This window comes from Octodon degus, unplaced genomic scaffold (genome assembly GCF_000260255.1).
Source record: "Octodon degus isolate 3935 unplaced genomic scaffold, OctDeg1.0 scaffold00033, whole genome shotgun sequence".
Taxonomy (NCBI): domain Eukaryota; kingdom Metazoa; phylum Chordata; class Mammalia; order Rodentia; family Octodontidae; genus Octodon; species Octodon degus.
In genome coordinates, this window is record NW_004524609.1 from 16,600,524 (window position 1) to 16,658,629 (window position 58,106).

Sequence of the window (58,106 nt, forward strand, 5' to 3'; positions counted from 1 at the left end):
GGCTGGCTGGCATGTGGTGCTGGGGGATCCAACCGTGGTCCCTGTGCTTTGCTAAGCTTGTTCCAAGTAGGTGCTTTAGACCACTGAGCCATCTCATCAGCCCCGCATTTTTCAATTTTAGAGTCAGGCTTCTTTTCTATTTTGAGACCAGGTCTTGCTAAGTAGTTCAGGTTGGCCTTGAGCCCTTGTCCTCAAACCTCCTCGATCTCCTTGTGCTGGGATAAGTTATACGCCAGCACGTCCAGCCGCTTGTTTGTGGGTTATTGTTGGGGGTGGTGGTGGGGTTTGCAGTGCTGAGGACAAAACTCATGGTCTGGAGCAAGCTGAGCAAGCTCTGCACCAGGGAGGTGCACCTCCCTGGCCTTTTGAAATTTAACTTTAAAAATTTGAGACAGGGGGGCTGGAGAGATGGCTCAGTGGTCTAAAGCACCTACTTAGAACAAGCTTAGGGTCTGGAGAGATGGCTCAGTGGTCTAAAGCACCTACTTGAAACAAGCTTGGCAAAGCACAGGGACCTCGGTTCCAATCCCCCAGCACCACATGCCAGCCAGCCCCGCCCCCTGGTGGGCTGAGCTGGCCACACACACACACACACACACACACCACACTCTCTCTCTCTCTCTGTCTCTCTCTCTCTTAAATAAATAAAAGTAAGAAAAATTAAAAAAAAAAAATTGAGACAGGGTCTTGCTAAATTGCCCAGGAAAATGTTTGCAAAGCTTCTCCAGTTTGTGCAACATTACTACGCGGAATAGGTACAGACCTCTGTATTGTTTTATTATTTATTTATTTATTTATTTAATTTTATTTATTTATGTGTGTGTGTGTGTGTGTGTGTGGTCAGCTCAGCCCACCAGGGGGCGGGCTGGCTGGCATGTGGTGCTGGGGGATTGAACCGTGGTCCCTGTGCTTTGCTTAGCTTAGCTTGTTCTAAGGTGCTTTAGACCACTGAGCCATCTCACCAGCCCCTGTATTGTTTTAGTTTCTTAGTACTTGTGCTACCAAGCTCAAGCTACTGTAGTACTTGCTGTTTTAGGGACCCTGGGGGGGCTGTCGCGCAGCCCAAGGGAGTCCGGGTCCGGACCTCTTCCTCGACGCGGTTCCCATCCCAGTCAGCAGGGGTCGCTGTGGAGCCGTGTCGCCGGTCGGTTGTGCCGCCCCAAGAGCCCAGATCCTGACACCCTGTTGCTCACAGCCGAGCTGGGGAGCTGACCCAGTTGCTGGGCTAAGCTCAGACCCAAATGTGGGGCATAGGACAGAGCCCCAGAAGCTGTCTCTGCTGCACGCAACCCATAGCCCACCCGGCTGCCCTTGCTCTGCCGTAACTCAGCCAGGGTGGGGACCAGTGTCCTCTTCCCAGCAGCCAGGAAGCAGGAGACTTTTCTCACAGTCAGATCCAGGATAATCTCAAGGGTCTTTTCATTTCTTTTTCAGTAGTGAAGATTCAACCCAAGGCCTTTGCACTGAACTACAGCTTAAGTAACATCTTTTTGAAAATTTTGAGACAGGGTCTTGCTAAATTCCCCAGGATAGAGTCAAGCTAGAGATCTTCCTGCCTCAGGCTTTTGGAGGGCTGCAACTGCAGGCATGATCTCAGTTTCCACCAGTTCAGAAGCCCCTTTTGGAACTGATGTGGGAAGGGGTCCTGCTGTCTCACCAACCTCTCTGGCTCTGGTTTTACCAGCCACCCGCTCACTACTATTTTAAGTTACAGGCAGTAGAGCCTCAGAGAGGCTGAGTGGCTTGCCTGAGGCCACACAGCAGCAGGCAACTGTCCAAGGCTGGAGCCCTGCCCTGTCTCCGCGCTGGCTGCCTCGTGGGAAGGCCCGACCTGCCTGCCCTCCCGGCACCCCGTGCCCGTCATCTTTCAGTTCGCAGCTCCCTCTTGGCCCCTGTACTTGTCTTGCTTTCTAAGAGTGGTATTTATTTATTCTTGGGATTTCCGTCCAGCATTCGCTGTGCCAGGCCGGCCGAGGAGATGAAGGCGCGGACTGCCTGCAAGTTCACAGTGCAGGAGTCGGGCTTCCTGTGTGTCTGCGTCAGCTGAGTCTTCCCAGGCAGTCCAAAGCCGTCCCAAGGGGCAGAGATTGCTTCCTGCTTCTTCTGGGTAGGGACCTGGATGTCCCCTGCAGCCCACTGTGGCCCTTGACAGGGTGGGGCTGAGCACTGCTGGGAGGATTGGGCTTCAGGTTGAATCCCGAAGGCTGCCTTCTTTTCTGAGAGCCTCTGCTCATGACATCAGCGGGGCAGCAGGGCCCATGATTACAGCACTCAGACCAACAAGATTATGGCCTGGATGCCTCTCCCCTCCCTCATTTCTCTTCTTCTTCTTTTTTTTTTTTTTTTTTGGCAGAGCCCGGGATTGAACTCAAGCCCTTGCACTTGCCAGGCAAGCGCTTATTCTACTGAACCATCTCCCTGGCCCCCCATTTATCTTCTTGAGAAGAGTTTTCTAGCAGAAAATCTTTTCTCCCTTCCCTCTTTTGAGGTTCTGATGATTAAACTCCTGGCCTTGGCCTTAAACTACATCCCTAACCCTTTTGTTACTTTTCTATTTTGAAACAGGGTCAGACTGCCTCGGCCTCAGCAAGTGCTGAAATGACAAGCATTCCGCGGCGCAGCCCTGTCTCCCTGACTCTGTGTTTGGGGCAGATGCTCTCCCGGTGCCTACAAAAGCCCCAGCTTCTAGCTTTCAGCTTTGCACTCTCGATTAAGCAGTGAAGGCCCCACAGCAGAGCTGGACCTATTTAGAGAGGCTGAGACACAGGCTGGGGGGGGGGCTTTGAAGGAAAAGACTGGACCCCAGCACTGAGGAGGAGACAGAGGTGAAGGCAGGTGGCCGGGACAGATGGACGAGTGAGTCCCCACATACAGGAAGAACGGGTCTGTTTAATGACACAGATGGGTCTGGTTACAAACATCAGAAACTACAAAAGGAAGACAGCAGTTGCACGATGACAGCGTGAGGATGGACAGGAGGGGTGCAGGCACAGTAGTCACAGCAGCAGAACTCCCTCCAGGACGATGCATGTGACCAAGGGGCACACAAAGGGGTTGCCCAGCGAGGCCAATGCAGATGGGCCACAGGACCAACTGGCAGCCCGAGGAGGGCAGGGAGAGACAGGGAGGCCCTGTGCCTCTCCTGCAACCCTCAGAACTGCCCCCGGGGCCAGCAGACAGGCTGGCATTCCAGGCTTCTTTACTGGGGTCCCTGCCCCAGTGGTCCCCCAGCGGGAAGCTTCTGAAGGGCCCCTTGGTCTGCCCTTTTGCCAGTTCTAGGACAAGTCAGCAGGAATGTGGCAAGCCGGGCAGTTGGGTCGCCCCAACTCTGCAATCCAGGCTGATCCTTTGTGCTGCTGTGGACTCTACCTGCTCCAGAACACTTTGTGCAAAGGGTGACCGGGACCCCCTGGCCACACACATTAGTGGGTGGGACGGAGGGTCCCAGGCCTCAGACACACAGTATAGATATGCACGTGTGTGTGTGTATATATATATATATATATATATTTATATTTATATAGATTGTATAGAGAATATATCTGTAGAATATATGGGAGACATGTGCAGGATGCTCTAGATGGTGAGGTGTAGACCTGCATGCTGGGCGGCATGATGAAACGAGCTAGTTCGTTCCCGAGTGACTCACAGCCCTGCCTCGCTTCCTGCCGGCCGCTCAGCTAGGTCCTTCTCTAATAGTGAGTAGAAAAGCTAAGAGTGGGCCCCACTCTGCAAGGTGGAAGGGTCCCTGCCCGCCCTGCTGCGCTGGGGTCAGCATCTGGGCAGCCACTGCCGTCTCCTGGCAGCTCAGGGGACGTGGCGGACGCCTCCTTCGGGGAAGACGAGTCGGGGTTCCTCCAGCTTCCTTGGCACCCAGAAATGAAGGGTCAAGGAGGGTCTTCAGAACTCAGCCTTCTGCTCAAGGTGCTGCCAGGGAGAGGGGAGCTGGGAGGGGTCCTATGGCCCTGAAGAGGGCAGCGTGGTGGGTGGGCTGTGGATGAGACAGGAGATGGAGGGAATAGGTTACAAGGGTCAGGGAACCTGGGGGGGCAGACAGGGCACTTCCTGCCGTGATCCAGCGTGGTATGGTGGGAAGCAGTCATTAGGCCCCAGTTCTAGTCCTCCCTGTGCCTCCTGCCTGCCGTGTGAGCCTGGTGGCCCCGAGGAGCCCCAGACCTTTCCTTCTGCAATGTGGAAGTCTGCCTTGCCTGCCTGCTTGAGAACAGAGATGGGGTAAAACAGCATCTCAAGAACTGCAAAGTGCTGTACAAATCTGAGCATTTTCCTATTCATTCTGAGGCGTGCTCCACTGTGTTCCGCCTGCCGAGATCTTCGCTAGATCTTCCCCGTCCATGTGCAGTACACGCATGCAGCCCCTCTCAGCTTGCTGACCGCTTCCCACCAGGCCACCCTCCACCCACACAGCGGCGCCCACACCCTGAATCAGAGACAGTTCAATAAACAGTGGCGTCTGGCCCGCCACTGCTTCCAGATAAGAGCGGTTGGACGCGGCCTCAGAAGTCAGCTCTGAGCTCCCTCCCACTCTCTGAGCCCGTGGGACCCTGGAGGTGTGTGGGGTCCACGGGCCCGGGACCCAGGACTCTCGCCTTCTCGGGGTCCCATTCCCTTGGGAGACCAGGGTGGGGTGGAGGGTGGAGAAGGGTGGGGCACGATCTCTTGATGTGCGGCTGGGGATCTCAGTGTAGATGACCCCAGCCTGTCCTCCACATAGCCCATCTCCATCCAGTTCCACAAGCAGAAACAAGGGCAGACCAGGCAATTTCTGCATTTCTTAATATTTGGCGTTTGGCTCCATCTATGTCCCTGGGGTCCAGCTGGGGTAGGGGAAGGGGGGTGCCTGCCATGTGCTTCTGATTCACTGAGGCGCAACCGCCAGCTCTCTCTGTAGTCCCTCTAGGCCCCCATAAAAAAGCTCTTTTCTCAAAAAGCAGGAAGTCTTGTCTCCCAGCTGTAAACAAACCCATCTGGGGGCAGCAGCACCTCCTGGGGAGAGGAGTGAGTGGGAGGGTGAGTCCCTGCCCTGAACCCCCCTCCCACCAGCTCCTCTGTGGTCCTTCAGGGTGACAGCTTCCAGTAGGGGTTAACTCTAACTCTCCAGGTTGTAGGTACCATCCCCCCACAGGTAAAAAGCTCTTGTTTGCTTCCCAATCACTCCAAGTCTGGGTCAGGCCTGCGCCCAGCTGTGTACATCTGGAGTTGGCCTGTCTGCAGCCCCAAGTTCCCCGGAACTCTCCTGGGGCGCTGCCGATGTGGGGGAGGATGCAGCACAAGCTCCCTGCCTGCCCTGGTCAGCTGCAGGAAGGCTGACAGGCCTGGCCTACCCACTACCCTGGGGGGGCTTCCTCCTCCCTCTCCCCGTCCTCCTTCCCTCCCCCTCCTCTTCCCCCTCTTCATCCTTCTCTTCCTCCTGCTCCTCCTCCTCCTCCTCCTCTTCCTCCTCCTCCTCCTCCTCCTCCTCCTGGGAGCTGGCCTGTCCAAGAGACTCAAGAGAGTGGAGAGCAGGAGGCCCGTGCAGAGCTTGGGGACGAGACACTGCCTGTTCCATGGGAAACTGCGGGGAATGTTTCTTTACAGCACGTGTCCTGAGCCGCTGGCTGACCCTTGGTTTCCATTCCCACCTCCCTCTTCAACCCCTCAACTGCTTCCTACTCCAGCCCTGCTCCGCCCTTCCATTCAGCTCCCACAGTCAGCCATCCATCCCTCCCCTCCCCAGGGCCGGGAGTGTTCCCAGCCGCCTGCCACGTCTCAGGGGCGCGCCCCCCCAGCTGGAGTCACCGAGGCTGGCCACCCTCCTTGAGCCCAGGACTGGGAGCTGGCCTCAGGGTCAGCCTGGAAGTAAACATCCTCTTGGGTGTGCATGTGAGTGCCACCCATGCAGGTCCTGTGTGGGCCTGGGCTTGTGTGCGTGGGCACGCGTCCTCGTGACCCTCCCGGCTCTGGCTCTGGCCCTGTTGAGGCTGAGGGTGGTGGGAGCACTGGTCAGCGTTAGATGGAAAAACAGGCCCATGTGGTTGGCGCTGGGGAGGAAGCGGCCACAGCTAGCTGGCCCGGGATGCCTCGAAGCCTCAGCAGCCGTTCTTCCCTCTGTGGTACCTCTCTGCCTGAGTAGCAGAGGCCTGGGGTCCTGTGTTCCCTTGGTGTAGGGAAGAGAAAGACTTTGCCCCTGAGGAGTTTGTCCTGGGTCGGGTAGGCTCTGGGGTTAGCCGGTGGGGCCTGAGGTCAGAGAGGCTGTCTGGTGGGCTGTTTGCTACTGCGCCTTTAAAATGTCAGCCCTTGGGCCCCAGGAGCAAGGGGAGGCTGCCCAGCCCACCCTCACCCCCTCCTCACGTGGTGGTGTTGGGGACCTGCTGTACCCAGCCCACTTCCTTGTAGGCAGCGGTCACGTGGCTATAGATGAGGCCACGCAGCTTGGTCCAGGCTCTCTGCGTCTCTGGTGGGAAGTCACTGGCACACTCCTCGGACATCACCTCCAGAATGACCCCAGAGAGGATCTGCGGGTAAAGGGAGAAATCAGTTGTGAATGCACCCCCACCCCTGCACCTCCCCAGGATCCACTTCCGCCCCATGCGGGCCGAGGGGATGATTCCTGAGGCAAGGGCCTGGCAGCTGTGGGAGCCACACGCTCTTGGGGGTGGCCCAACCCTTCCCTCCTGCTGCCAGGCATTGCCTTCCACCTTGGGCCCCCAGGGGTGCAGGCTGGGAGCCATCCCAGCAGACATGGCTGTGAGTGTCGGTGCTCCCGGGTGCCCTACCTTGAAGTACACGGGCTCCACCTTATGCTTGAGGGCATGGGCTTTGCCCACGAGTGCCAGCACGGAGGACACCTTGTCGGGGTCGTGCAGGTTCTCCACCACGGTGTTGAGGGCCCCCATGACGCGGCAGGCGTGCTTCCGCAGCTGGGGGCTTCGCTCCATTTCCAGCGGCTCCTCCATGTGTTTGAACTGGCTGAAGTACTGCTTGGCAGAGGGAAAGTTCACAAAAAACCTGGTGGGAGGAAGAGATGGGTGTTGGAACAGGGACTCCCCCTCTGAGCGCTTGGTGCAGTCAGGGATGATGGCCAGCGTGGGGGCTAGAGGGCCGGGGAGATAGCTCAGCGGCACGAGCCAGGGCGGGAGCTAGAGAAGCAGAGGCCACCCCGCCCAGTCACTGTTTTCACTACAGAGGTCACTCTTCCTCCAACACAGACCCTCATGTGGCTGAGTCTGGTCCTGCCGCATCCATGGGCTGGCTCGGACTGGCAGTGGCAGCTTCCTATTGCAGGCCTTTTCTTCTTCTCTTTCCTTCCTTCTTTCTTTCTTTCTTTTCTTCCTTCCTTCCTTCCTTCCTTCCTTCCTTCCTCTTTCCTTCTCTTTTCTTTCTTTCTTTCTTTTAATGTATTTAGTACAGGGCCTACAGGGTCTCACTACACAAGTCAGACTCATAGTGATCCTCTTGTTTTCAGCCTCCCAAGCGCTGGGATTACAGGCGTCCTGTGTCACCACATCCTGTGTTAATTGCCATCTCAGTGTACCCTGGGAGCAGGGGTGACACAGCACGCCAGGATCAAACCCGGTCCCCGTTTCTGCCTAAACAGGTGCTTTAATCCGCTGAGCTATCTGGCCGGCCCTTGCCTCCCTTTTCTGTAATACCAGGGATCAGACCTAGCGAGTACTGAGCTACATCCATAGCCCTATTTATTTATTTATTTATTTATGTCTTTTTGAGACAGGGTCTCACTATGCAGTTCAGGCTGACCTTGAGTTCACTTTGTAGCCCAGACTGGTCTTGAACCCACAATGATCCTCCTGCCTCAGCCTCCTGTGTTGGGATTACAAGCATATACCACTACACCTAGCCAGCCCTTTTTATTTTTATTTATTTATTTATTTATTTATTTATTTTCAAAGTTTTATTGATAAACAGATAGCAATGAGTCAGTTTCAAATCCAATCGGAAGCAGCCCTTTTTATTTTTAAATTTTGAGACAGTCTTGCTAAGTCGCCCAGGCTGCATTCAATTTTGTGATTTTCCTGTAGCTGGATTGCAAGTTTGTGTCACCATGCCCAGCTCCTCCTAGATTCCTGTCTCTTTTCTGAACCTGACATGTCCTTCCAGGCCTGGTCCAGTCACTGCTGACAGAGTCAGAGTCAGGGCTCTGGGATCACAGGTCTATTATTCTCCATTTTATTTTATTTCTTTAAGAGATGAGGTCTACGGATGTTGCCTGGGCTGACTTCGAACGCACAGAGTTCACGCAATCCTCCTGCCTCAGCTTCCTAAGCAGCTGGGACTGTCCTGGTAGGGTGGTACAGTAGTGTGGTGGGTGTCGCTGCATCCAGCTTGCTGTCCCAACTCTTCGGAGTATCACTGTCTTGCCCATAAGACGAGTTGTTGTAAAGATGGAATGGGAAAGTGCCTGTCCTCACGGGACGCATCCTTCTGTCCATAGGACGACCAGGATTGGTACCTACCTGCCTTCACTGTAACAGTTACAGCTCATTTCATGAACAAAGCACGCTGGCTAAGGTCATTGAGCCAGCGAGTAAAAGACACAAGACACACACACCCTCTTCCTGCGCAGTCGCTTCTCTTTCCCCTCTCCTGAACCCCTCCTCAGCCTGCAGTTAATACTGATTGGCTGGTTTAATTAAAAATAGCCATTGAGGGCTGGCCAAATAGCTCAGCGGATTAAAGCACCTGCTTAGGCAGTCACAGGGGCTGGGAGTTTGAACCCCAGGCCTGCTGTGCCGGCCCCACCCCCAGGGCACGCGGAGATGGTGATTGAGACTGGGCATGGTGGCACGTGCCCGTAATCCCAGCACTTGGGAAGCTGTAATCAGGAGGATCACTATGAGTCCGATCTATGTAGTGAGACCCTATACACCATGTATACTCTGTCCTAAATACCAAAAAAAAAAAAAAAAAAAAGCCATTGATTCTACCTACCTGGAGTAGATCTGATGTTATTTCACATCCATCAGTCTTTTTTTTGTAATGTATTTAGTACAGAGTCTACAGGATCTCACTACACAGATCAGACTCAGTGATTCTTGAGACAGGGGCGGGGCTGGCATGGCAGAGCAGGGATCAAACCCTGAGCCCCTGTGTCTTCCTACACAGGTGCTTTAATCCACTGAGCTATCTGGCCGGCCCTGTATCCATCAGTCTTACCTCCCCAGGAAGCCTGTAAAGTTTTTAGAACAGACAGCTAGCCTTCTTAGCTCTGGTCCTTCTGTCCAGTTTATCTGAAAGTGTTTAATTCCCCCCAGTATTGCTTTCATCCTGTCACTATCATGCTCAGAGCATCCAATGACTCCTGATTGTGTAACTGGACAAAAATCAAAACTCCTTAATGAGACACTCCAGACTCCTTCAAACTGTACCCATGTCGCATCTCCAAAGCCACAGCCCATTGTGCCTGACCTACACCATCTTGTTCCAGCCCTACAGTTGCACTTACCATAGGTGACAGTCCTCAACAAGCTGCCCCCTGTCCCTGTGGTGGGTGCCTTCTGGACAGGCTGTCCCCTCAGAGTGCCTAGCCTGGTGCAGGCCTGCTGGTGCCCCTTCCAGACTGTTAGTGCTACTCAAGTGGCCTTCCCTACCCACTTTCACTCTGTGGGGCTGGACCTCAAGCCCCCACGCAGAGGCCAGATCTCATGCACCCGCTGGCCACTGCTAAGCCCAGGGTCCTGCAGTGTGCGGAGAGAGGCTGGAGGTGGGGCACCATGTGGGACAATGCTGGGCTCAACCAGAATTTACATAATCCCATGGCCCCTGAGAGTCTTGGACCTGTTCCCTCAGGTATTCCCACCTCTTGGGAGGTTGTCCCCTTTGAGATCAGAGAGTTAACAATTTGCCCTTTATGGGGGTCAGATGTAACAATGGAGACTGAGGTAGAGAGAGTACAGTCCATACAGAGACTGAGAGGACCCCTTTGAGGCTCATGTGACTTTGGACAAACCACCTCATCACTTCCCTGTCTGCAGAGACAGCAGTCCCCAAGGAACCCTCCAGCCCTTTGCAGACACACAGATGACAAGCAAGGCAAAGGGTTTGAAAACACATCGCTGCTTTCCAGAGAAGCGCTGCAGTAAGGGACAGATGTAAAAACCCAGTCTGGACCTAAATGTGCATCTCAGACTTTGATGTTTTTACTTGCAAGGCACCACTGCCTCTTCCGTATGTAACTGCCACAACCAAGCAGGTGTTCTTCCAGTCCTCCTGCCGAGGAAACAGCCAAGACTTCTCACCGAGCACATACGAGGTGAGCTCGCGAGTTCTTGCGGTACCCTCCTGAATCTGGTCCTGTGTTCACCCTCACCTCAAAGGCTAGGAATTGAAGTCTATGGCTGCCCAATCAGGTGAGTGGCAGCACCAGGAATGAGCCAGGCTTTGAGGGATTCCCAGAGTGCTCAGAGAGATGGCTAGGCGGGAGCCTGATGGCCAGGGACCCAGGTGAATCTACTGCCTCAACACCCAGGGCTTTGTGGTGATCCTGAGGCATAAGAGCCTCAGGGAGGGGGGCTGGAGAGATGGCTCAGTGGTCTAAAGCACCTACTTGAAACAAGCTTGGCAAAGCACAGGGACCGCAGTTCAATCCCCAGCACCACATGCCAGCCAGCCCTGCCCCCTGGTGGGCTGAGCTGGCCACACACACACACAATAAATAAATGTAATAAATAAAAATAAATAAATATTTTAAAAAAAAGAGCCTCAGGGAGGCCCAGACCACAACCAGGGGAGCTGGTAGCCTGGAGTGTTGTGCCAGCCTCCTAGTCCCTCTCTCTGCTGTGTCACCCCCCGCAAGCCCTCCCAGCTTGGCCTACGATGCCAGGAGAAGCCTCACAGCCAGAAGCCTCACAGCCAGTCTCTGGGAGTTTCTCGGCTGCAGAGGCAGCTGGGCTTCCAAGAGCCCGAAATAGGCTCGTCTGAGTGTGAGGGGGAAGGTGTCAGCGTTACAACCAGGAGCCAGGGTGGGTGTTCCCTCTTGGTCTCCTCTCTGGCAGTGGAAACGTGGGGTCTGCCTCAGACCCCAACACATCTCCTGCTCCACCACCTCCGCCTTGCTAACTGCTGGAGGTAGGGTGTGGAGGCCCCTGCCTCCTCCTCACCCCCCTGACTGATAAGGGCAACTATTCATGTGGATGCGTGATCACAGGCTCTCCCTGGGGCCTGGGGACCTGGTCCTGTGGATGTACAGGCTGTACATGGGCAGATGGGAGGCTGTGACAAGTCTCCTGGGTACAAGATGTAGACAGGGACATAGGAGGCCCTGAGAAGCTGGGAGCACTTGTCCTTGCCCCTCCCTCACCCACATTGGGCAGACTCTGGGACAGGCATCAGTAGGAGGAGGCAAGGAGAGGAAGGTCTGTGGGACTGGAAGCTGGCAGAGAGTAGCTGAGATGGTGCTGGCCCAGGTTGCCCAAGCAGGCTCCTGACCACGCAGGGCTCGGGACAGAGAAGTGTAGTTGGCAGGCCATGTCTGAGTACCTCTCAGGCTGTCTGAGATTAATGGTGGGTCTTCGTCTGAGGCTGAGCTTACTGGTATATACTCTCCCTCCTCCCCCGGGTCAGGAATGGGCAAACAGCCAGAAGGAGGGCGTAGAGAAAGAAGGAAGGGGCTGCGGTCATAGCTGAGCACTTGCTCAGCATGTATAAATCCCTGGCTTCTGCCCCCAACACCAAAAACAAATGGAAAAAGTAAAGACAAAAAGAAGAGAGCTCAGAGATCCAAGAGCCCTGCTTCAGGGCTCAGCTCCTTCCTCTGCACACTCCAAGTTTCTGAAGAAGGTTCTTCCCTGGTAGTGGGGGAATGAGAGAGAATGGCACTGAGGACCTGAGGCTCAACAAGTCTTGAGGAAAATGTCCAAGGTCCTGTGACCCATGTGGAGCCCAGTGGGCCATGGGCTGCCACATGGCTGATCACAGCCTCCAGGGATGCAGTCTGGTGCACAGGGGAGACTCCATTCCCCCCTGTGCACTCGTGTGGGTGCCTGCATGTGCCAATCAGGCTGCAGTGACTGTGACTTCAGGATCCCAACCCCTTTCTTAGCTTCCCACCACCCTCAGCTGGGTTCCTGGCTCTGGAGCTGCAGAAGGAGCTGCCCTTACCCAGGAGCCCTCCTCTAACTCTTCCAAAGTGCTTCTTCCCCTTGTCCTCCAAAATCTCTTTCTAGGTTGGAGTCAGGGACTATCACTAAGGAGCTGGTAGCTCCCAGGTGCGGGGGAGGCAGAGGGGAGAGAGGGAGAAGTGGAGAAAGAGGAGTCAGAAACCCACAGGACTGGGACACAGACATACACTAAAGGGTCCTCACATGGCCAAGTTTCGACAGCTCTTCTGCTGTCCCAGGTTGACAACCTCCCTGTGCCAGGGGCTGGTGGCTCAGGGTGAGCATGTTGTGGGTTCTCCACCTACACCCTGGTAGTGTGGAAGAGAGTCAAGATTTGATTTGCAAGCAGTCAGCCTCTGATGTGTGGGGCTTGGGGACATCAACTTGTAGGTGTGTGTGCACCCCTGGGCAAGTGTGTGCACAGTGTCACTCTGGGTGGGGGACCTCAGTGGCACTGGCTTCTGGAGGCACTCTGTAACACTGCATATCCTCCCTGGCTGCGTTCTGGGGCAGCCCACCCACCACCACACATACCAGTTTCTCTTCCCTCACCAAACTCAGCAGTGTCCTTCCGAACTGTTTGCTTCTAGCTCACCTGTGCCTCACCTCATGTTCCCGCTGGGGGCCCCTTAAGGACAAGGAGGCGCAGCAGGCAAAGCTGGACCTCAGCTGTGTACTCCTTCTGACCTCCACTCCTGGCTCTGTTCTTCCTAGGAGCCCCATGGGTCTGCCAGTCCTCGAGCCCCTTCTTCGCCAGCTGAGCCTACAATCTCTAACCCAGGGAGTCCCTCTGACCTTCTGAGGGCTGTAAAAAGCAAGCGCATACAGTTTGGCGGGGTGACTGGGGTCCTCAGGGAGGGAGACCAGTGACGCGAGGAGGGGTTCTGAGGCCAGCACGAAGGGGCAGCAACCGACGTGCCCTTCGGTGTCTGGCTCCTGGTTCCTGGTGAGCCCCACACCCGTCCGGGGCCAGGGAGGACTTAACCTGGGCTTCGACCACCCCAAGACGCCCCACACTGCGCGCCCCCGGGCTCGGCGGGCCAAGGTAGCAGCCAGGGAGGTGGTGCGGGAGCTCGGACCCGGCCAAGCCCGCGTCTGCACGAAGCCGCCGCCGCCCTCCCTGCCGTGGGCCCGGCCCGGCGGAGCAACACCTACCTCACCAGGATGGCCACCCCCACGTCCTCGCAGTTGGCGTACACCCGGGCCCACGTAGCCTGCACCGCCTTTCTCTCCGCCTCGGACAGCTCCTCACTCCACTCCCTGCGCTCGATCTCCATCTCGCTGGGCACTTTCTCCATGAGCAGCTCCAAGCCCAGCCTGGCCTCGCTCGGCGGCGGCGGCGGGCGCGGGGCGCCGGGCGACGGCTGCGTGCGCGGCTGGCGGGAGAGGGGTATAGCGCCGGAGGGAGGGAGTGTGTGTCTGCGAGCGCCCGGCGAGTGTGTGTGTGTGTGTGTGTGTGTGTGCGCGCGTGTGTATGCGCAGGGTATATGTGCGGGGAGCTGGGACCGTGAGGGGGGAGTGGGTGGGGGAGGAGGCGGGATGTGGTAGCTGGAAAAAATGTTTAAAAAATAAATCCGCTCCAAACCCCCGGTTCTGTGTCGGTGAGCGGATCCTGGCAAGGTGAAGGCTGGGTGGGGTGGGGGCGATCAACGCGGCTGGCGCCCGCCCTCCCACCCATCCGCAAGGCCACCGCGGTCCCCGCCGGGCGGAGCGAGGGGTAGGTGTGGCCGAAGTGTCGTGGGGTCTCGGGAGGATCCCGCGGTCACGCGGCTCTGGGTGGCGCGGGCGGAACAGGAGTGCGCTCCGGCAGGCTCGGGACTGGGGCGGCTAGTCCCGGCTCAGACTGCGCGCGGTGTTCGGATGTGTGCTCCTGTGTACCTTTTTCCGCTGCAGGGAACTGGCTGCTCAAAGTCAAGCACACCCAGGCACTGGCGGCGTGGCCGCCCGCTGTCCACCCGAGGTGGCAAACGCGAGTCCCACCGCGTGCAGAGCAGGGCTCCTGCTCCATCCCATCGCCCACCCTCTAGCCTCCCAGCTGAGGCGCCACTCCCAGATCCTACGCTGTGGACCCCACTGGGGCCATCTCCCTGGCCGCCTACCGCTGGGGCCAGCTCAACTTAGGCAGGCTCCTGCCCTCTGGGTGCCAGAGGCCTGTGCCCTCTTTCCTGCCAAGCATCCACCCGCTGTCAGTGCACCTCACCTTGGGCAAGAAGTTGCTAGGGGGCTAATGCCTGACCCAAGCCAGCCTTCTGCAACCCGTTGTCCTGCATTCCGGACTTAGCAGGGCAGAGTGAAGTCCCGAGGAGAGGCCCGAGCCTGGACCCTGAGCTGGGGTACAAGTCCTGAAGAAGGCCCAAGCTCTGCAGGCATCACAGCTCCACCAAGGTCCCAGTGCTCCCTCCTTCATGGTGGCAGCTGCTAGGGAGAGTGAGACTGGGCCAGGGAGAGTGAGACTGGGCCAGAATGAGGCTGTGCTGCCTTCAGGCAGCTGCTGAGCCCTGGAGATGGCCAGTCCCTTGTCAGACTCCCAGAGGAAGCCCAAGGCCACACAGGTCCTGCATCCTCTTGACACAGAAGCCCCTGTAGCCATGGGGTCTCTGGGTCACCTCTGGGTTCCCTGGTGACCTTATCCTGCCCAACACTGAGGTGTCTCACAGCCCGAGCACTGCGAGGCGGAGCTACTCTCCACTTTGGTTTGTGTCTTTATTTTTAAAACCTACTTTCAAGGTTGAGAGCCAAAGGAAGTAGTGAGACCCTTGGCTGCGCAGGGTCCCACCCTGGGCTTCAAGGTTTAGGCCCCTCCCAAGGGGAGAACTAAATGCTTTCTTAGGTCTTAGCGGGGTGTGGGGGAGCAAGTTCTTCCATCAGTGTCAGACCTGATAGGTCCTGGCCGGGCTGTTGCTGGCTCCGTGTTCCACACACCCCAGACTCCCCTAATTGTTTCCCACAGTTGATGTGAAAACTTTCCCAAGAGCTCCCCAGGACTGGGAAAGAAAACAGGAGAAATCTCATTTCATTCTTTACACATTTCATGTATGTCTTAAGGTAGAGGAATGGATCCATACAGTAATCTAGTGTACAACGTATAAGTTTATACTTTTAAAAATTATATAAGGTAGTTATATAAGGTAGAATTTGCTTTGGGAGCACACACTTAAATTGTGCCTTTTACTGGAGGGTGTGGAATCAGAAAAGTTTGGAGAGGGCTAACCAGGGGATGGAACAGAGCCAGCCCTTTGCTCTGTGGTTGCCCTTGTCTTCCTGGCTCCATCATCGAATATCGTTAGCCTCTCCTCCACGTCTCCCACTGCCTCCGCTGTGACATCATTGATCTCAGCTCATTACTGGAAGATGCTTTTTTTTTTTTTTTTTAAATGTCTGCAGCCCCGGCAGAGTCTCCTGAGGGTCTGTTCTTCCTTGAGGATGTACAAGTTCCAGTGCCTGCAGCTCCTCTTTGCAGCTTTCCTGGATGCCTGCAACTCCAGAAGTGCTCCCTGGGGGTCTTTCACAGGGCCTCACTTAATTACAGCTACTTGTTTAACTTAACAGCTTATTGGGTTAGACTGGCAGCCCCTTGAGGACAGCCCAATGACTATCAAACCTTCATTGCTCACCCTACAAGGGGTTGATGCACCTTGCCACTAGAGGGGAGACCCAGGGTCCAGTGAGGTTAATCAGCCTGCACAAGGTCAGGGCTGCTGACCCCACTAAGCAGCTTGAGCCTCCTAATCCTCCCCAGCAGGAGCTTCAAGACAGACACAGAAGGCAGTGGGCAGTGGCTCATGAGAGCTGGCCAGGACCATTTGGTCCCAGGCCTGGGACCTTCTGCAGACTTGGCCTGGGGGGGATGGGGCAGCTGAGCCATGTGCACCACTCTCTTCCTGCTCAGCACCTTGGCCATGCTCTGGCGCCGCCGATTTGCCAACCGGGTCGAACCGTGAGAAAATGACTGGGTTATGGGGGTGGGGCGGCCTGCTGGGTTACAGCCAAGCTGAAGTAGGCAGTGGCTACCTTGGCCTCTGGTGGGCTGGGAGGGAAGGGTCACTGTCAGAGCCTCTAGCCCCACAGCTCTGGTGGTTGGGCTGTGGGGAGGGGCTGGGCAGGGCTGGGCACTACCCACAGCTTTCCCTGCCTGTTCTTCCCTCCCACAGAGAACCCAGTGGAGTGGATGGGGCAGTTGTGGGCAGCAACTCGGATGTGGACCTCCAGTCCTCAGGCAGGTGAAGTGAAAGAGTCAGGGGTAGAGGAGGGAAGGGGCTGCCATGGAAGCTGTTGGGGTGTGGTGTGTATGTGTGTGTGTGTGTGTGTGTGTGTGTGTGTGTGTGTGTAGTCATGCTGCATGCCTGGCAGAAAGGCCAGATGTCTGCTTTCACCGGGTAGAAAAGGGGAGGAGAGTGTGTGCCCCCGGCCCCTTCTCTGAACCAAAGCTGCACTGCCTCGCTTCTCCAAACGGCAGTGTGAGCCGGCCCCAGGAGTACCTTCTGTCAGAAGGAAGGCACAGGGGAGCCGAAAGAGGGAGGAGGCAGCGGCAGCTTTGGGTTGCTTTGCTCCGTCCTTGCCCTTCCCTCCCCCTCTGTCTCCCTCTGCCCCCACCCGCCGCCTCAGCAGCTCCACTGCCTGAACCTACAGCAGGATTCGCTGTCCAGTCCCCAATAGAAGGTGCAGGAGGCGCATGACATCATCAGCACTGAGTGCCATTGGCTGGGCAGTCCCTGGGGCAGGAAGCTGTCTCCAGTGGCCAAAAGTTAACTCTTCCCTAGGCTGAAGCCATGTGGCCTTTAGGGGGGTGACCCTGTGGGAACTTCTAGATTTTTCCTCCCCTGGCTCTTTGGTAGAGACTTCTAAGCCCAACAAGACATGGAGGAAAGTCAGCCAGTTATCTATTAAGGACCTACATGTAAAGAGTTCTGTGTGTGCCTATGGACACACCTAGCATGGGAAACCTTTCTTACCCCTACTGAAACAGAGAGCCACAAAGGTCCTCGAGGCTGGGCATGGTGGCACAGACCTGCAATCCTAGCACTTGAGGAATCTGAGGCAGGAGGATGACAAGTTTAAGCTCTGCCAGAGCAATTTAGGGATATAGCTAGACAAAATACAAAATAAAAAAAGAGCTGGACATGTAGCCCAATGCAAAGGCTCCAAGCTTCATCCTCAGTAATGGAAAAAGCAAGAAGAAAAATGAAAAAAGATCCTATGATCCAGGGAGATAGCTCAGTGGCATAAGCCCCTGCCTGGCAAGCATAAGGTCCTAAGTTCGATCCCCGGTTTAAAAGAAAAAGAAAAAGATCCTATGAAGTCCTCTGGCTTTGGGGCCCAGGGTTGGAGGGTGTCTCCACTCAGGCTGTCCTCAGGTGGTGGGGACAGTCTGCATGCATGCCTGCAACCCTCCATGTCTCTCTCTGGGTGGACAACCTGCCTGCAAGAGGTCACTTGTAGATACTGGCAAGAGGGAGGACTTGACTCTTTCTCTTATCTCCTACCATCTCTGTCCTGGAAGTCGCTCACATTTGGACTATGATAGGCCCAGTGTGAAATAGAGGCCTTTCAAGGACACCTTCCTGACTCCACAGCTAGCTAAGATCTTCCTGACAGTAGCTGATTGTGAAGATAAACAAGCTAACATATTTAAAATGACTAGGCCTCACCCACAAGACATATTCAAATGCTGGCTGGTCTTCCCTATTGCCTTTGGCTGTGGAATTTAAATCCTGGTTCTCCTCTTACTGAGAGACTTTGGGTAATTTAGGTAACCATTTTATTTCTTGTAAACTGGAATTAGTAACAAACTGACTGTGGGTTTCCCTGAAGAAACAGAGCAACTACTTGGTAGCTGTTATTTTATATTTGATCAGTGCTGTATTCTTCCCTAGGGGTTTCTCACATGGTTACTCACTTAGAAAAGGGTTGGAGGATGTATTTTTTTACATCTCTTGTTAATGGTTAAGGAAACTAAGGAACAGGAAGATTGGAAGGACTCGCTTGAGACCACCCTTCCAATCTGTGTCTGATGTGGGAGCTTCAAGCTTCCAAGCAAACCCTCTTTTGCCTGAAACGGGCCTGGCAGGAGAGGAAAGGGCAAATCTGCAGACCATCTGGCCAGGCCTGGCCTGGAGCGACTTAGCCAGAAGGAAGTAGTGCTGTTAGCTCCTTGGGATCCAGTTAGCTGGAAAAATCGGTCCGACATGAATGAACCACCTGCTGATGGTGGCTGTCAAAGAGGGCTGGCTAGAGGTAGCACAGGGATGAAATTTTCTTGTTCTAAGTCATATATTCCAAGTTGTTTCTTGGGTGCTCTTTCCCTCAATACCTGAATGGTTATGTGTGGGGATAGGAAAAAGAAGACAGCCAGAAACATGGGTTGTTCTTTCCACTCAGTCCATTGACTCCAGTGTTTTCTTCCACTTAGGGAGAAAGAACCTCTGAAGTAAGCCTTTGTCTGCCTCACCAGGCTGGGCTCAGCTCTGGGGACTGGAATCAGCTGGCCAGGCAAGTAAGGTAGGGCCAGGAGCCCTGGAGGCCAGAGGGTAGGGCTGGGGTCAAGGAAGAAGAAATACTCGCCACACCAGGCAGTCTTCAGCTCTGGTGGTCACTAGGGGAAGCTAAGTGGGAGGATAAAGTCATTTGTTCAGCTCCATCATGAGCCTGATACATTCCAGAGCACAGGCTAAGGCTGGTTAGAGGGAAACCAGGTGGTGGCTGGGCTGGGGCCTGAGGATTCTGCCGGAGAACTAAGCAAGAGGTGGTGTTCCGGAATGTCTCCTCTGAGAGTTTAGGCTAGTGTGGGCATGGGAGAAAGTGCTGATCTGTGTTGGTTTTCTGTTTCAGCCCAAGTCTTCATTTGTCCCTGGCTCAGGAGGATGCTATGGGTTCAGCAGAAAACCAATTAAGGGAATGAGAGAAACAGCAATGGAGAAGGTAGGCTCCTCCCTTTCGGCCCCTGGACAGACTCAGCTGTGGGCTTCCTGAGTGAGGCCTACTCGGGGCTGGCAAGAGGAACGAAGCTGCCTGCTGCTCTTAGGCTCCTTTACCTTTGAGTTCCTGGGTAGCATCTGAGGGGCAGAGGAACCTGAGAAGGTCCAGAGAGAACGACTTGCTGGGTCCACCCAGTTAACTCTGGGCAGCATGGCAGCTAAGCCAGGAAGCAGGGCCAGAGAGTGAGGAGCACCCAGAATCAAGACACATGGGTATGGCCCATAGTCATGACTTGGGGATTTCCATTTAACCCATAGAGACCACCTGCATGTTGTAAGTGGGAGGAAAAAAGGTGGTTAAATAATGTGCCCAATGTCACCTGAACTGTTAAGTGGGGGGACCCACGGTTCCCTTTGCCAGTCTGCAGGTGCTTGGTGAAAAAGGAAGGTTATTAGCTTGGTCATCTGTGTGATGGCTCCGGAGAGATTCAGTTCAGTCAGCTTGTGGTCTAAGCTGTGGTGGTGTCAGTTGGCCATGGTGGTTCCCATTCTCAGTGCATTTGCCTCTCCCCAAAGCCCCAGAGTCCACCCTGCTACTGGCTGCTCTGCTAGAATCATCAGTAAGAAAGGCCTGTGAGATCTGTGACATGTCTGCCTGCAGCTGGATGGGAGCAGTCACCAGCTGGTCCTCTGAATGTTTGCTATGTGCAAGTTCCAAACGGACAGTAGTGTGCGGGAAGGGACAGAGTGTGACACTTGCTTTTGTCAATGTACTGACTGCTCAGTAATGGCTGTGGCCTCCTTTGCCCCCAGCTGCCCTGCCATTTCTCTCTCTTTACAGTCCTGCCCGATCCTGAGCAGAGATCAAAGCAGATTTCCGCTTGCTCACAAATCCAGGCACAGACCCTGCAGGCAGCTGCTCCCAACTGTCTCACAACCATTAGTCTTCAAAAGCACCCCCACCGTGCTTCCACTCAGGCAGCCCTCCTCCCGGGCCAGCCCCCCACTGCTAGCCCAGCAGTGACAAACGTCTGCCTGGCTGGCCTCTGCCCTTGACTTTCAAGCAGCAGAGGATGGAAGAGTTCCCAAGACAGCAGCACTCAGCCGCTGCCCCACATCTGAGAAGAGGCAGTGAGAGATGCAGCAGCTGAATGGGAACCTACCTGAGGCTGAGGGAGGAGGCCGGAGCCTGCTGATGCTGCAGGAGCCTTCCGTGGGAGCCTCTCAAAGTAGGGCAGGGAGGAGGCAGGGGAAGGTCACACCAGGGGAAGGAGACTGCCAGAGCCAGGGTGCCCACCTGACCTAAGCCACGTTCCGCCTGTGGCCACCTGTCTCAGCACCTGCCTGCCTGTCTTTCCTGAAAGGCCCGAGCCTTCCTGGTGATAGGACTGTCAGGCTGAGGGCCAGAGGGTGCTGTTCCCAGGACTCCATCTGTGTTCCCTGTTCCCATCCTCCCAAGCCATTTTCTAACCTATCTGCCATGTTCCTGTCGCTCATTTTTCCCTTCGCTCTCTGCCATCTCTGCGTTGCCCACTTCCTTCCAATGGTCTGAGGAACTGTCAAGCCAAGGTCATGGAGCAGGTACACAGGGCAGGTTTTAGGCCTAGGCACACTTCCACAGCACTGTTCAGTGAGCCTGGGGCAGGATCCACTCCAGGTGAAGGGTGGGAAAGAAAGAAGGGAGTGCTGGCAGCAGGGTATGTGGCTGCCTGGGCCTGGCAGCTGGGGTGCCATGTGGGCCGGCAAGGAGGGGCTCTCTCCCCTAGAGAGCAGGCTGGCTTTGGTGGGAGCAGATTGTGTTTACACCTTCCCCACACACCCAACCCACGCTCGCCTCTTATTCCCAGGGCCTCTCCCACCCTAGGGTTCTCTGTGAAATCTGCATGCTTGCAGCTCCTGCTGCAGAGTTGCCTCCCTCATGTGGAACTCCTCCCGGGACCCAGATGCCCTGCCTGGGTCACTAGCACCTATTGCAGGATGGGTGTGAAGTCTGGGTCAAGGGTGAACCCTTTTAGGGGAAGTCATTTAAATTGTGGTCATGCCACTGTCCCTGTGAATAAGTCCTTTTCCCATTTCCTTGGACAGAGCCACTGCTTGCAAAGGAGAGCAGGAATGCTTAGGGGCTTCATAGAGAAAGGGCTAAGGGCAACTAGAGAGAGACCCAAGGTGAAGAGCAGGTGAGTCCTAATTTGGGCTGCTGGCTCTGGCGAAACAACAAAGGAGCTAAGAGTGAGGACTCCGGAGTCAAGAGTACCCGGATCTGAATCTCTACTCCACCACCATTTCCTCTCCTGTGACCTTGGGTTCCTTCTGACATGTCAATATGCCTCAGTTTACTTCTATAAGAAGGAAATAGTAGTACTTCTGAGTTGGGGTGAGGTTCTGATAGTGTATGTAGTGACTGGCACACCTTGTAAGTCTTCCACACACATGAACTCGTACAATTACTGGGAGCTGTATGTTACTGCGCAGCGTAGATTCCGAATACTTGGAGCTCCTTCCTTCTCACTCCATGGTCCTTCCTGCCCTGCGTCTCTGTACAGAATCAGCGGGCGACAGGCAAGTACAAGGCAGACTAGAGGAGGGCACAGGGCACCCAGTGAGCCTATAAGGCAAGGTCCATCTGGCCTCTATGTGTGCCCAGAATCCTGCCCCCACTTCCATGGGGGTCCTGGGCTGGGTATCTCCACTCCCAGGCTCCGCTTCCCAAGTGCGTCTCAACTGCTGAGGAAGACAGGCATCATTTGCCGTCCTGCTCTCTCCTCCTCATCTGAATGCTAATCCTTCTGCTGGCCAGAGCCTGAGTGACAAGGAAGAGGCTGCTCAGAGCTGCAGGGTGGCCAAGGGCAGCAACCAGAGCCAGGAGGTGCTGCTGTCTGCGCCTCCTGTGGCTGACACTCAGAGTTGCTGCCAGTCTCTCTTGGAGATTGGAACATGACCAGATAACTAATGAGGTGGTGGAAAGGAGCGAGGAAGTAGCCATGGCAGCTGCAGCAGCTGCTGCTGTCATGCATCAGTCTGGGGTGCAGATGTGGCTTTAGGGGAGGAGCTGCCCACCTCAAAGGTCTGGTGCATGCCTGTGTGTGTAAGGCGGTCCCCAGAAGGGCTGGCCAGATAGCTCAGCAGATTAAAGCGCCTGCTTAGGCAGACACAGGGACAAGGTTCAATCCCCGATGTGCCGTGCTGGCCCCGCCCCCTGGTGCACAGAGACTGAGACTGGGCGTGATAGTGTGCGCCTGTAATCTCAGCACTTGGGAGGCTGAAAACAGGAGGATCACTATGAGTCCGATCTGTGTAATGAGACCCTATAGACCTTGTACTAAATACATTTAAAAACAAAACAAAACAAAAAAAAAAAAAAAAAAAAAAAAAACAGTCCCTAGAAAGGTGTGCACCAGAGGCCTGACCCAAGCCTACATGGCCAAAGCCTGGAGCCCAATTTGAGGCAGGCACAATGCAAGGGCCATGTATCCCACGGGCCGCACAGGCACCCTGGCCCTCTGCAAGGGCCTCACTGTCAGGCAGAAGCTTGAGCCCTTGAGCTACAGGAAAGTAATGCTGCTTTGGGAGCCACCAAACAAGGAGAATGGCAAAATGGCTTACACTGGGTCTTACATTAATATAATGATAATGACCTCAATAATGCTATTAATTAAAAAATGCTATTAATAATGGCTAACATGCATCAAACATTTTTATATGCTAGAAATAAACTGGCACCGTGCCCAGTTTATTTCTAAGTACTATCTCATTTATGCAACAAGAATTCTTGTTATCCTTATCTACCCACCTAGGGAAGTAAAGTTCACAGAACCCGCGCAAGGTCACTCACAGCTAGCAGGGAAGTGAGGCCTGCACCTGGGAAATCTGATACCAAACACTGGGGCAGAGAGCACCAGAGTCTGAGGTGGGTGAGGGAATTCCAGGTGTGACCTGTCCACAAGGATACAAACACTGGGGCCTGGACCGGCCCTCGACAGGTCTTCGTTTGGGCCAGAGTTGCCAGGGTCATTCCTGCTGCTTTTTCTTAAGGGACACATCTGACAGGCCAGACTCTAGGCCCCAGAAAGGCCAGTCCTTGCTTGCCAGCTGAGGAACTGAAGAGCTGCCTCCTCAGGATCCATCAGTGGCCCCTGGCAGGGATGAAACAGCAAGGTCATAGCTCACAGTCACTGCCACTGCCTCCTACAACCAGGGGCAGAACCCTGGGGAGAAGAGAAAGGCAGCCAGCAGCCCAGCTGGACAGGAGGAAGTGTGAGATGGCAGACTGTGTTGACCTGTTTGTGTTTGCAAGGGGAGGATGTGGGCAGAGACCAAAGAGGTGGCTCTAAGAGGGATTGAGGACAAGCTGGTAACAAGTCCTTTTATCTAAAGACCACATACCCTCTCTGTGGGATACATGTGCCCCCTAGTGGGAGTTAAGACAATACAGTGGCTAAGAAAATGACAACAAAACAAAACAACAGATCTCTGAGCCTGTGAACTGGGGGAGCAAGTACCAGTCTTGTCCCTATGTGAACACACACACACAGAGTTAATATACGCAGAAGCTATGTGAACTAAGCATTAAAAGAAATTAATTTATTCATTTGTTTTACTTCCAAGTATGCACTGAGAACTGACAATGTACACACACGCTGTCAGGTGCTAGGAGTGGCGGTCTGGTAATAAGCGTCTGTACCACCCTTTGCCCTCACACTAAGTGCATACAAAGATCCAGCTGAGGAAGCCTTGTTCTGCCAGCTGAGCCCCGCCTGTTCACCTAACCTTTTTTTCTCTCCACCTCAGTTTTCCCCACTCAGTAAAAATGTGCTGAATCTAGGTGGGCTGGTGCTGAGAGTTAAAGCACTAATGTCCTCCTCAGGAAAAGAACTGTTGAGTAAAATGAAGGGTTGGACCAGATGACCAGATGCCCCGCAGATTCTTCTCATCCAGACGGACTATGCCTGGAGGTGCTGACAAAGGCTTGCCATGTGACAAATGTTTATGCAGTGCTTGTGTGCCAGGCACTCTGGATACAAAAATGGATTAAGGGCTGGGGATATAGCTCAGCAGTGCAGTGCCTGCCAGGCACGCGTGAGGTCATGAGTTCAATTCCTGGTACCAAAAAAAAAAAAAAAAAAAAAAAAAAAAGGATTAAGACCTTCTGCCACAGCCAACCAGAAAACTGCATAAAATACAAGAAACAGACACCTGATAACAGGCAGCACACAGGACAATGACCCATGACTGCCTTGGCCTCTACCCAGAGATAATTCTCTGCTATTCATAAAGATATCCAGTAGACCAATGGAATCCAGAAACAGAGTAACAAAGATATCTCACTGGAGAAAGGAAGGTCCTTTCTTTTTTTTTTTTTTTTCCAGTGTCATGGATCAAACTCAGGACCTTGCACTTGCCAGGCAGGCACTTGTGCCACTGAGCTATCTCCTCAGCCCCGGAAGGTCCTTTCAACAGGATACAGAGAGCACTAATCATAAAAGAAAAATCTGCTGGATAAATGGATTAAAAGTCCATTTATCAAAGTTAAACTTCTGCTCTTGGAAAGCATGGGAGAAAATATTTGCCAAAAGTATACATATAATCGACGAACATATAGAAGGATGCTCAGTATCACAAGTCATCAGGGAAATGCGAGTCAGAAGCACAGCGAGATACCACAACACACCACTGGAGTGGTTAAAATGAGAAATCGACCATAATAAGATAAAGATATGGGGAAACTGTGATTCTATAATAAAATCACTTGGGAAATCAGTGTGATGTTCTCTTAGAAATGAATCCAAATAGGATCACAAGTCCGCATCTTGTACAGCAATTAACCACTAAGAAGAATATATGCAGTGTATTATTTATTGGAACTGTACTTCCGATTTGATTTGAAACTGTCTCATTGCTATCTGTTTATCAATAAAACTTTGAAAAAAAATCAAAGCAAAAAAAAAATGAATCCAAGAGGAATAATAATTTATGTCCACAAAAGGATTTTACAGAAACGTTCAGGCAGCTTTATTAACAATAGCTCTAAACTAGAAGCAACCAAAATATCCACCAACATGTGAATGGGCAAACGGAGGTTCACTAATACAACAGAAGAACACTCAGCAATAACAAGACATGAACTATGGACATCAGCAACAACATGAGCAAAGTGAGAAGCCAGACACAAGAAGAGCACTTCCTGTGGGATTTTATTTATGAAATTCTAGCACAGCAAACCAATGCATAGTGACAGAATGCTGATCAGTGGCTGATGAGGGCCAGGACCGGAATGGGGCTGACTGTAAAGGAGTTTGAAGGCGTTCTTTGGGATGACAAAAAATGTTTTAGATCATGGCTGGGATTATGCTGATTGGACTCGAACGGCACATTTTGAGTGGATGTGTATTATTGACACATATACCTCAAAATAAAGATAACACAGTTAAAACAAGAACAAAGACCCAATCCTTGTTTTGCTCACAGCCTAGCAGAAGCCAGACAGGAAACAAAAATAGTTCCAAGCAGCACAGTGAGTGTTAGAAACATGCCTAAGCAACAGGAGCTCCCATTCACTGGGTGTTTATCTTGTACTAAGGCACTGTGCTAAGTACTCTGTACACACAGTCGTAAAAACAGTCCTGTGTGGTTGGAGGATCACCATGCCTCCCATTTTACAGATGGGAAAAACAAGTCTTAGAGACAGGTAAGTAATCTGTCCAAGGTCACACAGCTAAAATCAGCAGAGCTGGGATTTTCCTCCAGGTTGTTCTGATTGCAAAGCAAGTGCTAACCTACCTGCCCCAAGGAGCCATGCAGCGGTCTAAGTGCCTGCTTGGCAAGCACAAGGGCCTGGGTTCGATCCCCAGTACCACATGCAGTGTTGGCCCAATGCCAAGCCAGCCACTAGAACCTGGCGTGGTAGGACATGCCTATAATCCCAGCCTTGGGGAGGCTGAGACAGGAGGATCACTATGAGTCGGAGCTGCATAGTGAAACCCTATACCAAATAAATAAATAAAATTTTTTAAAAAAGGAGCCATGGGCAGACCACTCGGGGACTGCTATAGCCTCATAGCCAAGACTACACAGAGGAGGTTTTATGAACCAGACTTTGCCAAACAGGGGAGAAGATGAGGGGAAGGGAATTTTAAGGCAAAGGGAACAAACACCACAAGAAAGGTTATGCAACAGTTGCGAGAAGACAGATTTCTGGGAACTGGAAAGACATGCATGTCCAGGAAATAGGAGATGAGGGCCAGAGAATATTACATGTTCTTCAGATTTGTTTATTTTTATTTTTTTAAATTCCTTTTTTTTTTTTGCGGGGGGCAAAGGGGGCTAGGGACTGAACTCAGGGCCTTCACACGGAGGTAGATCCCCAGTCTTTTTTTATACTGAGCTACATCCCCAGGATCTCCATAAATTTCTAAATATGCCTAGGCTGGGCTTGAATTTGCAGTCCTTCTGCCTCACCCTCCGAGTGCTGGAATTAGAAGTGTGTACCACCATGCCTAGTTTAAAATCCATGTTTAGGGGTTGGAGAGATAGCTCACTTGAATAAGTGCTTGCCTGGCAAGTGCAAGGGCCTGAGTTCAATCCCTGGCTCTGCAAAAAAAAAAAAAAAAAAAAAAAAAAAAAAAAAAAAAAAAAAAAAAAAAATCAATTTTTAAAGTAACAGTTTTACTAAAGGTAACATTTCTGCAGAGCAGGTGAGTGAAATGCACTGTTTTTCTTCCTGAATGTTATTGTAAGCTCAAGGAAATAATATACAACACCAAGGTCTTTATTCTTTTTTTTTTTTTCGGAACCAAGGATTGAACTCAGATCCTTGCATTTGCCAGACAAGCGCTTATCCTACTGCACCATCTCCCCGGCCCCAGGTCTTTATTCTTGATAAATAGAGGGTATGCATTATTATAGTTCTCCTCCAGAAAGTGAAAGCTACTTTCAGGGATCTAAGATTTTTGCTGAACAAGATTTGTGGTGATGTTTCATAATCTTCTGGGAAGAAAAAATCCCGTATGTTTTCATGATGAACTTTGTAGGGGAAATGAACTGAAATTATGCAAAACTGTTGTCATTGCACAATAGTTCAGGAAGCATATCATCATGCTTATGTTAGTGTTCTGGTGGTATAATGAAATACCTGAGATAAGGCAACTCAACTATTTTATTTTGACTCATAGCTATGGAGGGTCAAGTCCAAGACTGGAGGCACTTTGGGCCTTTGCTTTGGGCTAGGAAGACAGCACACCATGGTGGCTGGGAGGTGGTACCAACTGCTTAGCTCTGAAGCCAGGAGACAGAGAGGGAAGGGGAAGAGACTGGGGTCCCCAGTCCCCTTCAATGGCACACCCCACCATCTACGGACATCTCACCAAGCTTCACCTCCAAAAGGTTCTATCACCTCCCATGATGCCACCCTCAGGACCAATCTTCTAAAAATGGACCTCTGGGGGGCATTCAACACCCAAACTAAAACAGTACTATAACTTGTACAGTCAAACCATTTTGTTTTTCTTTCCTTTTTTTTAGTGATACTGGGGATTGAACTCAGGACCTTGCGCTTGCCAGACAAGCGCTTATTCTACTGAGCTATCTCCCCAGCCCTGTGTTTTTTCACGATCTGTTCTTTCAGGGAATTCTTTTATCTCCTAAAAAGGATATGGGAGGTGCCAATATCATTTAGGATGATTCTGACTCTAATGAACTGGCCAATTAAAATGACTTAAACAATATAGAGATTTATTTTCTAAAATCTCACCATTTGCATTTCACAGAAATTAAGAAGACAATGCTTATAAGACACATCCTGCATTCAGAAATACTGAAATACAAAATATATCTCTGAATCAGAACAAGAGAGCTGAGGAGGTCAGGGCTTTAGGACCGGCTACTTCAGTAGTTTAATGGTATCATCAAGGACTTGGGTTATTTTCCTTTACTCTGCCTTCATAGGCCTTCAGCTCTTGCTTTTAAGGAAGTCTTGCAGATGCAAAATGGCCGCAGCAATCCTAAGCCTTGTATATTCACAATCTCCTAAAGCCAGAAGCGAGGTAAGCATGAAAGTTTTCCTAGACTTGGCCTGTATCACACTGCAGACAAGATGGAGGAAGAAAAGCTTGCATAAGGGCGACTACCAGTGCTTGCACACAGCTGTACTTCAGTGTGACTGCGCCAACTGTCAACTGCAAGCTGCGGGGATGTGACCTGTCCTCTTTCATGTTGTTAGTAATAAAACTAAAGATTCCCTTCAACATTAAGGAATTAACTTCAGGGGCTGGGGAGATGGCTCAGTAGAATAAGTGCTTGCCTGGCAAGTGCAAGGGCCTGAGTTCAATCCCCGGTTCCGCGGAAAAAAAAAAGGAATTAATTTCAGTACTACAAACACTCTATTTTCTGTTACTGTGGCTTTTAGCTACTGTGTCTTAAATCCATCAGTGACTGCCAAACAGCAGACCACCTGACTAACTCTTCCTTTGCACTCAGAGCCTGGGTTCCTGAACAACACTGGGGATTCCTGCCCTGTTTGGTTTGTAATCTACTTCTGTCACTTATAGACCGGGAGGGCTAGGGAGATAACTCAGCAGCGAGAGTGCTTGCCTGGCAAGTGCAAGGTCCTGAGTTCAATCCTTGGTACAAAAACAAAAAACCCCAAACTAGGATTCTTCCCATGTCAATAAATACAGAGCTGCATTCGTCTTGTATAACAGCTATACAATAATTCTGCTGAATGTGAAACTCAAACATACTGGATCTCACCAGCTAAGAGTACAGATGAGATCGGAGTCACATTAGCCCTTCAGTCACAGCCAGTCTGTCCTGTGAGGCTGCTCGCTCTTTGAAGTTTCTCTGCTTCTTTCTGGACTGCCTCCACAGTTATATCTCAAGTGTGCTCAGACACAAGGTCTCTGAATTTTGCTCCAGCTTCACTCCCCAGCTGCCCTGGCACTCCATGGGTTGTGACAATGCTGCTGTTCTGAGCACAACTGTGCTCTGCAGGGGAAGCTGTGCCCTATCAGGTGTGAAAACTACACAGTGCCTGCGGCAGCATAGGAAACTATGGAAAATGGCCCCGCCTACATGCTGCATGGCAACTAGTCTGGGGCCCAAGGCAGCCTGTGAGAGCCTGGATCCTCACATGCCTTCCCAAATTATTATAGACAGCTAAATTAGGTAGAAATATTATTGGCAGTCAGAAAGGGCTAGGCCCTCAAAGAAGCCAGTACAGAAGATAAGAACATATTACAACTGTGGGTGGAGGTGTATTCATTGAAGGCCAGGCCTCAAGACAATGATGGAATGACTACACCTGTATGTTTCCCCAAGTGGATAAACAATAATGATCTATATCCTAAAACAGGCACCAGGCACCTGGGTGGGGGCCAAGACTTCCTTGACCATCCCTTCCACAAAAGGTCCTCATTCTTTCCATGTATACTTGCTATATACCTTGCTTCTCCACTGGAGCAATACTACCTAGGTGACTATACTTGTAATCTTATTGGTTGCCCATAGTTTCATCCCACCCTATACAACCTTGTGATTTTGCTCTTTAAAACTTCCTTAGAGATGTTGGCTTATGGGCAACCCACTTTTCACATCCCCTCCCTGTCTCTCTCAGGCAGGAGCTGTCTTCCTTTCAATAAATATTTTCTGCTCATAACCTCTTTGTTCCTCAGAATTCATTATTTGATTTTGGAGAACATGAACTGGGCATATTGGATATCCAGCAGGTCAGAAATTAAACTATTTCCCTTATATCGTTTGGAGGTCTTATATCATTCCCATAACAAAATCACCTCCTGCAAATTCTCACCCCACTTTTGCTGCTATCACAGGGCTCAGAACAGTGCAGCAGGTACCCAGCACTCTCCTCTTTTCATTTCTAATTTGTCCCCAACCATCCCTGCAAACAAAAATTCTCTTCCCTTCTCTTTTGCCCCTCAAAAATTCTTTTTTTTTTTTCCAAAAATTCTTATATAATAGATCAACTCATTTATGGTGCAGAGAAACAGTGCTGATGGAAACATGACTTCTAAGGGCTAGGATCAAACCCTGATTCTGTCAGTTGTGAAAATTGTGGATAAGTTCCTTCCTCTCTCAATGTTTCTATTTCCTGTTCTGTAAAATGGGAGAATGCTAGTGCTTTGGAGTGCAATTGTAAGGTTTAAAAGAATTAATATACATAAAGTATTCAGTGTAGTGAACAGTACCTGGTCCAAGAGCTAAGGAATCAACTACCATTATTATCTTGCCCACAGCAGGTCACTTGCTCACTTTTTGTTTGTTTGTTTTTCTTTTGGTTGCTGTTTTTTACTAGTAGTTTCACAGCCGGCTTTTGGCAACTTTCTCAGAACTCCCTTGGCAAGTCTCAAATGAAAGCAACTTTGCAGAAAGGAAACACTTTTCCTCAAATAACTTTCATCAAACGTAAAATGAATTAATGATGATTTACTCAGTCTTAGGGCAGAGATAGCCTAATACCAAAACTGGCACTGTGAGGAATGACAAAGCAACAACAACAACAACAACAACAACAACAACAACAAAAAGATCTTTCTTGCTCTTGAAGAGTTTAAAATCAAATTGGGGAGGGAGTGTGCGCCAAATGTGGAAACTACAAAATAAATACCCTCAACATATTTACCACGTACAGAAGAAGGTGAGACTAAATGCCCTAGAGATCATTGCTAATGGGTTGATGGCGTTGGGAAGAGGAGAATGCAGAAAGGGATCTATGGTCTTGGGAATTTAAATTCATTTCCAAATAGGTATAAACTCTGCCCCTTCTTTTTTTACTGTGCTGGGGACAGGCCCTGGCTTTCCTGAGGCAAGGGCTCTGTTACTGAGCCACAGCACTGTTTTTACTTTACTGTGTTTACTTTGCTTTTTTTTTTTTTGCCTCCTTTATTAAGGGAACCCTGGCGGCTGTGGGGCTCCCACCGCAGCTCAGTGGGTTGGACCCGCCCCGGAGACCCTAAAGACGCCCTCTCGCCCCAATTCTTCCTTCCTTGCCCTTCCAGCCTACTACGTCCTTCCCACTTCTTTATTCTCTCTTTCTCTCTCCTGCTGTCCTGGGGGTTGGAACCAAGGGCTTTCATACTGAGCTATAGTCCCAGCCCCTTTTATTTTATTTTAAAATTTTGAGGCAGGGTCTCACTAACTCGCTAAGCTGCCCAGGCTAGGCTCGAAGCTGTAACCCTCCTTCCTCAGCGTGTTGAGATTACAGGCGTGCCCACCAAATCCAGCTCAATCCAATTTTAAAAAGCTGTTGAGGGGCTGGTAAGATGGCTCAGTGGTCTAAAGCACCTACTTGGAACAAGCTTGGCAAAGCACAGGGACCACGGTTCAATCCCCCGGCACCACATGCCAGCCAGCCCCGCCCCCTGGTGGGCTGAGCTGGCCACACACACACACAATAAACAAACAAACAAACAAACAAACAAAAAGCTGTCGACCAGGATGTGGAACGATTCTCAGAATCTCTTTCACTAACTCAGCAAACCATTCTAAATTACCGCAGTTTAATCACAAAGGCTCGGCTGGGCCTCAGTTTCTTCCTTGGTTCCTCCCTTCCAACTGCGCCCTCCCAGGCACACCCAGGGGCCGTCAGTATATTGAGAAGCTCAGCGACTTTCTGGTGGAAGTAGCCTCCAGCTTCGTCTTCTGACCGCTGTAGCTCTCCACAGACAGACTTCTCACTCCCAACCCTCTGCTGTCCCTGGTGGCTGCCACCATCTTACCCTACCTCCACAGTACAGTATCGCTGAGGCGAAGGCTCATCCGCCCCTCGGCGACTGTTGTGAACTACACTTCCCATGAGCCCTCTCTCGATATTGCGAGACTACCGGCGAGACTGCCGGAAAGACCTGTAAGCAGGAGCATTCTCGCGTTCTTTCGGAAGTCGAACTCCTCGTGTGTGGAGGTAATGGCGGTTCTGTCCGTGCCGAGCCTTGTGAGCAGCCTCGAGATTTTTGGTGATGGTGTAAAGTTGCAGAGGCGGGAAGGTGGTTTTTTTGGGGGGAGCTAATACTCAGGGTCTCCTGTTCGTACTTGAAGTGGCGATTATAAGCCTGGGCTTACAGAATTGGGAGGGAAAGTTGAACTTCTGGATAAGAAAATGCTTTCCAAAAGGCGAGGAATTTTTGGAAAAAATTCAGTTCCCTTTTTGAATGGGAGAGAACTGAAGCCAGTTTTGGCGTCGAAGAGGTGGAAGACGGAGTTTCTTGCATCCCGCGCGACCCAGTACACCTCAGCCATTCCTATGTTGAGAATGCAAGCCCGGCAGCCTTCAATGAGGGAGGAAGGGTTCCCTCTGTCCTCGCTCCGGCACTCTGAGGATGGCAGGGTTTTTTTTGTTTTTTGTTTTTTGTTTTTCTTCTTGAGACAGGGCTTACTGTGCTGTGCAGTTGTTCGGGCTGGTCCTTAACTCACTTTGTAACCCAGGCAGGCCTTGAGCTCATAGTGCTCCTCGTGCCTCAGCCTCCCTAGTACAGGCATTTTACAGGCGTGCGTCACCTGGCTAGCAGTTCTTAATCAGGAGTGTTAACAGTAACACTTGAGGGCGACCCAAAACAACTATTTTTGCTTATCGACTACATTTGTTTAATGAATGGGATTGTAGACTCTGGAAATTTATAGCTTTCATGCTGAACGTTTTTCCCCTTCCAGAAGGCCTTTCTTTGACATCAGCAAAAGTAATGGATGGAGACAGGCCAGGACCTTGGTGGTCCCAAAGCAAGCATAGATGGTGTAATGGTCCTTCTGCTTTATATGACCTTCTGAAGTTCAGCAGCATGCTGGTCTACCTAGAATCTCCAGTGCTAATCCTTGAGTGGTAAATATGAGGGTGAGTGCTGGTGTTATTTGGGGCCACTAGGTGTCACTGTTTAAATGAAGACTTCCGCACTTTATTGTAAGGGATGAAAGTGAATGGGTTGGCTGGGCTTAGAAGTTTGTTCACTGGTTGAGCTGAGGATGATTAAAGTTATCCCTGTCTGAAATGACATCTGTGTGGAGTTCTGACTTACTGAGGCTCAACTTTTAAACGTGTTTAAGGTAGTTGCTGTGAGAATGAAGTTTGTTTTCCTTTCAGATTGAAGATGTTGACTGTGGACTTTGAAGGAAGTCATGTGAAAACTCATCTTACAATGCTTACAATGTTGAGTTGAAGGATCTTCATGATGAAATTTCCATAAACGGTAAGACTTCTAGGTATGTGTTGCATAGGATTGCGTGGATTTTGGTCCCCTGTAAGTAATGGTTTGTTAGATTTGGAAATGCATGAGTCTTTCATAATTGTTGATGGCCTAGATCAGGGGAATAGTACTGAATTAGTTTTATTTGCATAGATTTCCCCGTTCCCCAACAGCTTGGCTATTAACATAAGTTAATAAATTGAGGCTTAATGAATTGTCTTGCCCAAAATTATATTTTGAGTCAAGGTCTTGCTGTGCAGTTCAGGCTGGCTTTGAGCTTACTTTGTAGCCCAGGTTAGTTTGGAACTTGAAACTATCCTTGCTTTAGCCTCCCTAGTGCTGTGATGCATGTTAGGTGTGCACGGCCATGCCCAGCACAACCAGTTGGTAAGTTAAATTAGATCCATGGTTCTCAACTGTGGATGGAGGGTGTGCCCAGCATCTAGTCAAGCAGAATATCCTACAACCTCTGAGAACTTAGCAACCTAAAATGTCAGAGGAGCTGAGATGGACAAATCCTTGAAAATTACATAGTAGGCCAGAGGTCTGAGTACTAGTCTTTCCTGCTACCAGATACTGGCATTGGTACCTTGTGTCTTCTTTCGTGCATAGTAAGTTGGTGGTTTCCAAACGTGGTTATGTGTTAGAATCACCTCCAGAGTGCTGTTGTATATGCATTCCTGGACTCCACTTACAGCCACAGAGCAGAATGGCTCTACTTTGAAGCCCAATAACCAAGTGTGTCCTGACCAAGAACAGGCATGCAGGAACAATTAGTTGATCTGATCTACTTTTAGCTCAAGGATTTTATTACAGCAAGATTATAGTGCTGGCTATTTTTAAGTAGCCTTTGAGGTAGATCTCTAATCCTCTGTTTTAAAAAAATCTGGAAGCCACATGCCTGTTCTGCAGGGTAGTTTCATCTACTCTGGTGTGTGAAGGAGAAGTGAATGACCTGGTGATACTGTCTCTTGGCAGGATGTGCTTTATATGCAGCTGGCCTTAATGATGGCCTTAGGTGGTCTGTGCCACCTCAGGCCTTTGATTGCCTACTAAAGTACATATTGCCTACTGCATTTTCAGACACTGCTGAGCGACCCTGTCTTAAGGGTAGGAGTTCTATGTGTGCCAGGTCTGGGACATTGGTTACATCTATAGACACTAGATAGAAATAGCTTTTGACAAAGGAGGAAAAATATCTTACAGTAGACAAGGTTGATGGAAAGTTAACACAAGAGCAGTAAGTCGCAATTTATTAAGAAGAAAAATAGTTTACATGCATTCTTGGCAGTGTTGTGGTCTAGCAAATGGTGGGAGCTGAGTCCATGATGATGAAAAGTTATCCCTGTCTGAAGGCAAAGGCCTTTCTGTGTGGAATGTGGATCTCTGAAACTCAGCTTCCCATTTGCTTGCTACAATATTCAGGCAAGAGTTTAAAAAGTACTGTGTATATCATAAGTAGGTGTTTTCAAATTTCTCTTCTTTCCCAGATAATATTCTCCCTCCCATCCTCAGGGAGCTCCACTGGTTCCAGACCTGGGCCTAGACCCAAAGTGTATGATTCATGTAAGCAGAGAAGACCTGTGAGTCTCAGGTGGGGTGTTCTTTTGCTGGGCCTGCCCTGGTCTTAAGGCTGTGAAAAGTGGCTGGGAGACTTTAACTTAGTTTGGTTTTCTTTGCTAGGTATTTGTGATATGAGACAACGCTGAATGGCTTTGCAGGCAAATAATAAGATGGTTCTCCTGATGTCTGTAAGCTTTGTGTTCCCATCTTTTTGTCCCTAAGAAACCCCACAAACCTATGATGATGGTTAGTTCTCCCTGTCTGAAAATCTCAACTGAGGGGAAAAAGTTAATTCTGAGGTTTTAGCAGTGATTGAGCTGAGTGGACTCCACAGGAAGTTGAAGATGCCAGGCCAAGGTCCCAGTATACTGCATCCTTTTTTCTTTTTTCTTTTATTTTTTGCGGAACCGGGGATTGAACTCAGACCCTTGCGCTTGCCAGGGAAGCACTTATTCTACTGAGCCACCTCCCTGGCCCCTACTGCATCCTTCTGAATCTTAAAAAAAAACAAAGATCTGGTGCCCTGTTAGTGCTGGCCCCTTGATTTATGCTGATTGTAGAATGAAAGAGTGTTTGTCACATATTTCAAGAAAATGAATGTGCTCTTTGAAGCAGAAGTGGGAATGTGTAATACATGCCGGCTTGCAACAGTGAGAATGGTTAGTGACTCTGACCTTGTGTCCTGACATTTAGGAAAGAAAAAGTACATGGCCCTGGCAGAGCTGTTTGGTTTCCAGGTACTTTGTTAACGCTGAAGCCCCTGTATGTAGCTTAGATCCTATGTGAATGGCATTCCTGGCACAAGACTGCTGCTAGGAATCTTGAGGTTGGCACATGAGCAAGAACCAAAGTGGTTTTGTGGGGGGTGCCTTTGTCCTCACTTAAATGCCACACTTGAAGTGAACACAGATTACCCTTTTCAGTTAACATTGGCAGCTATGTATAGGTTTCTTAACTTAAGGACATTTGTTTTGAAGGTCACATTTTTGTTACCCAGGAAGCTACATTTGGGGTGAGATTTAATGAGTCTGAGCATTGGCTCCAGCAGCTTACAGCTTGAAAATAAAGCAAAAGGAAGTGGCGGGTTAGCAAGTGAGAAAGCTCTTTGTTATCAACTGCTTCTGGGAGTAGACTTGGCTGCTCTGTACGACTGTAGTAAACCCTAAGGTTCATGTCCAGAGAAAGTTGAATATATGCTTACTGGGAATTGTTTTAGCACTTAGCAAGAACTTTTCCCTTTAGATAACTCTCCTTAAAACTAGTCATCTTGGAATCTCACCAGCCTGCATTAAAACTTGATTCTGTCCAGTTGTGGTCTCTAACACATATAGCTATAAATAATGGTGCCAATAAAGTCTTAGACTGATCCTTTTTTTCCTTTTAGATTCTTAAATTTTATCTTTTAGCTAGGCATGGTGGCATATGCCTGTAATCCCAGCACTCTGGGAGGCAGAGGCCGAACCAATTCAAGCCTGCCCTGGGCAAGTTAACAATCATGTCTCAAAATAAATGACTGGAGAGTTCAGTTCAGTTCAGTGCAGAGGCCCTAGGTTTAATCCCTACTAACACTGGAAAAAAGTTAGCTTCAGTTTTGAGTTGCTTATTTGGCTGTTTACTTCCTGTTGTCTGGTTTTACAGGTTATCTCCCTGTGCTGGACCGGCTCTAACATCAATAAAACCATCTCCCCAAAATCAAAAAAGTTCCTTAGGTTTCATCTAAGAAAGCTTTGGCAGTTGGTGAAATTATAGAGTACAAGAACATTCAGAATCCAGTTTAAGTGTCCTGCCATGTATAGGAGGGACTGTGGTGATTGTAAATTGAAATTGATGTGTATTATATACTCTGTTGGGAGTCTATAAAGAGAAATGTGTTTAGTTTGGAAACATCTTTCTGGGTGGATTTCTTACCCAGTGTCTTGGTTTTAAAGTTTGAAGCACAAATAAAGTTTTTTTAATTGGCTCACTGCATTGTGGGTTACTTGTTCTTTGACTTTTGGAAGACACATTCTTTGGGTTTTTGCAGGATAGTACTTAACAATTATAGAATTTGGATATTTTCATAGTTGCCTATTAAATGGTTCCCCACTAATACCACTCACAAATAATGCTTTTGTTTTTACTTCAAATTTAATGAAGCATTGTACTGCAGGGATACTGGGCAGTAGGGCTTCTCCATCACTGCAATAGGATGGGATGTCAGGATACCTCACACTTCCTGCACTGCCTGCCTTCTAAATATCCTACAGGTGAGGGACTGTGATGCCAGTGGAAAGCCAGGTGGGAGGCTTTGTCCTAACACTAGTAACTGAATTTTGATTTGCACTTGCTGATTCCTGTTCTCGGGAATGCTATGAGCTTTCCAAGTAGCTACTTTAGTATTTAAAGCCCAAATGTCCATTCTATTGATCACATGTCTGGGTTTCTAAAGATCTGTTATATCTCTGGTGACTTGAATTCATCCCCATCTCTCCTAAGCTTAGAGTCAAGTCAGCATTCCAAAATCACAGAATCAAGAGACTAGTTCCTGGGCCCTGGTCAGTTGGCCCAGGGGGCTTGATGCTGCCTTGGAAAGTCTGCCGACCTGCACCTGGGGAGACCTCGCCCTCTGCTTTGTACTGTAGAGCACATCAAGCTGTTCAAAGCTGAAGTCATATAAGCCAGGCTAGCAGGACTTGGTTAAGGGCTGTGTATAACCTAGTTAGATAAGAAGCTCATAAAATTAAACTGCCTGTCAGCTAGGTAAGTTCAAATAATTGAAATCATGATAATGAGGGTTCAATATCGAGGTATGTCATCTCGGTGACAAGCTGATACCTAAAGGGACCTCATCCCATGGCAGGCAGATGTCCCTGTAGTTGGTACTACACAGTAGGATCTTTCACCCTTGGGTTTTGGGGTGTTTTGTGGTGCTGGAAATAGAACTTGACCTAGGCAAGCACCCTTCCACTGAGGTACCCCTAGCCCTTGTTTGGATTCTGTCTGCCAAATACCCTGCATTTTTTATGTTCTCCACTTCCCCAACAAAAAAAGACAAAATGGTCATCCATCATTTATGCAGTTATCTAGTCTCAAGTTACAGTCTACTTTTTGTTCTACCATTTCATCCCGAAGCAGAAGTTTCATGTTACCAGAGTTAAATGGCTTTGGTGTTTGTGTGGAGATGACATCCGTGGCAAGTTTGGGCTAGGGAGAAGCATTTGCCCTCACCCGCTGCTTGGTCTTGGTTACTGATGGGCCCTGACGGGGCTCACTAACATTCTGAAAGGCTGGGTATGTGCTTTCAGCTTGGCGCTGCTTGTCTCAGGTATACCTGGCTACTTCTTGGGAATGTTCAGTTTTAAATCCAACAAAGCAGTCCACTTTTCCTGTGGCTACGTGAAGATGTCAATCAGATTCAGGAAGGACAACATGGGGTAACCTGCTTTGAGTGGTCTTTGATGTCAGTCACAAGTTCATCCCAGTACTCTTCAGTGGGAAGAAGAAAGTTGCAGACTTCAAGGCCCTCTCAAAGGTTGAAAAATCAAGAAAAAGGTGTTGGCCTCTTGAGTCACAGCTCTGCAAACAGCACAGGGATCTGCACTTTGGAGTTAGCGTTGGTACAGCCAAAGGATACTGGCCTTGTGTAGTTCCCTCCACAGGGTGGCTTCCAGGCGCAGATCATGGTTTGCGTAGAATTTCAGTGGCTTTTTCTGTCTTTCAAAATAGTGGTCAGAGTATTTCTGGTAGTTGCGGGTGATGAATCCATAAGCACTAACCTGTAAAGGACAGCTGAATGAGTGCGGTACTTTGTGAGCCCTAGAGTGCAGCCTGTCTCATAAGAGGAGGAGTTCAGAAAGGCATGCCCCACCCTTATGCAGGCACCTGTGTGAAAATAAACTTGGGTGTGCACTATGCTCGATATGCCTATTGTTCCTTCAAGCCAGCCTTCTAACCTCAGGTAAGTCTTATCCCCACCAAACAAACGGGGAAACAGGTAGATTAAATATGACCCTACCGACAGTAGGAGAGTGTGGCAGAGCTGGGTTTGGAACCTGGGTGTGGCTCAAGTTCAGCAGCCCATTACTCCCTGGTTCCCTGGTTCCCATTCTAACACTACAACTGAGAGGCTGGTCCAGTAAAACAAGGAAAACTCCAGCAGGCACAGTGATGGCATGCCTGGAATCCCTGTATTCTTTGAGCCTGAGGAGGAAGATTAGAAGTTCAAGCCTAGCCATTAGGGACTTAGCAAGACCATATTTCAAAATAAAAAGGCTTTGGGGATACAGCTTGGGGTGAAGGCCCTGGGTTCAATCCTCTTGTATGTGGGGAGACAGGGAAAAAATAGAGTTAGCTTTCATCCTGGATTTTAGGGCTTGTCCTAAAAACTGCAACTTTCTACCTCTTCAAAGTTTATACAGGCAATGTCCCTCCGGCAACATCTCGGCCTGTGATTTCCAAGTTGTGTGTAGAAGACTAAGCCATCCACGTCATGCCACCCTTAGGATGTCCCCATAGAAAGATGTCTTCAGCTTTGTTGAGCTTTTCCTTTCAGAAAAAGGCAATTTGACTTGAACCTTAAATACCACATAGTGAAGGAAGGAAGCTCTGGGACAGGAAGCTGGCTGTGGGGCTTAAGGCGAGGGTGGCCCAGGACCCATTGGTTAGAGGACCCTGCATAGCAGGTACACAAACAATATGGCAGATGTTCCCACCACTGAGGAGTCCTTTGTCGACAAGATACAGGCTAAGAATTCTTATCTGAGGTTGACTGTCGGAATAGCAGGGGACATACTGAGTTCTGTTTACATATACCGGTTGCTGCCAGGGACTCCTGGAATTGGGGCTCCTACCTTGTCACAGCTGTGCAAGGCTGTCAGCAGCATGAGGGCCCCAGTACTAGGCATGTATATATCTTTAAAACCTTTGTTAATCAATTCTGATTTCAGAAACCTGGAAGTAAAAAGAGGCATTAAAACCTGAGAAAGACGATTCAGGTACTGCCAGGTGTGGTGCACACCTGTAATCCCAGCCCTTGGGGGAGGCTGAGGCAGGAGGATTATGAGTTTGAGGCCAGCCTGGATTATGTATCTTGACCTTTCTCAATAAATAAATACTAAATAAAAATCAGGTGTTGCTTACTAGCTTGATGGTTGTGCCATTCCATTTTATAGTTGTCCAAACACACTGGAAAACTTAAAAAGATTTCTAGCACTACTACAACCTAGCCAACTTCCTTTCCTACCTGGGGAAAAAGTCAAGTGAACTCCTAAATGCAAGCCTCTTGAAAGAATTCCCTTATGCAAGGTACCATGAACAGGAGGAGCCCCGATAAAACCCTTATCCCTTTCCCTTGTGCAACACCCTATCTTTCCACCCCTGGACTGTTAGGTATCCACAAACCCTGAGAATAGGTGGCCTCTTTATTTGGTCTGAGACCTAAATTTCTCTACTCCACCTCTTGACTAAACAGGGATCACATAGAAGACAGTTTTCTCTTGGTCTGGACTTGGGACGGTGCCCACCTGCTCCAGCCTTAGACCTGGATTCGTGTCTAAGCTTGGTCAGGCAGGGCATCTGCACTAGCTGAGCCTTTCCTCCTGCCGAGCGGGGCTTCCATGGCCTCCCCAGATCCACTCTCACCCCTCTCCATCTGCTCCCTGTCCTGGGCTGTTTGCCTCCTTGGTCTCAGCACAGCTTTTCAGCCATAGAACTGTTGACATTTGGGGCCACAGTTTCTTTGTTGCAGGGCCCATCCTGTGCACTGTAGAATTTAGAGTAATATCCCTGGTCTGTATCTACTAATGGCAGCTCCTCCTCCTGACAACCAAAAATGTTAATCCTGTAGTACTAGATACTGACCCCATCTGCCCTCAGCATTGTGAGCCCTTGGTTCCGGGAGGGACAGAGGGCAGGAAGGAAGGAAATGAGATTAAGTGTCCGTTAGTCCCCCAGTTTCCTCCCGGGGTCACCTTAGGCTAATACTGCTTCTAATACCCACTACTATCAGAATTTCCTGTTATTCTGGCCACTAGACCACCACCTCCATCAAGGTAGTTTATTTAAACTAATAACAAATAATAGAAAGTGCTTGGCACATGGCATTTGTTTTCAGGAGTTAACAGTGACGGGCTCCTGGAAGGCACTGCAGGGATTGGGGGGGCTGATCTTCCTGCTTCCCTCCCTCATCCCCTTCCCTGCCACCATACCTCTCTTTCAGGTAGCTGATGAAGTCTGGATGCAGTAGCTTGAATTTACTGGCAGAAGCTTCGGGTCCAAAGTAGGTCTGAGGCCTAGAACCCATGTTAGAAGTGGACAGAGCGCCCATCATACTGCAAGTTGTAGCTGGAGGGGAGAGGGCTGGCTCTGGGGCGCTGGTGGAGGGAGCGGTAGGCTCTCGGTTGGGAGTAGAAGCGGGAGAAGGGGGTGTAGAAGGTGGCCGGCAGCATAGAGGGCACCACGTGTGGCTTCCCCTTCACCAGGACCTCGATGGGTGGGCAGTAGGAAAGGGAAGATGGGGGTATGAATAGGGCAGGAGGTGTGGGGAAGGAGCAGTTTATAGATGGGAGGTCAGGGGGTGGGGGAAGGAGGGGGTAGTACAGGGAGTCGGGAGGTGGTGGGCGCTTTGGGGCAGGGCAGGGAAAGTCACAGGGAAAGCACCGGTTTTGGGGAAGTGAAGATGTAGGGGGCTCAAAAAAGGGGGGCTCCTTCAGGAAGCGGGACACATAAGGGGTGATGTAGGATGGGATGTTCCTAAAGGGCCCAATGTAGGAGGCTGAAGTGGCAGGGCTGTAGGAGGGAGACCTGGGGGTTAGGGAAGGATTTCGAGAGAGGGGTTTTAAGCCAGACTGGGAGGGAGACTTGGAGGTGGGTGGTGTGCTGGCTTGATTAGGGCCTCGGGAGGCATTCTGGACATGGGGGCTGGGGCTCAGGGAAGAGGACCGGGAGTGGGGCTGAGAGGGGCTTGGGGTAGAAGGGTGGGACGGTGGGCGGGAAGAAGCCCCCCGGTTAGGGGAAGGTGCTGAGGCTCCAGAAGTGGCATAAGGCTGCTGGCCGGTAGGGTTAGCAATATGGTTGGAGCGGGACTGGGAAGGGGATTGGGTGGGGGATGGATTGGGGGTATGGGAGGAGGAGCTCATTGGTGTTGGGGAGCCTTATGTCCACCTGATGTCTCTGAGGCAGCGCCCCCAAGAGCCCAGGCCCTCCAGGCCCGTGTCACAGAGCCTGGCCTTGTGACTGGCAACAGAACTAAGCAGCAATTGTTGGGTAATCATAAGGGCGGGGCAAGGGCTGGCCTGGCTTGTGCCACCCAGCCCAAGAAGTCCAGCTTGGAAGCTGTTCTTGCCAAGCACTGTGGCTCACACCTGTAATCCCAGCCCTCGAAAGGCTAAGGCAGAAGATTTACAGATTTGAGCCCAGCGTGGGCAATCTGGGACTTGGTGAGACTGTGTCTCAGAATAAAAGAATGAAAAAAAAAAAAGTTGGGGTGGAGGGGCCAAGGTATGTAGCTCAGTCTGAAGGACCTGGGCTCAACCAGTAGGATTTCTAGGGCAAATAAACCAATGCCCCCCAAAACCCTTCTGTGCTCTTTGGGAAATGGATGAGCTGTTCCGCAGGCCACTGGGAGGAGGCTGCTTGGCTCCGCCACAGCAGTGGCACAGGTGTCTGAGCTCCTGATTTCAGGGCCAGCCCACTGAGAGGCCCAGGGGTAGCCTTACACCAGGCCCAGGACATGGTTCACAGGAGCTGGACCCATGCCCACTGCTCAGGAAGGTGGGAGAGAAGGCACAGTGATCTTTCTTCCCACCTCTCAGGACACTGGGCCTACCTCGCCTGTGCCTGTCTCCTGGGCGCCCGCCCACCAGGATGAGTGCTGGGTCGTGGCCCTAAGTCTGAATGATACGCACAGTGAGCTCGGAGGCCCAGCTGAGAAAGGGCCTCTGGCACTGTAGCCACCTGTCAGCGTCCCTGAATGGCTGACTGGGCAGGTAGCAGAGCAGGGCTGAAGAGCCAGGTGTGCTTGTCCCATTCAGAAAACCTCCCAGCCCAAAGGAGCCCAGTAGGATCTCTTGGGCCTTCCTCAGGCTAGTCAGAATACAGTTTTTCAGTGCTGAATCATGGTGAATGATTTGGGGCTATCAAGTTCTTAGGGATTTTCTCATTGCCCTTCACCCAGCTTCGTTACCTCACCATGGGCCTATGAGCAGGGGACAGGACCCTATCACAGCATCACACCAGTGCCTCTGTGGCTCACCTGTCTCCTGCATCTGGGCCCTCAGGCACAGGCACACCCAAAATGGCTGATCTTAGCATCAGGTATTCGCGGATGCTTGAGGGGATGAAGATGTAGCGCAAGTCCTGTCAGGATGAAGACCAGGCTAATTCATCTGCTGCTCAGAGGGAATAGCCCTCCCCTAATCTTGGCACCTGAGCTAACAGGAGTTTATCTCTGTCTTTGTTCCCACTTTGAGGTAACATGGTGATTTCACTGTATGTTCAAAAGTGCTTTGAAACCCCTCCCTATAAGAGCTAAAGCCTTACCAGGAGTGGTACTGTATGCCTTTAATCAGTCACTCTGGGAAGCTGAGACAGGAAAGTCGCACGTTCAAGCTCAGCCTGGGCAGCCTAGTGACTTAGTAAGAACTGTCTTAAAGAATAAAGGGGCTGGGGAGATGGCTGAGTGGAATAAGCAATTCCCTGGCAAGCTCAAGGGCCTGAGTTCAATCCCCAGTTCTGCCAAAAAGAATTGGGGAAAATTTTGAGAGGTGGTGCTCTGGTACCTGCTTAGAGAAACAGTTTTGACAATTGTTTTCCAATGAACACAATCACAGGATGCTGAAACAAACTTTAATTGTTTATATTATATTCAGTCAGCTTAACTTTGTTCTATCTTATTTGAATTGAATTGTGCTAGGCCAAAATACCAATAAAACGTGCTTTTCTCTGGAAAAAAAAAAAAAAAAGGAATGGGAATGTAGCTGAGGATGAAGGCCCTGGATTCAATTCCCAGTGCTGGGGTAGAAAAAAAAAAAAAAAAAAAAAGAGCTGGATGTGGTGGCACATGCCTGTAATTCCCACCACTTGGGAGGCTGAGGCAGGGGGATTGGTTCAACCTCCAGGCTAGCCTGGACTACAGAGTTCAAGGCCAGCCTGAACTGTATAGTGATACCTTGTTCAAAAAAAAGTTTTTCTAGGAAAAACAGAAAAAGTAGAAAGCAATAATAGCATGTGACTGTGGAGATTAGGTCATAAAAGTCACCGTGGCTTCCTTGCTGTAGTTGAGTGAAGCTGACATGTTGTGAGGACTCTCAAGTAGCCCACAGAGGAGCCAAGGACCTGTGCGAATACCATCCTGACCCAGCTCCCACAGAGGCTTCAGATGACGGCAGCATTACCGCTGGCTGAGAGAACTTGAGCCAGAACCACTCCACTAGGCCACTCCCAGATTGCCAAGGCATTGAAGTGGTAAGGCTTTTTGTTCAATGATTTGGAGTTAGTTGTTACCCAGCAATATATAACTCATGCAGGTGCTGTGGCCACACTAGAAACAAAACTGCCTCATTTTGTTCTATTGTGAGCTACCAGGTCACTAGGGAGGCTAGGACTCTTGAATGCCGTGGTCAGAGGAAGAAGTGTCTAGAAACCCAGCCCTGCCTTGTGAAGCACTACAGAACCCCTTGCTTGGGATCTCCCGAGTCCTGCATATGACACCTGGAGTACTTGAGGTGGGAATTATGGATTGAGGGCAGGTTGGTGTGGTTGACAAAACTTAAGGCCAGCAGACAGGTTCAAAGACTGGTTCCCACTCACTAGCTATGACTTGGGCCATGTTCCTTACTTTTTTTGCATCTGTTTCCTACATAGGGCTATTGTGAGAACTACATTGTTCTTCTGGTCGGCCATGTGGAGAAATAGAAGTCACTTTAGTGGGTGTGGTGTGACCAAGGGTCTTAGATTTTGATGTCTAGCTAGGTGACCTTGGACATGTTCCCAGATTTTACAGTGTCTGAGTTTTGCCATCTGGAAATGGGTAGAATTGTCCCACTCCTGGCTGCTGTGGTGACCCCTCTTCCAAGGGCAACTGTCAAATGCCTGGTATGTTATCAGCACTCAGTAACTATAAGCCATCCATCTTCTGTGCTCTACAGAAGGCCTGAGTGGCCTAACTATGTCCATGCCCTGTACTATGCTGGGCACAGCAGAAGTCCCCTGTGCACAACTCCTACAGGCTGATCTTAGAGATTGAGCTCTTGCCAGGTGCAAGGGCACCAAGCTCCCATCTCCCAAGGGCACCTGTCAAATGCCTGTTATGTTATCAGCATTCAATAAATATTAGCCATCCATCTTCTATGCTCTACGGAAGGCCTGAGTGGCCTGAAAGAGTATGGAGTCATTGACTAGCTCCTCTTCCAGGTTCAACAGCTCCATCCCAGGCAACCAAGATCCTGGCGCTATGCTACCTCTTTCTGTTCACTGGAGGTGTGTCTGGAAGCCCAGTGGTCCACCCCACAGAGGGACCCCAAGAACATGGTACCCATTGCAACCACAATGATGTGCCCAGTGGGGCCTCACCTGTCCTTGTGGCACAGAGGTAAAGCCCAGGTGGTGGTAGGAGAGGAGGGAGTTCTTCATGGTGTTCACAGTGAAACCATAGAAGGAGATCTTAGTGCCCACATCACGCTCGAAGCCTTTGATCACCGCTCCGTTGAGTCTGGCCGGAGCAGAGGCCCATCAGTGTCTTTGTAGTTAGACTACACCATCTGCTTTACTTTATTTCCGTTGGCCTTGCCTGTCCCTATACCCCTCACTGTGTGTTCACAACTCCCTCTGCACCTATGTCTAGAAGCAAGCCCAGCGCCACCCCTAGCCCTCCACGGATGCTCTATGCATGGGTAAATCTGGCCCGGTAGTCCCTTCCTCCCTGGCCCCTTTGCTCATGGGCTCCCATGTTGAGGGTCTGCTGAGCTGTCTGTCCATCGTGGCTGCTCAGGCCGCCACACTGCTTAGCCTCTGCAGCCCTGGCCTATGTCCTCAGGAAAGACACTCACTCCCTGGGACAGTGAACAGCAGTTGTCCACACAGCTCTTCTGCCCCTACTCCCTGGCCTCTGCCTGCGTACCTGAACACGTAGTCATGGGCATCAATATTCGGACCCTGCTGGGACCCATTCAGAATGCCTCCGTTACCCACCACAGCACACCGGATGCACTTCAAAGGGGGATCCCTGGAGGGGACAAATAGCTGTGCGCTCTCAGATTTGTTCAGGAGGCTCAGGGTGGAGACAATGGCTGTGGGCGAGGACAAGGGGAGGCCATGAGGAGGGCTGCCACCAGGGCCATTGGGATCTTCCCAGCCCACTTCACCCAAGGACTGGCTCCAGCCCCTCCCAAGAAGCACCAGAGCTGGATGGTGCATGGGGGTGGGGTTGAGGCAACTGAGGGAGAGGAAGTGGCTTTAAGAACTTCAACTAAAGGTGAAGGTCTGTGATCCCAGCACATGGGAGGCTGAGGTAGGAAGATTACCACAAGTTTGAGGCCATTTGGGGCTACAGAGAGAGCTCAAGGCCAGCCAGAACTACATAGAAAGAGCCTTTCTTTAAAAACGAACAAAACAATAGGGCTTGGAATATAGATCAGTGGTATAGTAGCAAGTGGGAGGCCCTGGTTTTGATTCCCAGTAACGAAAAAACAAATCCCCCATAAAACCCTACATAAAGCAAAAATTAAAAATGTAAAAAGGGCTGGGGTGTGGTCTAGTGGTAGAGCACCTGCCAAGTACATGAAAGGCCCTGAGTTTGACCCCCAGAATCGTCTGCAATAAAGAACTCAACCAGTCCACTCAAGACTATACATTACGAGGGCCAGGGAAATAGGTCAGAGAACTAAGCACCTGCTTAGGCAAGTGCAGGGACTGGTGTTCAATCCCTGGCACCACATGCCAATTTGGCCTTGCCCCTGACCTTGGGCTTGCTGAGCCAGCCATCAAGACCTGGGGTGTTGGCACACACTTGTAATCCCAGCACTGGGGAGGCTAAAAATAGGAGGGTCGTTAAGAATCTGAGCTGCATAGTGAGAACCTGTACCGATTACATGGGGAAAAAAAAAGACTGCGCACTGCAGAAGAAAACAATCTGAGGTGTTCGGGGAAGTTTAACATGGGAGGCCTGAAATGTGACAAACATAAATAGGTCTATTGAGGCCCCTTGGCCTCTGTCCTCAGGCCTCTTTGGACAGTGGGCACTTTCATGCAGAGAACCCTAGGATGGTGAGACTGGTGAGTGGAGACACCGTCAGTTTCCTGCCTGAGCCCTGGGTGCTTGATGAAGGAGAGAGAGGAGGCAGGATTCACACAGCTGGGGGTCTGGGAGGAGACAGGGTCACAGGAGGCTCCACATCACAGATGCTGTGGGGCAGCAGACCTGGGGGAGGAAGGACTCAGGAAAGAAAGCAGAGGAGAGGCAGCAGGTGGTGGGTTACCTTGGCGGGAGAGCCCCTGCCAGCCATAAGGGGCTTTGTGTTGGCTCAGACTGTCCCAGAGCTCTGAGGTAAAGAGGCCATCCCACAGCAGCACTGGAGTGGAGAGATTAAAGCGGGGCCGGAAGCGGCGGTGCTGACTAACAGCCAGGGAAACCGAGTGTTGGCAAAGTTGGCTCTGTGAGGGAGAAGATAAAGAAGGCTGAGCCCTGGTGTCGGGGGAGCCTCCCAAAAGCCCACAGACCCCACAGGATGGCTGAGCTACTCTCCCTGCTCCAGACTGGAGCACCCCTGCATCTGCTAGGTGAGATGTCTGGTGGTCCAGCAGCCTGATGGGGGCCAGAGAGCCTTCTGGATTTAGTCTGTCCAGCCCCTCCTCTTCCAGACACCCCCTCTCCATTCTCTGTGGGGTCTGGCACTACACTTCTTTCCCTCACAGGTGTCAAACTTTGGGTACTTTCCAGTGAACAGGTATGACCATCCCCAGGTATCTGGCTTTGGCATCCACCAACCTGGATCAAGACCTTAGTTCTGAGAGTTGTCCTTGTAAGAGTCATATGTGCAAAAGGGTTGCAGGAAAGATTTAGAACCAAACCTCCATTTTTTTTTTACCCCCTATTGATATCTATATTGAACCCACTGAGCATTCCCCAACCCCCAATACTCAAGTACATGTAGAACCTCAGGGTGTGACCTTATTTGTGGACATAGTTAAGATGAGATCATACAGACCTAGGTGACACCCAAACTCCAATACCTTAGCCTTCTTAAAAGGAGGCCCTGAGAAGGCAAAAAGAAGACCTCAGGATGAGGGAGGTGCACACTGGAGTGTTGCAGCTCCAAGCCGAGGGACTTCAGGAGCCACATGAGGCTGGGAGGCCTGGGAGGCCTTCTCAGTTCCCTCAGGCTAAGCATGGCACTGCCAGCACTTTGGGGGCTTCTGACCTTCAGAACTTTTGGAGAACCATCTGCTGCTTTAAGTCACTCAATCTTTATGGTCATTTGTTCCAGCAGCCACGTGAAAGAAACGCAGCACCTTCTCACTCAGCCTTGGCCCAGGAAGGGCTACTGTTACTATTGACCAAGGTTCTTTGTTAAGCGTTGGTTTGGTCAAAGGAAGCACAGGAAATGGCTGTGAAGTCATTTCTGCTGTAATGCAACAGAATGTCTAAAATGTCTAAAATTCACCATACACCTCAAAACCATGCAATCAAAACCACAGGGCTTATGCGGAGATGGGACAGCAAAACTCTCAGAAACATTGTCCATGATGTGTACAACTAAGGAGAAGGATTCGAGACAGAAGAAACATGCTGTGTGGTTAAGAAACACAGAACTTTATCTTGACTTGAGATTTGTTGGTAGAAGCGGGTGATGGAAGGACAGCAGCTTGTGAGTTCTTGTGAAATCAGTGGCAGGTTTGTGTAAAGGAGAAAGGAAGCAAGAACAGCAGGCGCGGCTGGGCGAGGCCACTGCACACACAGCGAGCTGATGGGGTCTCAAGGGTTGTGTCTGTGTGCTTTTTGTGCATGCATGCTGGGATCTGCTGAGTTGGTGCGATTTCTGCATGTACCTAGTGTTCTCCCAAACACAATCACTCGGAAGCAAACTCAAAACTTATGTGATGCTCACATTGTTGATCTATTAAAATGTGAACAAAGTCACGCTTTCAAAGCAGGCATCGTCGCAGGATGGACTACAATGATTTCACTCATTTGTCATAGGGGTGCTTTGCAGGGGGCCCACCTTGTGAGTTTCTAGGAGAAAAATCTTCAGGTCTCTAAATCAGGAAAGGCTTTCAGCTCAGTAGCAAGATATCTTTGTTAGCCTCGGCCGCCACGCTCAGAGCCAGATATAAGGCCCATCTCTTCCATCCTGGGGCATGCTTTACAGGCACTTAGCTAACACTGTCTTTTTCCCCCCTGCCTTTTCTTTTGTGCTTTTCCTCATCATATTTTATCTTGTATCGGACATGGCTGCAGTCATCTTAAATCATAACTTTCATAATTGCTCCAAAGTAACCCTCCCCGGTTTTTCCTGCATAGTTTCTAGCAAAGTATAAATAGATAAGACCATAAGAGTCACATGTAGAGCTTTGCAACTAGAAACAGGCTCCAGGGATGCACCAGACTGGTTTATGTTTGATATTAACATAAACCAGAAACATTTCAGTCAGGATGAAGTCACCTTTGTTATATTCTTTAGGTCATATCCTTTTTTTGTCCCAAATAGAGGGGATCCCACTGATCTTCCTGCCACCACCCATGATTCAGTCAGAAAGCCCCCCAACCAAACCTGCCTTTCTTTTTCAGCTTCACACACCTTGTGGCCAGTGGCCAGTCCTCTTACACTAGGACAAAGTTGTCCTGGAATACTTTGTCATATGTGTCCAAAAGCTACCACAAACCCTTGCTTTCCAACCAGGCAGAGAGATACGTCAGCATCAAGTAACTTCAGGTAGTACAGACTTGGGAAACTTCAAGATGACCTAGTGCAACACTCTTAAGATGTTTGAGGCCTCTTTTCATCCTGCTGGCCAAGTGTCCACTGGCTTCTTGACACAGGTGCCCCATCAATGCCGGGGCTCCTGACCCCATTTCTGAACTTTTAAAAAAAATGTATTTATTTATTTATTATTTTTTTTTATTTTAACATTTAGTGTGTGTGTGTGTGTGTGTGTGTGTGTGTGTGTGTGTGTATGTGTGTGGCCAGCTCAGCCCACCAGGGGGCGGGGCTGGCTGGCATGTGGTGCTGGAGGATTGTACCGCGGTCCCTGTGCTTTGCCAAGCTTGTTCCAAGTAGGTGCTTTAGACCACTGAGCCATCTCTCCAGCCCCTAAAAATGTATTTAGTACAGGGTTTATAGGGTCTCACTACACAGATCAGACTTGTAGTGATCCTTCCTGTTTTTCAGCCTCCCAAGCGCTGAGTTTACAGGTGTGTGCCACCATGCTCAATTGCTGTCTCAGCACACCCCGGGGGCGGGGCTGGTCCAGCAGGCCCGGGGATCGAACCCCTGGCTCCTGTGTCTGCCTGAGCAGGTGCTTTAATCTGCTGAGCTATCTGGCTGGATCTCTTGAACATCTTGACTGTTACTAAGCTTTAGGCCATAGTGAAGTCTTTCTGCCTGAGGCCCCAGTCAGTGTGTCCCAGATCAGCCTCTTGGGCATTGTAAGCCACTTAAACCCACACTAACCCTGAATGACATAGTTGTTGCCTACTCAGTCACAGTGTGGAGTCAGGGTGGCAGGGGAGGCTGTGGCTCACCTGGTGCCCAGGCGTGTTGTATGATTAGAGCAGGGCTCATATCCCTGACTAACTTAGTGATCCTAGCTATTATTATTATTTTTTTAATTAAAGGATGTTTTCTTTATTTAGTTTTTGAGACATGGTCTTGCTATCTAGTTTATTTTTTATTTATGTATTTATTTAATTTTATGTGTGTGTGTGGGGGGAGGGCCAGCTCAGCCCACCAGGGGGCGGGGCTGGCTGGCATGTGGTGCTGGGGGATTGAACCGTGGCCCCTGTACTTTGCTAAGCTTGTTCTAAGTAGGTGCTTTAGACCACGGAGCCATCTCACCAGTCCTCTTTATTTTTATTTTACTTTATTTTATTGAGACAGGGTCTTACTGTGTAGTTTGGACTGGTTTTGAGGCCCAAGCTGGCTTCAAACTCACAATGATCTTCCTGCCTCAGCCTCTCAAGGGCTGGGGTTACAGGCGTGCACAACTATGCCCAGTATGAGTGAGCCTAACTTCTCTGTGCCTCAGTTTGTTCATCTAAAAGGGTTCTCTCAGACTGGGCAGATAGCTCGGCAGTCTGAGTGCCTGCCTGGCAAATGCAAGGATCTGGGTTTGATCCCTAGTACTGCATGCTGTGCCAGCCCGGAACCCCAGGTGCGCCATGCTGGCCACCAAAACCAGGAATGGTAGCACACACCTATAATCCCAGCACTGGGGAGGCTGAGACAGAGGGATCACTATGAGTCTGAGCTGTGTATCGAGACCCTGTACCAAACAAACAAATAAATGAAAGATTTTCTGAAAGGGCTCTCTTCTTAGATGCTGTGAGATTTGAGTGAGAGAACAGATAAAGGGCCAGGCAGGACCTTGGTGCCTGTGGTCCACACTGGTTGTTATGCAGGGTTTTGGGTCAGGCCTCAAGGCTCTCAAGCCCTGAGTAGACACAGAGCATCTTCCTGGCCCTTGGAGTTTACACTATGGGGAGCAGTTTAAGTGGGACTTGGAGGAAGAAACTGTCTGGGGGAGGAAAACATAACATCCACCTGATCTTTTAAGCAGTATCTTGATTCCTAAGAACTTTTCAATAGTGACGCCCCACAAGGACATATTTATTCCTCCTTCTCTGCTATTGGCATACAGGAAACCCTAGTGGTCATCTCCAGATGGCCAGAGAGGATGAATGCTGGTGGAGTTTGGGGCCCAGCAATCTGGAAAGAAAAGCTTCTTTCCCCCACTTTCCTGCTAACTGGAGGATGCACAAAACTGCCATGAGGTGGCCAGCCACTGTACCTTTCTGGTCCCAGAATTTGATGCCTTGGGTCCAAGGAATTCTCGAGGTGTCATGATGTCCCTGGGGGAGAAGGCAGAGGTAAAGCAGGGGTTCGATTCCGCCCCTCAACAGGTCCAACCTACCCCTCAGGAGCTTCTGGACTGACTCCTTAGCTTGGGGACCACAAGGTGTCCAGCTCATTCATCCATGGTTTAATCTTGCATATATCTCTTCTTTAGAATGCCACTTCATTATGTGCTGCCCAGCTACATAGACCTCCAAATTAAGGGAATCCTTTAGTGAAGGGGCAGAAACATAGGGACAATGGAATGGTCAAAATACAGAGCAAAGATTGCTAGTCCCTGGAATTGTGATGATCTGTGGCATTGCATTCCCAGAGGCAAGCATTGGGTCCCAGCCCCCTCAAGGGAGGTGTGTTACATGTCCTGCTTGGGGGCATGGCTTGAAGCCTGACTCTCCAGGTGTGCACCCTGGCTCTACCACCTGCCTGCTGTCCAGTCATGGGCAGTCACTGAATGCCTTGGAACCTCCTCATCTGTACAACTGGGAAGACAAGGCTGAGTGCCTCTGTTGTTGGGAGGAGTCCAACAGAAAGTCCAAATCACTGAATATGAAAAGTGCCCTCTGAATGTGGGTTATTGTTACCCAAAGGAGGAAAGCAAAGGACTTTGTGCCCACCTCTTTATTATTAGTCCCTTTTGGAAGGAGTTAAGGGGCTAATGTAACTGGCTGCTCTGTGCCCCTAGTTCCTAGACACTAGGTAGTGGCCCCAGCAGTAGCGCAAAGGAAAAGCAGAAAGGAAGGAATAGGGGTCCCTGGTCCATTCAAAGGGTAGCCAGGCTGCCCTGACCCCTCTGTTGCTCCTGCATCCCCTGATGGGGAGATGTGGGGACTTGCAATTTGCAAGGAAGACAAAGGCCTCTTGTAGGTGTGAGCCACTCAGGAGCCTGTGACCTGCCTTCCTTTGGTTTCCCAGACTTCTTGTAAGACCCTAGAAGTGCTGGCCAGGAGCAGGGATGATCCTTTCCCCTATCCTTTTCTCCCTCTGACCTCCACAAACGTGGTCTGAACACCTCTGAGGAGGAGCTAAGGCATTGAGCTCACCCGACTGTCTATGAGAATAATGCACTGAGGCTCAGCACCCCTGTATTCTGTTTGATGCATTCCACCCGCCTCCTGAATCCCCACCAGGTGATTCCAATGTGCAGGCAGACTGGCGAGCTGGGTAGAAGAACTGCTGTACAGGACTGATTTGAGACAGCTAGGGGACATAGGACCCCCTGCACCCCAATTGGTTTTGTTGCCTAGAACTCTCCCAGGCTCCAGGAAGCCTGATGTTTCCTCCAAGTGTCCTTTGTAGTCCCTGACTTCTTCCAGGAATCCAAGTGCTTGCAGCTACCTGGCTGGGTGCCTGGAAAGGCACAGAAGAGGGCTGGCCACCTGTGCCCCTCAAGGAGCTCTGACCAGCCTAAGGAGAAATAACAATGTCAATCATTTTTCAAAAAATAAATTTGCTCAATCTATCTCATATTCTTACTAACATTGGGTCCTAGAATGTCCCTTTCTTTTTTTTTCCATTTTTTTGCAAAATAACGTTGACAATAGATGCAGATGTCCCTATGTTGACTCACTTGTCTTTTACAAAAAAAAATTTTTTTTTTACAGACTTAATTCATTTTATTTTTGCGTAAAAACCCTTTATGTTGTAGCTACTGCTGGAGCTTGAGTCCTTTGGACAGAGACTCTGGTGTGGGTTTTCACAAGATGGTTGGTGAATTCCTGATAGGGAGACTTGGTGAACACAGTCTCTTTCCAGAGGTCGGGTCAGATAGCTGTAGGTCTTGGAGATGACATTAGAGGTGGCCTTAGCAAAGTTGCCCAAAGTAGCAGTGCAGCCCCTAGCAGAGGTGTAGCAGTCATCAGTACCAGCCATCAGGGGCAGCTTCTTGGGCACAGGGGCTGAGATGATGCCAGTGCCTCTGGGGGCAGGGATCAGATGCACCAACACAGAGCCACAGCGGCCCGTCATCTTGCAAGGAACAGTGTGGGGCTTGCCGATCTTGTTTCCCCAGTAGCCTCTCCTGACAGGGACAATGGAGAGCTTGGCCAGGATAATAGCCCCATGAATGGCAGTGACTACTTCCTTGGAACACTTTACACCCAGGCCAACATGATCGTTGTAGTCCCCAATGGCGACAAATGCCTTGAACCTGGTCCGCTGGCCAGCATGAGTTTGCTTCTGCGCAGGCATGATCTTCAGAACTTCATCCTTGAGAGATGTGCCCAGGAAAAAGTCAATAATCTCGGACTCCTTGATGGGTAAGGAAAAAAGGTAAATTTCCTCCAGGGACTTGATCTTCATGTCTTTGACCAGACGCCCAGGTTGGTGACAGGAATCCACTCTTTGTCCTCGGCCTTACCTCCGCGAGCCCCATGGCCTCGGCCCCGGCCCTGGCCTCTGCCTCGCCCGCGACCTCAAAGGCCACTGCCAAAGCCTCTGCAGAAGCCGCAGCAGCCTCCCATGCCTGGACCCCCGGGGCCTCCGGCCCCTCCCGCTGCACCGGCGTCATCCACCATTTGGTGTTTCCCAGCAAAACAAGCTACAAAAAAGTTTTTTAAAAACAGGTCTGGAAATCTTCATGTCTGAGAACCACTGAACCACATTCCCCTGCGAGTAGATTTTCAGACCGGATTCCTCTCTCAGGTGCAGTAGGAGGCCCCTCCCTTCCTGGGCTCCAGGGAAGCTCTCACAGCCCAGCACTCTTCTTCCAGGGCTGTCCCTGCCCTGTAGCCAGTCAAGTCAGTTTGAGGTCTCTAGCTGGAGCTCACAGAGGCTGCTGGTCCTACCCAGCATGCCATCTGCCTCTCATCCTTTGCTCTCCTGGAGTAAATATTCACCTCCCACAGGTAGGCTTAGTCCTGACCTGCCCAAAGTTTAAGGTACAGCACAAATGTCACCAGGGTCTTGAGTCATACTAGATTTTGAAAAGAAGATCTTAATTTTGTTTCTCTCCCAAAGTTCAGTGGAGGTATAATAAGCCTCCTCATAAGGTTGTCTTAGGTACTTCCTGGATGTTAGTAACTTCAGGTATTAGCTGCTAGAGTAACTTCCTACCAAGGAGACTAGCCACAGAATCCTCTAACACATGTTTCCCATCACTATGCAACTGCATGTGTTCTCTGTATCTCAGAGACGGTTTTCATTTGCTCCCTCTGGGACAAACGTTGCCAAACAACCTGTAAGTGCACAGGTGTGAAGAGCTAGGATCTCTACAGGAGGCTGGGGGTGCCCTTCTGGTCTCCCCAGCTCGGATTTGGGTACAGCTTGGTCTGCCTGCCAAAAGCTTAAGGAGAAATCGTGTCCAGGCTTCTTCAGCAACTGGAACCATGGCCTGCCAGAGACAGGCCCTCAAGTTGCTCCTCATGGGGCATGAAGGAAGGATAGGTGCTCAGAGCAAGCCGCAGGGATCTGAGGGCAGGAGGAGGTACCGGCAGGGGGCTAGGCCCAGAACTGGTCCCTGTTTCCCTGGGAGTCCTTTGCAGGATCGCAATGGGCTTTTCCAGAACTTAGTAGAGCAAAGAGGCGGGAGAGGAGGGAGGGCAGAGACCGGTGAGCAGGAGAGGTGACTGGACCCCTTGTGCTGGGGAATCTTGGCAAAGTTAGAACCTGCGGGACTTGGGTCCCCGCCCAAGAAGTACCCCCCCACCCAACCTGAAGTGATGGAGCGCTCAGGACTCAAAAGGAACGTTTTATCTAATGCAGGGGACCTATCCAAATTTTGACAATAGAAAGTTTCTGCTCAGGCCTGGAAGGAATGAATTCCTGCGGGGCTCGGGTCCCTCTGAGACTTGTGCAGAGGCCCTGGTGACCTGGCAGGCAGGGAGATTAGCGCTGGGTGGGGACTCTCAGGGACAAAGTGCCGCGGCCCCCTGCGAGCCATCGCGGAGGGCGGGCTGGAGGCTGAGGGCGCCTGACAGAGCCATGGGCCGGCGCCCTCACCGCTTTCCCTTGCGCCTTCGGGGTCAGCGCCGCCAGCCCCTACCTGACTCCCGACCAGAGCTCCGGGAACGGCTCCACCGGCGAGGAGTACAGGGCCAAGAGGGTCCCCGAGCAGACGGCGACGAGCAGGAGTAGTAGGCGGAAGAGTCGGCCGCGTGGGAGCCCCATGCGGCCCCAGCTCGCGGGCGCACAGCGCCCTGCCCGCCTGCCCGGCGTGGTCCGCGACAAGGGGAGCGGCCAGAGTGAGTCGGGCGGTCCGCGGAGGTTGTAGTCCTGCCCTGCCAGGCCCTGCCCGGCCCTGCCCATCCCGCGCTGCCGCTGCGCCTCCCCGCCCTACAGCTCCCCCTCTGCCCGGACCAGGGCGCCAGAGGTCGCCGCACCTTGGGAACAGCGCAGCGCGGGCAGTCCCGAGCTGCTGGAGCGTCACCCCAGGGTGGAAAGCCAAGTGCGCCCCCCAGGGGCTGCACCCTGCTGGGGGACTTCGACAGCTGGCGCCCCGCCCCTGCGCGCCGTCCAGAACACGCTCCCCGGAGGCCCACCCGGGGCTGGGCAGGACGCTGTCCCCGTGGGGGCCAGGGCCAGCGCTGCCTCTCCAGGAACGCTCTGGGCGCGGGGAGACGCCGCCACCTGCCGCGCCGACTGCGCACTACGCGCACCGGCCGGGGCTGCCGGCTTTTTGACGCCATAGGCAAGCGGGCAGCCCGCAGGACTTCCCTCGGAAGGTCGTCAAACCTGTGGGTTCGGGCTGTGGCGGTGTGGTGCAAAACCTCAGGTGAGGGACCCGTTCAGTAAAGCAGCTGAAGGAGAGGAGGAGGATGGAGAACCCCCACCCCAGCTCAGACTCAGCGTAAAGTAGGGAGCCTGTGCCCAGAGGGTGGGACAAGACCTGCACCCTCTATTAGGTGACTACTGGAGAAGTCAGGGCCCTCATCGAATCGCGCTTCTTTTACAAAAGGAGGCCAGCTGGAGAGCTGAGCAGCAGGGTGGCCCTAGAGAGATCCAGCAGGGACCCAGCACCAACCGGAAGTGTTGGGGACCTCAACACCTGGCCAGAGAGGCAGAGCCCTCCCTGGAGGGGAGTAGTGGGCAGATACTGTAGTAGCCAGTCCAGGATCCCGCAAACTACCCCAGGTCTCCCTGCCTCAGAAGTGTACGAGACTGAGAGACAATTCAGGCATAGCTAGGATATGTGCCTGATGGCGGGGCTTCCCAAGACGCTCCCAGGGGCCTGCGCCCACGGTCAAGAGTGAATCTTTCAGTCAGTTCTGCCTTGTCCTGTGTGGGCTGGGTCAGGATCCCTGGACGACAGTCCTGCTAGGCAGCCCTTTAACACTGCTGGATAGAGATCCCTCACCTTGCTACCCTCTGATGGGCATGACCCATATTTCCCTACTCCTTGTCTCATCTATGGGTTTTTGTTTTTCATTTCAATCTTTGTGGATTTGTCAAAATTCCTGTAGATATCACTTACCCCAATCATAACAGTGTCGTGTATTCTATGTGGTTTATAAGACCTCAGACCTTCTCTCTGAGTCCAAAATTCCCTGTCTGCTTGGTTTCACTAAGTCCCTTCCCTCCTACTTCATGCAGAGAAAGGGAATCACTAACCAGTTCTTCAACTTTTCATCTTTAGACCTACAGATTTAGACCCACCATAGTCCAGCCTCTCCCTGCCACGGGAGTGCTCTCCAACCTTGTGGAGTTGGCCCCCATATTTGTTAATGGTTGGGTCCATCTTCAGTGCCCCAAGGCAACGCCCATCAGACCCAAGGCCTGGGTGGAGCTGGGGGGGGACCTCCAGTCCCTCTCACTTTATCAGCCCTTTCTTCACTGTGTTCTTCTTCCCTAGGAAGGGCCCCAGGTCATAATCTGAGCTACTGTTTCATCACTAACCCAGATTCCCTGCTATTCCTGGCTTTCTGCCCAGGATCAGGGGTTTATCCTCAGATCTGCCCTTGGTGTCCTCTCCCTCATTCCCGCTGCTATGCGCCTCCCAATCATTCTTTTCTCGGGCCTCCCTTTGTCTTTGCTCCCCCCCACCTTTGAGAAAACAGACACCTGGCCCCAACCACTGTCAAGAATCAAGAAGGGGGCTGAGATTTTCACTAGCAGGTTTGCAACCGGAATGCTGGCAGATGCCATTCGGTTCCATGGTCAGAGACAAAGAGCTGTATTGCTTTCTTGGTAAGGATACAGGCTTCAGTTTTTGTCTGTCTGTCTGTCTGTCTGTCTGTCTGTCTGTCTGTTTGTTTGTTTGATAATACTGGGGATTGGACCAGGTGGCTTTCACTGAGCTACATCCCCAGTCTTTTATTTTGAAACAGGGTTTCTTCCTGGTGTTATTGCACCCCT

At 50.9% G+C, this 58,106-nt stretch overlaps 3 protein-coding genes, 1 long non-coding RNA gene and 3 other non-coding genes across 15 annotated transcripts; 5 read left to right on the forward strand and 2 right to left on the reverse strand.

The window, feature by feature from the left end:
* Positions 1–2,869: 2,869 nt before the first annotated feature.
* Cygb (cytoglobin) lies at positions 2,870–13,816 on the reverse strand. Of its 2 annotated transcripts, none has more exons than XM_004630133.3 (4): positions 13,269–13,806; positions 6,774–7,005; positions 6,349–6,512; positions 2,870–3,991 (listed from the first exon to the last, which is right to left on the reverse strand). In XM_004630133.3, exons 1-4 carry the CDS (start codon positions 13,409–13,411, stop codon positions 3,958–3,960), a joined length of 573 nt encoding a protein of 190 aa, XP_004630190.1. In that variant the 5' UTR covers positions 13,412–13,806; the 3' UTR covers positions 2,870–3,957. The 2 variants fall into 2 exon arrangements, with proteins under 2 accessions (XP_004630190.1, XP_023569864.1); XM_023714096.1 differs by lacking the exon at positions 2,870–3,991 and adding an exon at positions 3,998–5,004 and having other exon boundaries at positions 13,269–13,816.
* A 2,147-nt stretch (positions 13,817–15,963) lies between these two features.
* Positions 15,964–24,396, forward strand: Prcd (photoreceptor disc component). 5 transcript variants are annotated; one of them, XM_023713880.1, is made up of 5 exons: positions 15,964–16,050; positions 16,265–16,333; positions 18,523–18,611; positions 18,942–19,031; positions 23,816–24,396. In XM_023713880.1, the coding sequence occupies exons 1-3, from the start codon at positions 15,977–15,979 to the stop codon at positions 18,542–18,544; spliced, it is 165 nt and encodes a 54-aa protein (XP_023569648.1). In that variant the 5' UTR covers positions 15,964–15,976; the 3' UTR covers positions 18,545–18,611; positions 18,942–19,031; positions 23,816–24,396. The 5 variants fall into 5 exon arrangements, with proteins under 5 accessions (XP_023569648.1, XP_004630191.1, XP_023569650.1 ...); XM_004630134.2 differs by having other exon boundaries at positions 18,523–18,602; XM_023713882.1 differs by having other exon boundaries at positions 16,265–16,329.
* An 8,413-nt stretch (positions 24,397–32,809) lies between these two features.
* On the forward strand, positions 32,810–36,520 carry LOC111816486. 3 transcript variants are annotated; one of them, XR_002820876.1, is made up of 4 exons: positions 32,810–33,213; positions 34,701–34,804; positions 34,894–34,961; positions 36,412–36,520. It is a non-coding gene; the product is annotated as an uncharacterized LOC111816486 (long non-coding RNA). The 3 variants fall into 3 exon arrangements; XR_002820877.1 differs by having other exon boundaries at positions 32,810–33,226; positions 34,701–34,961; XR_002820875.1 differs by having other exon boundaries at positions 34,701–34,961.
* On the forward strand, positions 32,979–33,052 carry LOC111816522. The gene has a single exon (XR_002820895.1). It is a non-coding gene; the product is annotated as a small nucleolar RNA R38 (small nucleolar RNA).
* On the forward strand, positions 34,528–34,607 carry LOC111816523. Its single transcript, XR_002820896.1, has one exon. It is a non-coding gene; the product is annotated as a small nucleolar RNA R38 (small nucleolar RNA).
* LOC111816524 lies at positions 35,003–35,078 on the forward strand. The gene has a single exon (XR_002820897.1). It is a non-coding gene; the product is annotated as a small nucleolar RNA R38 (small nucleolar RNA).
* Positions 36,521–37,809: 1,289 nt separating the features above from the next.
* Positions 37,810–56,100, reverse strand: St6galnac2 (ST6 N-acetylgalactosaminide alpha-2,6-sialyltransferase 2). Of its 2 annotated transcripts, XM_023714084.1 has the most exons (9): positions 55,798–56,099; positions 51,754–51,814; positions 47,226–47,400; positions 45,869–46,037; positions 45,322–45,460; positions 43,004–43,107; positions 40,959–41,042; positions 39,603–39,702; positions 37,810–38,528 (listed from the first exon to the last, which is right to left on the reverse strand). In XM_023714084.1, the coding sequence occupies exons 1-9, from the start codon at positions 56,058–56,060 to the stop codon at positions 38,361–38,363; spliced, it is 1,263 nt and encodes a 420-aa protein (XP_023569852.1). In that variant the 5' UTR covers positions 56,061–56,099; the 3' UTR covers positions 37,810–38,360. The 2 variants fall into 2 exon arrangements, with proteins under 2 accessions (XP_023569852.1, XP_023569853.1); XM_023714085.1 differs by lacking the exon at positions 40,959–41,042 and having other exon boundaries at positions 55,798–56,100.
* Between the last annotated feature and the right edge of the window lie 2,006 nt (positions 56,101–58,106).

Coding starts and splice junctions, on each gene's coding strand:
- Cygb (XM_023714096.1), bottom strand. CDS start 13,411: ATGGAGAAAGTGCCCAGCGAGATGGAGATCGAGCGCAGGGAGTGGAGT. Junction 6,513..6,773: donor TGGAGCCCGTGTACTTCAAG/GTAGGGCACCCG, acceptor CTTTACCCGCAG/ATCCTCTCTGGGGTCATTCT. Junction 5,005..6,348: donor CAGGTCCCCAACACCACCAC/GTGAGGAGGGGG, acceptor TCCTCTCCCCAG/GAGGTGCTGCTGCCCCCAGA.
- Prcd (XM_023713880.1), top strand. CDS start 15,977: ATGTGCACCACTCTCTTCCTGCTCAGCACCTTGGCCATGCTCTGGCGC. Junction 16,051..16,264: donor TTTGCCAACCGGGTCGAACC/GTGAGAAAATGA, acceptor TCCCTCCCACAG/AGAACCCAGTGGAGTGGATG. Junction 16,334..18,522: donor GACCTCCAGTCCTCAGGCAG/GTGAAGTGAAAG, acceptor TCTTCCACTTAG/GGAGAAAGAACCTCTGAAGT.
- St6galnac2 (XM_023714084.1), bottom strand. CDS start 56,060: ATGGGCAGGGCCGGGCAGGGCCTGGCAGGGCAGGACTACAACCTCCGC. Junction 51,815..55,797: donor GAGCTCTGGTCGGGAGTCAG/GTAGGGGCTGGC, acceptor CTTCTCCCCCAG/GGACATCATGACACCTCGAG. Junction 47,401..51,753: donor CAAATTCTGGGACCAGAAAG/GTACAGTGGCTG, acceptor TCTCCCTCACAG/AGCCAACTTTGCCAACACTC.